The sequence below is a fragment of the Phaethon lepturus genome, unplaced genomic scaffold (genome assembly GCF_000687285.1).
Source record: "Phaethon lepturus isolate BGI_N335 unplaced genomic scaffold, ASM68728v1 scaffold7892, whole genome shotgun sequence".
Classification (NCBI taxonomy): domain Eukaryota; kingdom Metazoa; phylum Chordata; class Aves; order Phaethontiformes; family Phaethontidae; genus Phaethon; species Phaethon lepturus.
In genome coordinates, this window is record NW_010521183.1 from 269 (window position 1) to 58,147 (window position 57,879).

General features: G+C 39.3%; 2 protein-coding genes across 2 annotated transcripts; one reads left to right on the forward strand and one right to left on the reverse strand.

Annotated features, from left to right (window-relative positions):
• Window positions 1-358: 358 nt before the first annotated feature.
• Window positions 359-3,911, forward strand: SVIP (small VCP/p97-interacting protein; the record flags this gene model as incomplete). Its single annotated transcript, XM_010281429.1, has 3 exons — window positions 359-403; window positions 2,890-3,003; window positions 3,897-3,911. Coding segments are annotated over 3 exons (174 nt in total), but the record flags the coding sequence as incomplete, so codon positions are not given.
• A 6,449-nt stretch (window positions 3,912-10,360) lies between these two features.
• On the reverse strand, window positions 10,361-56,861 carry GAS2 (growth arrest-specific 2; the record flags this gene model as incomplete). Its single annotated transcript, XM_010281430.1, has 3 exons — window positions 10,361-11,106; window positions 53,249-53,356; window positions 56,686-56,861. Coding segments are annotated over 3 exons (503 nt in total), but the record flags the coding sequence as incomplete, so codon positions are not given.
• Between the last annotated feature and the right edge of the window lie 1,018 nt (window positions 56,862-57,879).

The following is a 57,879-nucleotide window of genomic DNA, read 5'->3' on the forward strand; positions in this document are numbered from 1 at the left end:
AGCTTTCCCCTTTTCAGCCTCCAAAAGGACACTTCAGGCACTGCGTGCCTTCTCAGTTCTGAATTTTTTGGAGTGGAGGTGTAATGCAGACAGCTGAATACAGAGTCCCGGTGGGGGCTTGACTGTGGATTTGTCAGCAGCTGCTCTTCTAGCACTTCGGTTACTAAAACCACTTTGTTCCTGCAGACTGGCAATGGAAGGGACGATCACAGATGATGCTAATTGAGTTAAGGTTGGCATTTTGTGGCAGTTTGCATTGCAGATTTGCATCATATTTGAAAATTAAGACTTTTCAAAAGAATGTACAGACTGTGTTGGAATAGAATTTCACTGTCTTTCACATTTTATTTAGGAAATAAAAAGAAGACAGCTAGCAGAAGCTGCTGAAAAGAGGCAGATGGAGGTAATGTCTGATAAAATGCCATTTATTCAAAATATATTTTGGTAACTGGTTTATGGGGAAAATAGCTAGGGCTTCTGTGGGAACACTGGCTATCATGCCTGGATTGTGGGAATTGTCATTAAATATATTCATAGCATTATTAGTGTTTTACCTTTATACCATTTTTTCTATATATTTACTGTAGAGTTTCACAGCTAGGTCGGTGCTCAAAGACCATTGCAAGATAACTGAGCTTGTTGGAAGAGAAGAAGTTCTGCAGGAGTTGGAAAACAACCTAAGAATTGAACAGCAAGTTCAACAGTATTTCTTTCCGCCTTAGAAGACTTGAAAACAAAAGATTGAGAAATGTTTTGAACCATATTTGTCAAACAATTGTTGTGGTGGCAATTTCCAGTGGTACTGCACTTGTCCTTCTCTTACAAATGCAGGTTATGGGCACTTGCAAGTTCACTTTATCAAGCTGGCAACAATTAGGCATGTTTCTCAGCTCAAATTCCAGCAAAGTAGTAGTATTAACATACTACTCTTTTTTTTTAAGTTTTCTAAGCTTTAACTCCTTAAATATCCTTAAAGTTAGAAGAGGTAGGATGCAGATGTTCTGGCAGAATGTAGAACTAGCCAGTCTATGTTTTTTCTATACTTCTCAAAAAAGCTTGTAACATACACCATGCAAAATCTACAAGTAGAAAGTGTATCTTAGAGACCAAGGCAGAACTATGGAGAGAGAGGACTGTGTTGTTTGTATGACCATTATTGATGAGGACCATGTCGAACTGGTTTTAAGGGAGTGTGGTGAATAATGGGAGCAACAGCTGAGTGATGGTTCAGAGTCCTCCTTTAAAAACCTCTTGATGTTGTGTCAGACTACATACTTAAAGCAGTCCACATGTAATATTAAATCATAATGGGTTTTTTAAGCACAACTATAGGAAATACACTTTCAAGAAGTGTGTGGAAGGGGAAAGTCCCTGTCAAGCTCAAATTGCTAAAAAGCTTTCCCAGGAAGAAGGAGGAATGAAGCAGCTTGGGTTACGGATGGCTCTGAAGTTCTGCGTAGCCGTTAAGCTGCTGAAGAAAAATGGAAGCATCACTGTATTACTTTTTCTTTTCTTAAAAGACAAAGAGATAAAACATCTGCCAGAATTTTTCAGGACTATCTTTGAGAGCATTTTAGCCTGTGAATGTTGGATAACGGAGATTTATTGCAAGTAGCCTAATTCCATTTCCCCCTCATGAGGGACAAGGGAGTAGATCAGATGTCCTTCCCTGCTTGGTGTTTTCCTGTACTTGCTTCTTAACTGCTCGTTATTCAGCCTGAAGTTGTGTGAGGTGTTCTTCCTTTTGGGGTGCTGTAGAGACAGTCTGGGTACCTAACTGACTTGGAAGGTCAGTTGCCTAAAAGCTAGAAACCATGAGGTCTAAGTAGTAGTTAGTATTTGTTGCTAAGATTTGCCTTAGTAGCCCCCTGAGCATTGTGCTTGTCACCAGGGCCTTGAATTTCAGGCGAGAGCATTGCTGTTTTCCCTTGGTAGGTTTTAACATCTTTTGCATGGCTTATGCTGTAGTATCATAACTCTAGTATGATGTATGTAGTAGTATGTGGTATCATAACCTTAAACTTAGCTAAGAATCGGTTTTTAAAACATTTTCTTTCTAGATTTACCATGTTAACTGTTTGTAGTTCTGGTACTCCTACCATCTAGTCCAGGTCCTCATTAGACCATCACCGTGAAGGTATGAAGCAGGCAGTTGACAAGAGGTTTGTCATCTGTGTACTACTGCTATCCACACGTCCTATGAAGTTTGAAGGGTAGACTATCACACAGGTTGTTCTCACACATCACAGTTTAGAAGTTGGATTTGTTACAGCCTAGGCTAGTGCTACTAACAGGACCTTTTTGCTCCCCTGCACATAAAGCTGCCATTGATTTCTGTAGTAGCTATACAGAGCTCGTGACTTTGCTTATTGAAGGTTAGAACAGAAGCTGTCATTATGATTTCCATCATCCGTATCCTATCTCTAGGTAGCCTTTTGATAAAAGGAGGTAGAGGAAGAGAATGAATTATGAAATAGTTCTTAGAAGTTACATCTGCCTGACTCTTCTCTTACCAGTTAATTCTGTTTGAGAGCAACAATAGGCCCTGACACTGGAAAAGCCACAGACTAAAACTTTATGGGACTTTTTGGAAGAGAGGTTCTGGTTCTGCATCCTAGGAGGCAAAGCAGGGACATGTAATTGCATTGAATATGTTCACCTGGATGTAATAACAATACAAAATGAGAACACCCTCACATCCCTATGGGACCAAGAGCTCACAGTATGAAGAAGTATCCTGCAAGGTCTGTGTTTATGTAATAGCATTACTTAATATTTCAGTCTTTCCGCGCAAACCAGAGGTCAATGAATGGCGTTACCAAGACCTGCAGTTTGGTTTCTATACAGAAAAATAGCTGACTGGTCTTACCCAAATGTGTTTTCTCCCAGGCTTCCTCTCGAGGTATTAAGAACACTTACTCTGTAGAGCAAAAGAAAAAGAAACAGGAAGAAATAGAAAAACGAATTGCAGCTTCAGGTTCTGGAGGAGAAGGAGGACTGAGAGTAAGTTTAAAAAAGAAACAACATGATGTAGCTGTCCTTATACTCACTGAGAAAATTCTGTTCTGTTGTTTTCTACAAGTTGAATAACTTGAAGAAGAACCAAAAGGAAGGGAAATGGGATAGAAATGTAAGCATGTGTCATTACCATGCACTGTTCTCCATGAGACTTCATTTCTGGGACACAAAGACAGCTAGAATCATAGAATCTTTGGGTTGGAAGGGACCTTTAAAGGTCATCTAGTCCAACCCTCCCTGCAGTGAGCAGGATGGCAGAGAGCTCCCTGCCCCCCCGCCTTTCCCCAGTTTCTGTACCTACCGTGCACCAGTTTCACAGTACTCTCAGCACTGGGGACCTCCTCACTGAGTTGACCTGTAGTCGGTGTCCCTTTTCAGTACCAGTTGTGATTATCTCTTTTTCCTCTCGGAGCTTCTAGCAGATATTTGAACTAAGTAGGGTAATGGCTTTGGGTTTGACGTGTCTCTCTTTACAAAAGAAACATACAGTGTTGGCACAGATACTGGTGAACGTTACTGCTACTACTTTTCTAATGTAAACTTGGTCTCAGAATGCCAGGCAGAGATTTAATTAATTAGAATCTGCTCAAGGCAATAGATGCATGTGGTCATTGAAACACAAACACAGGCTTCATAACCCTTCATCTCTTAGTGTCGTTTCTGTATATGACTCGGGGGACAGGAGTTGGTATAAGCTGCCCCTGGTGGGCTGCATGTCCCTCACTTGCTGGATGTAAAAGGTGTTCAAATGGGAAATTTATGGTCTTTCGACAACCTTGTGGTGTTTGGGTATTTTTTTTTTGTTTGGTTGGAGTTTTTTTCCTTTCTTTCCCCTACCTTCATACAAACGTGGTGTCTTTTGCTGTTTTTGTCTTTAGTGGCAGGTTGGATAAAGCAGCATGACTTCTGAAGAGAAGATGGTTGATGTTTACTGCCAATAGCTTGCCAGTTTCTGCTGCAGCGTGGCACTTACTCATCATGTGGCTTTTGCTGTTTGCATATGAAGGCTCAGCAGTACTTTGCCATCGTGGGAGAACAGATGTGGAAACACACACACTAAGAAACTTAAAAACTAACTCTGAACACTAAGTTTTGGCCAATTTTTTTTTGTTTTATGTGCATGTTTTATTGCTTCCCTGTCAGGGGAGTGAGATGGGCTTTCTCACATGGAAGTGGCCTCCCTACCTGTAGTCAGTCAGTAAGTGTACACTGTCTGGTCAGTTGATGTATGTATGTCTGCGTATGACTGGCTTGGGCACAGCTCAGGTGCCCCATACATTGTTTTTATGCTTATTTCAAGCTCTACAGTTAAAGTTTTCTCTAAGTCCTCATGTAGAAAGTTGTTCATAAATAGATGTATTTGAATATGTGGGTGACAGCATTTCTCTTCAGTTTCCTAATGACTTTTGAACTGCTTAGGGATTTAGTGCCTTTTTCAAAAACAAAAGCTGACTCATGGTGAGTCCTTACTCACCATGAGTAAGGAGGCGAGTCCTCCAAATGGAAGCATTTTGTGACTCTAGTTAAAATAATAAAACCTTTATAAACCCTGTATACTTACAGGAAGAAAGCTCTTTTATGAGTCTAGTAATTGTTCTCCTCATTTTCTGATGTGGATTTCTTTTGAGTCTGTAAGTATTTATAAGGAATACTGGAAGTTAAAACATTAAATTAAAGATACTGTTATTAATTGTTTTCCTTTATTACCACAAGAGGGCGATGCTGCACTTCTCAGGATTCTGAAAAACAAAAAGCAAAAGACTCAGTATGTCATCTCTTGGGTGGTTCATTTCCTAAAGTTTCTGTACTATCTAGGTCGGTTTGTTACAGTGCAGTAACGTTTGCTAAATGCCCAAAGCTCTGTTGCTTTTATTCTGTATTCAGCAGCGTCTATAATCCCTTTACCAAATGTGAAGCTGCCTTTGATTATTTAGAGCAACCTAAACTATGGTGTTACAACTAGACTTTCAAAGTAGTGGCCTTGAGCCACTGCTTTGGTAGAGGAGGGAAGTTTGTTGTAGCATGAGGAGTGCTCAGAATCTAGCTCTTAGTTTCCCCAGAGAGCATTATGCTTGGCCTCGGTATCTTACTGGCCCCATTTCTGACCTTGTTTAGGCTATAGAGGCTTTTCATTTTTTTCTTTCTCTGAACGAAGTATTTCTTTTACCTCTCCCAATAGTGTCTCACCCTGTCTTAAGAGCTATGCTCTTATGTCCTGACACAGTAAGTTTCCTCACTTAGCCTTCAGAATGGAGTTGAGAAGGGAGACTTCTCAACATTAGTAGAATGGTGTTTGGGCTAAAAAGCTGTGTCCTTGGCAGATTAATACCTTCACTTTCCATTGGTTGCTGGTAATTGTTTTCTTCACTGTATTAACTGGTCATAGTGATTTTTTTTAAGTCTAATGAAAATGCATTGAATTATAATAAAATGTACAAAACTTTAGTTTGAAATGTGAATTTCTATCTAACCTCTGTCACAGTAGGTGTCCTACAAAGGCACTTAAACAGCACTTAACACTCTAGCTGCTCACTTGGGATATTTTAAGCTTCTCTTCAATTCTCAGTCTCCCTCAAAACTCTAAGAGGAGGACATAGCCATCCATCTCTTTTTTCATCCAAGCTCCTGCTCTGTGAAAGAGCTAGCACACTGACTGAACAGGAGCAGAGACAGGGCTGTGCCGCCCACCCTTCGGTAGGCAGCCCAAGGTGAGCCTGCTCTGCGTCCTGGCGCCAGTAAAGGTGCTCTGCATCTGAGTAAAACATTCCCACTCTGTCTGAACACCCACAGCGCTCGTCATCGTGCTGAGACGGTTGCTGTGCTTGTGGCTGTCTGCCTGGCAGCTTTTCTGGAAGGTGGGAGTAAAGGTCTGAACCGCCTCCGATTGAGTGGATCTGGTCTTTAAGCGGCGATTCTTGCAATGCAGCATTACCGTAGAAGAAAACACTGCTCTGCTCGCTCTCCATCCTTTAAATAGATCACTCTGTGCTTCTTTAGAGTCCTTGTTTTGAAAGTCACATTTATTCCTACAGCTAAGAAACACATTGGAGGATTTGGGTATGTGTAGTTCTATATTAGAAATAGCTTTATCAATCTGATTCGTAAAGAAGTTCCTATACCATAAGGACTGATTGATTAAAACTATTTTTGAAGAAGCTTCTGTACCATACCCATCTAACTGGCCAGTCTGAATCTGGGAAATTATTTGGGTAGATAAACACACCTGTTGTTACCAAAAAAACTTAAAACAACATTGATTTCAGTTGAGAATGAAAGCAGAAAATACTGTAGTTTAGTAGTACACAACTGACAGCTACCTGAAGTGTACCATTAAACCGCAAAGCTGAGAGCTACATGTACTAGAGCTGCTCTGTCCTTGTGGAAAGAGACGCCTCCCCTTTCATATCACCTAGTGCTGCACTAAGTGAATAGGAGAAATAGCAGAAATTCCGTCCTTATTCTCCCAAATCCTAGATGTTTAGTTCACCTCAAAGGCTGTTAAAATACATCCATTCACGTAGATTGTCTTGGCAGTCAGGTGACATTTTGTTTGCCTCACAGCAGTACGACTATACCCTTTTTCTCCACCTTCTGAAAGCGCTTCCAGTTTCTTGCGGATCACCTGAGAAGCTGCTGGCGGTCAAAGACCACTGCCCGTAAGCTGCAACAGAAGAGCTGACTCTCGGTGACCGCGATAGCATAATCTTCGCTGCGGTAACAGAAAATGAAACCGTCTGCTGCTGCGTATTGTTCACGCACACAGATTATGCCAGGGAGAGCGTTCGGGGCAGAACGCCCCGGGGTTTGGGAGGGCACAGAAGCTGCGGCTCCACCAGGGTAGGTAGCAGCACTGCGGGCCCTCGGGAGAAGGGATGACTTCAGCGTGTGGGTTTGGCACAGCGACAAAGTCGTTGGGACGCAGCTCCTCAGGCACAAGCGGTGCCAGCAGTTGGACTGGGGTGAGAAAACCTCTCCAGCTCCATAAAGGTTCGCGTGATCCCACACGTCTGCTTCACCTTCCATTAGATTCCTGACATGCCACAGGCTGAGGAAGTAGGAGACGCAGAGCAAAGGCAAAGCACTCTACCTCCTTCCCGCAGGTACGGCACAGCAGCGGCCAACGTGGTGGTACAAAACATAAGCCCCGTAAGCACCAAACCCTTGTAAAGCATCTCTAGCAGATGCTTCTGTAACAGCGCAGTGTGGCAAACAGCTCATCCCCCTAATCCAAAACGAACACGTAAAGAATTCAGTGTTGGGCCTTAAGTTAGAAGAAACTTGCTATCCCTTCCCACACACATTTGTTGACACCTCCCTATTTCACTCAACCCCACCAACAGCCTTGAACTAGTTTCCATAGATTTTACAGATCATCTCTAAACTGCTGTTGGAAAAAGGGTGGTAATGCAAAGGAAGGAGCAAATATCACTGTAATAAAGATAAGAAAAAACCCCAAACTATCCTCAATCACTTGTGTAAATAATCCTCCCTGGAAGAAGAGCTCCAGGTAATAGATGAGCAGCAAGGTGACAGAAAGTACCTCCTGTAAGGAGCAGTAACAGATGTTACAATTATATTTGCAAACCGATTCCGAATTGCTTCCGCATCGTGATGCTTATTTGACATTATACAATAATAATAGTATTCTAAAGTAATCTTACATAATTTAGCCATCTTGCTTTTGAGCCCAGCTGCTTATTCACAGCCAGCAGGAGCTCCCGGGGGTTTGTTCTATGACTCAACAAGGACTTTGGGGAAAGGCTTCATTGCAGCTCACAGCAGTTCAACTTTTTAGGACTTTCAGCCTGCTTGCCACTCACATTCAGCCGAGTTACACAGCGACAGCGTAAGCTAACATCACTACGCGGCACTCTTCTCTACAGTCACCTTCCATGGCTACTTCAACGTTGCAGCATCTCATCTCCTGCCCTTTTAACAAGCGACTACTCCACAGTCTCAATGGCCCCTTCCTCACTTGGGAGGGACAAGAGAGCAGCTGCAGGTCTTCCCTGGTGGTCCTCTGCCATTCAGCGCAACCTTCTAGATGTCTACACTACATACCCGAATACCACAGATTTTGGCATAGAAGCTTCAAGTATCATCTGCTACAGCTAGCTGGTCAAACAATGGGGTTTTTTCTCCCCAAATTCTTTCTACATAAAGCCTGTTCTGCTCCCATCACTGCAGCAAGGGCCATACCTCTTTCGGCAAGCGCTTGCCGCTCAACTTCAGCTTTGTAAATTGAGCCTTAGGCTCCCAACAAATCCCCTAACTAACTCCTACGTTGCTATGGGGCCTAGTACACTAAGAAAATACCATTTATCAGATCAGCAACGCTTACCTTCTGAGTAACACGCTCCCAGCCCCTCCACTCCAGAGCTAACCAGCTTACTGCAGCTTTTTGGTTGCTTTATTGATGCTCCTGCTTTTATTTCCTCCTCTGCTATCCCCACCCACACCAGGTGCATCAAAAAAAGTAAGCCCTCCTGCAAGCTTTTTACACAGATCAGTGGTGGTGGCAATACTTTAAAAAGTCCTTTATAGGGCTCCCGTTCTGGAACTGGCTAAGTTGAGGTTTTAAGTCAGGAAGTGTTTTAATTTTTTTTTTTTTTTTAAAAGATGCTTAAGTACCTTGAATCGTGAATCAAAACAGACTATTTTGATAGCTGCAGTTCAAGCACATAAAGCAGTTCAAGTTTAATTTAAAATCTTGGATTTACCAGGATTATTTGTTGGAATTTAATATTAAGATAGACTTAGGAATACTTTTTTTAAATAATTAACTGCTCTTGATTTATTAACATGTACACACCTTCCAATATTTTAAAGAAAAAACATAATATGCCAACTTAATTCTGGATGATGGAAATACAACTACTTATGTTTTTAAAAGTAACCATTATTTCAAAATAAACATCTGACACTTTCACAAGTGATTTTTTTTTTCCTTCTCTGTTCGTTGGAAAACAGATTTCCTGGTGCATATATTAAGATAATGATCTTTTTCAGCTGTGCTGCATTTTTTAAAAATGGTCCTTATGGTCTGTTGTCCACTCGCCTAAGGGCTACATATATTGCTTCCGTGAGAACTGGGTCTTCCTATAGCTTTTCAAAGGATTTACTGCTTGAGTATGTGTTTAATCTTCCTAAAAATGTCTTGAAATAAGAATAAAAGGCTGTAAGTTTTCTCTCTAAAACCATGTTTAGAATTATGTACTGCCACTTAATATGGTGCACCAAGCAACTGTGAACTGTCTGTACTTAGCAGATATTTTTAGACGGCGAGGTAGAATAGTTCCACAGAAATGAGATACAACCTGTGGATTTTAATAAGGCATGGAGCAGGAAAGAAGAAGGTCTTGATCCTGTCTAGCCAGTAGATATTTTGCTGTTAATTTTAAAGACCCCAGGAGCAGATCATAAGGCTACATTTTAAAATTAAACATAAAAAAATATGGAAAAATACCAGTTGGTGCTTAGAAAATAATTTCTCAGAACGCTTTCAATTTTTTTCTTTCCCTGCAAAGGAAAATTACTTTTCAATAAAATCTGGGGTTTTCTGTGCTATCTGCAGTAAGTGAGTGAAATGCTTGTCCCGTTCACTGTGTAGCCCGCTACTAGGTCAGCAAGCAGTATTGTATATCGTAGGCATCCATCAGTAGCAGCAAAGCGCGGGAACAGAGATTACAAATAATAAAAAAGACTTCCAAAATGTATGAGTATTTTAAAAAATTTTATTTCATTTGTAATGAAACAACTGAGTTCTGCTCAAATTTATACAGTCAGTGAAATAATCCTATAAAATGATTTTTCTAGGACGTTACAAGGCACATAAATTACCAAATATAAACATAGAAAAGTAGCCAAAATAATGAACTAAGCCCCCGTACGCCTTTAGCTATTTTAGAGGTGTGTGAGCGATTTACAAGAATGTGAATCACTCTACTGACAGGGTAATGAGTATTTCACATTTGGCATGACCAACAACATTAAAAAAAAGGGGAAGGAAAAGCTCAGATGCAAGAGGAGCGTCGTGCTTCGTGACTCGGGAGGCACCAGCGTCTGCTGAAGCTCCTCCTCGGGTCAAAGGCCTCTGCACCTTCTGCTTCCCTTCCCGGGGTGCCGTACATCGCCCCGCTAGCGCAACTGGCCATCTCCATTGTCTGCCAGAGGAAGGGGCAACCTCTCAACTTCCCCGGGCTTCTATATTGGGCAACTTTGTAAAAAACAGGAAGGATCTACACAGCGATCTAGCACCGAGCATTGTCTTCAGCTATAAAAAGTAGGAGGTGTGGGTTGTTTTTTCTCGGGCTTTTTTTTAAAGGAATCACTTTGGGAAGTCGTTTGGCATGCAGTTAAGTCTTTATATTCTACCGGTTAAGAAAATCTTGCAACCCATAAAAACAGTCAATTTTTATGTCGTTTCAAGAGGCATTGCCAAATAATTTCCACAAATACTCATTTTCCACCTGCATATATATTTTTCAACTAGCCTAACAGTCAAGGATTCAATGTAATAAGATTCTCATACAAATATACTGTATTGTCTATTTTCTTCCATTAACAGGATCCACTCCTTTATGTAACTCTAAGTATACATTCACATATTAAAGAGTAATAATTTGGCTAAAAATATATGTCTATTTCTTATCTGATTGTAGTAATTAGCCTATCAAGGGTAATTAGCTATAAAAGATACAGTACTAGAAATAAATAGTTCTACAGTTCAAAGATCTTCAAAATGGGTTGCCATTTCCAGTCTGTCTTAAATTGTCCAAAGTCCTTTTAAAGCAGAAACTAAATGTACTACACTTGAGAAAATAATTTGGGCCTACGTACATGGAGTCCCACTCACATGAAAAGCTTATTTCACTTAATCTCCTTCTTGGTTTTGTAGTGGGCAGAAACCACCAGATAATTGTCTGGATTCATGTCCCTGAGGGTTGGAGACTTGCTCTGGATTGGAGAAGTTTTCCCATCCACTCGGGAGATCTGCAACATTCGGCACGGGTCATGCTTCAGCAAGTAACCTGCAAAAGTCTCCCATCCTCCTCCAACACGAACCATCACATGTTTGTTGTGCAGCATCTGAAATTACATATACAGGGAAAAAACCCACAAAAAGTCTTTAAAGTGAACCATTCACTGGGAAATCACATTTTTTCCTGCTGGAAAAAGCTGTGCTTACTTTAATTAAAAGTCACAGACATATGTTAGTAGTCTGCTTTATAATAAAAGGAAAGGAGAAGAAATAGTAGAATGGTTTTTATTAGAATTTAATAAGTAGACTAAAAAACTGTAAGAAAATGAGATGGTATTTCAAACTAAAGATTTTCATATTTTATGTAACAATGCTACATGTTTTTCTAGTCCTGTAGCACTGGGTGAGCCTGTTCTTCATGTGTTTAGTATAAGCACGTTACGGATCACGAATGTTTTTCAGATGAATTTTTTGAAAATGTGTTAGTAAAGACACCATTTGGGATGTCTTGAAACTGGCTTTTCTTTATAAGATAGGGAACTACAGAAAAGCAGTGGTGAAGGACAACCAACCAAAACAATCACCCCTCTCTCCTAGAATATCAAATCAATCGATACGTCAGTAAGAAAATGAAATTGATTCAGCATTGCTGACATAGATTGTAACTAAAATAGCCTAATACTGTAATTAAATTAGTCTAATGAGGGACATCAGAAACAATGTATCTGGAACTGTTTGGAGATACCTGAATTTACACTGAGTTGTGAAAGAAAACACAAGAAAAGTCCCTGGGCTCTCACTAGTGGGAAAGCTTATAGTACTGCTTTCGCTCTCCAGAAACACTGGGGCTTGACCTACAAAGCCATTTCACGCTGAGAGCGGTGTCTAACGGCCAAATTAGGTACCTATATCTAATGTATATCCTCAAGATCCACACTCATTTTCTGTCTAAACTGAAATAAAATTTTTCACCAAGTACCGGTGTAACTTCTCCCACGTCTGCACCCGTGAGTTCACTTGGCAATTTCACTGTCATTTCTCTCCTCCGGTTCTCCACGCAGAACAGTCAAATAAATACCAGCGAGGTATCGTAAAGCAGCATATTCTATAGAAGCCACATCGTAAATCACGCATAGAAAAATGCTTTGATTAGTACCTCTCATGAAACGCTAAACATCATTTAGCCGTAATGCCAGAAATTAAAAATTGGCCCTGTAAAAGGCATGCTAGAAGATGTTTAATGTAGTCTGGGTAATGACATTTGGATTTATGGCTGTGGTGTGTATATGGGCTCTTCTACATGTCCAAACCTCCCTCGAGGGCTGACGGTATTTGCAATTGAGAGTTACGTGGCACATAAGCTTTTTGTAACACAGCACGATTCAGATATACACATAGCATAGACAACAAGAAAAATTCTCGCACAAAATCACAGATAATAAAAGGCAAAAATGTAACTCTTAAAAAAACCCCATCAACAAACACCCCACCTCAGCCTAAAAATAGGTCGTTTGGCTTCTGTCACATGAGGAGACGGAGTCACCTGGAGTGAAGAAAGCATGGAAAGTTGTACAACTTTCTGAAGTCTGAAAATCAGGGTAAGATTATAAGGAATCAAACTCTTCATTTGAATAAGCAGCTGCAGATGAAATCTTGATTGAAAGTTTTAATTTAAAACATTTTAATGCAGAGGAAATTGTTCTTGCTTCTGCATTTTGGTTCTAACCTGAAACGGTGGGAAGTCAATTCAGCTTTACAGATACTGAAAAATAAAGTTACTTCTGATCCATCCTAATGAGAGGACACTCAAGTACTCTTAGTTTAACTAACGCCTCTGAGCTACGGAGACTGTGCTGTTGCCCTGGGTTGTAAGAGCGTTAGCCTCTGCAATAGCTATACACAAGTGAGGTTTTTCTCTAGCTTTACATGGATATGAAAGCAGAATCAGACTCACGTCTTCGCCAATCACACTTTTTCCCCTCCAGCTTTGCATTTTAGTTTCAAGGCTTCCTTTTGAACGGACAATGGTATGACCAGCCTTCACTGGTACGAGTTTTGCATCAAGTCTTTCGTCTGGACAATGTATCGTGAAAGCAGCAACCGGTTTTTACCTCAAGTTTGAAAACTGCAGCTCAAATGGTGACACAGCCTTGAGACAAAAGAGTCTACAGAATTTTATTTAGCAACTTTCTCCTCTTGGAATGTCGAAAAAGCATTTGAGAAATGCCAAAAAAACTTTTCACATAAAGGCATTTTAAGCCCAACTTCGGTCCGCTACAACACGTGATGCTGCTGTGGGAAGGAGCTAACTGTTGCTGAATTTCAGCTTCCACATATTGTCACGAGGGGTTCACGTTCCAAGAGCAGCTAGTATCTGGACTTCTGATTAAGAGTTAGGAATGGAAAGTTAGCAAAAAGTGTATTATTTGGTTCAATTTCCCTTAAGGACTTCTGTGCAGACAAATAAAACCTATTGCTGGTCTGTTATTTCCTGATGCTCAGGTTAAATGTACATCTTCTGTCCTTCCCCATTTTTTGCTTTCTCTTCGTATTATTATACTACTATAAAATTCATTGAATGCTTGCTTTCTATAGAGACCAGGTTTTCCTACATCCTAAATATAGTCATTGTTTGTGCTGTGCTGTGCCACAAAAGCACCATTTTACTCCAACAGCCGTATTTTGATTTTCGTAACACCAGCACAAACCCAGAATAATTCTGCTAGCTTCAGAATTGCTCCAGGTTCACAGAAGTATAAAGGATTTCTCACCAAACAAAAAAAACCCCAAAACCCAACAAAAAACCTGCTCTACCTTCTAACTGAAAAAGAAGTTTCCTCCCCAACACACTTCAGCTGAAGATGAAACTTGTTGAGCTTTTTATGATCCACCCAATTCAGCTTTTCCATTGCATGAGATCTCTAAGAAATAAAAAGTTGGACTCTACAATAACAAAGTTTATTAGTCAGTTATCAACATAAATAAATTGATGACATCCATCTATTTTCACGCTGCTATCCAGCCAATTGAAACTGAAAAACTCTTTCTGTAAAATAAAATCCAACATATGTTTACGATTGCTGTAAATCTTCATTATTTCTGTCGTGTCTGAAGCAGGGTTGTCACTAAAAGCCGTTCCCTCTAGAATCTGTGTTTAAGTTAGAAGAGTTTAATCTATGGTGAAGCAAACATATGAGAAACCAGACGACCAGACAACAGCATCACAGAGGAAGAATTATAGATTGTTTTGGTATGCATTGAGGCTGTATCAAGAGATAACATGAAAAATAGTCAATAAAAGTTAGGTGAACAAGCTGTCATTGCATAGGACTTTGGCATCAAAGTGTAATATAGTCTAAACGGTTCTGGTTTTCACATATATAAGTTGACAGTGTTTTATGGCTTATTAAAGAGATATTAGACTATATGTAAAGATATTAAGCTCATGTAAATGAGCATAGTTTTACTGACTTGAAAAAAATCTATTCTGTTTTATGGGACCTGAAAATCTGGCCCAATATTATTATTCTTCAGAATCTATTATAACTTTCTTAAAGAATATTTCAGGGAGGGGAGGGGAAGCACGGGGAGGAATTGCACACTGTGGATCTGATCCAAATACTGCAAAAGCCAACGGAAAGAATCCTACTGACTCAAAAGGAACTTGGGCTGGGCTCTGGAAGCCAAATGCAGCAACGTAAAGCAAATCATAGCCTGGAATTAGTTGGTGTTGTGATTTCAGGCCAACTTCAGAAACTATGTAGGTTACATACTGCAAGAATATAGACTATAAAATCCAAAGGTGTTTGGCAAAATAACGCAGTGCATCACATCAGTGACTGTGCAAAGAAAATGTTGCACTTCAAAAGTGAAACGCTAATGAGATTGGGAAAGAGAAGAACTGAACACGTATCAATTAATTTTTACTGAACACGAGCCACGTAGACTTATTGTCATCAGTAGATATAACCCTTGTTTCTCATATCTTTGCTTAGCATTTAGGGGACCTTCTTTGAGAGGTGTCCAGCCCATGAAATGTTAAAATAAATCCCAGTGCTGTTAAGATTTATCCACGTTACTGTGTCAGATGACTACCCATAGCAAGCTGGAGCATCTCGCCGCTGTCACTGCAGGCTTTGAGGCCTGAGGCAAGCACACACACACACACACTCATATGGCACCTCTACCATTTTGCTGCAGCCCCACCTGATGCTACTTGGGAAACATTTGGTTCCAGCTTGTCTGTATCATTTACATCAACGATCCACCCTCCCGACTATGTAAAAAAAAGGCTTTCTCAAACCTCAGTATCGTTCACTGACCACTCTCAGTAAAAAGAAGGTGAGAGCAGGTTACAAAACCCGGACCAGGAACAGAATCCTGATCTGGGCTACCAGCCTTCCCTGGTGGGGCTCTGAGCCTGAGTCCAGAAGACGGTATTGTCAAGTAATGACAAATTGTTCCACAGGGCACAGCTCATGTGGTCATTTTCATGGAGCAGGACATCTCTTCCATACAAGACAGCGTGGTCTCCCTCAGCATCTTCCTAGTTGTGGCTTGAAGCACTGATGCTAGGAGAGAACTTGCAGCCTGTGGCTGTGTGTGTGGCTGGCAGAAGGTGAAGTTTTCTTGGAATTTGGTGTGCGTATCTATATGGAAGAGGAAAAAGTCTTATTCGGGGACTTGAGACACTATTGCTTCAGAGAACAAGGCATGTGTCATCAAGCGTCAAAATTTTCTTCCTTCTTGTGGCAAAAACGTCTAATAGTAAAGCTCTAAAGACAGTAAAATTGGTCCTCACATTCTCCAGCGATTCCAATGCTTAGCAGTTACCTAGGTCCTCTTGAAGGTGGCCACTGATAATTCTCACATCTATAATTTAATGCAGAGCCAGGTCTAGCCTGGTGGGGCCCTAAGAAAGACTCTGTGAAAGACTGGCAATGTGCAGAGAAGCCTGTTTAGCTGTATGCCATCACCGAAGCTCCGATGACATTAGTTCAACATCCCTGACAGTCACCAAAACATATAGAAGTTCATCCTAACAGATAACGCTAATACTCCACTCAAACAGGTCATGACTGGGGGCTGGCTGAGAAGAGGACACTGAGGAGAGCTCAGTGGGCCCTGACCATTGGTCTGACAAAGGTCTGACAGTTTTCTGAAAATGGGCTTGGTAAAAAAAGAGAAATTGAGGGAAGCTACACAGACGTGCAGCACATGCTGAGAGTGGCCGGTCTCTGATGGGGCAAGCCAGGAGCAGGTAGGAGTTCGGACTCCTACTTGTTCCACGGAGGTTTTGAGGAGATCTGACATGAGCAAGTGCAAGGGCTTGGACAAAAGAAAGAGAGCTGCAGTGCTGCCCTGTGGATCGTGGATTAGCAGTGCTTAATAGGGATGTTTAGCAACCTCATTTCTGATAATCATTGCTGTTATCCTATTGACAGTAAATGGCAACTTCATCCTAATTTCTAGTAAATGCCCATGCAGTAAATGCAGTAGTAGGCAGTACTAGGCATTTACACCAAGTCTTCTAAATACATTCAAATTGGGAAGAGAATTTCAGAAATTTGTAGGTAACTCTTTCTACCTCAAGTTTTTCTACTTCCCTGAGAATTCAGTGACCTGAAAACACCATCAAGAATGTGTAAGAGTCTCCTGATGAATTGTTGCAAGCCACGTAATTACAGACATTAAAAATACCTTGTTAGCAGAGATTAGGCAAGTTCATTTCTAGAGCTCATTGTAAAACTTACAGCAAAATCCTGGAGTACCATGAGATTTAAACACCAGTCAGGTTAGATTTAGATACATTCCTTTTTTGAAAAGTTTACAGCCACTGTAGCATACATAGGGACACAAGGGGTCATGACAACAATTCCCAAGAGGATAAGGAAGAAAACCAGCTTCCATCTGGAAAGCTTCCTTCCAACTGTTCTTCTTCTTGGCTTTCATTCTCCTTTTGTCATTGAATTTGTGTGTTGTCTTCTTAGAGAAAAGTTTGAGGTTGATAAAGCATAAAGCTTATTTTAGACTTTTAAGAACTCACTTATGTGCCTAAGTGCACATCTAAGGAATTCAAATTAAACCTCAACTCTGCAAATCTGAAAAAGTGCAAATTATATAGCTAATTCCAGATATTAATTATTCATCCACACTGAAGTAATCCACTTAGAGTGTATTAATGTGTATTTTGGCAGGCAACAGTGTATTAGTCCCTTCCAACCTGAATTATCGTATGATCCAACTGTATCAAGAAAAAAAAAATAATCTTTCCCCACCTGAAAAACAGGAAAAATGCACTCCTCATTTTTCCTTGTCATCCCTTATTAAGTCACATTTTGCCTAGCCCCTCTCTTGATACAGGATTATACAAAACTGTTTTGGATTATGTCAACTAGTTTTAAAGCTTCCAAATGATGCAACTTGTATCACTCCAGTCTTTACATATGGATTTGTTTAGGGACCTCCACCGAGTTTCTGTGTTGTCGTTCTAAAGCCCCAGTAAAGGAGCCTGCACTTCCCCTCTCTGCAGACACCATGATAATGACATGGAAAATAGACAGCTCGCTGGATTAACATCTCCCTCGCTTTTTCCGGGATTTCTGTGTAGTAAATCACACTAAATGAATCTCACTTAGCTGGAAAAAGCATTATAAAAAAGTTTAGCTTGAAAAGAAGATGTCAAGAGCACATGCTAATTGCTTATCACAGTATTTCCAGCTGTGCTAGAGTTGGGCTTTATAATTAACACACTTTCTGAATTATGAAGAGTTTTATTTTAACATTGTATCTTGGGCTTTATCAAACGCATTAACAGGTATCCACTCAGTTTATTGAAACAATCTCTTACACCGTGTCGTATAAACACAGAAAGGGACGAAATGATACTTTATACATTATTTATAAGCTTCATTGGTTCAAGACTATATTCCTGAAACAAATCAAATGCAAACATTCCTGATTTTATAGTAAATATTAACGGTGGAAAATAAACCAGAATGGAGGCATTCATCAGAATCCCTAAATCTCCATTTCTGGGCAGAATAACTTTTATTGCTTTGTATCAAGTGATATTTCTCACTGAAGGAGGAGCTCAGTTTTCATGTAGAACCTAATAAAGTTCCCAACCGCTTCAGCAACACCACTACACTTATATTCTTCATGTCTATGGGCTGACATATGGGGTGGGGGGAACTGAAAAAAGTATTGACTTAAATAGGTGATACAAAAATTTGTATTAGTGTAGTTCCAGCTGACGTGATTTTCAGTGGCTGCTGATACACTGAAGCCCGACAGATTTTCCAGGTGGGGCAGCCACAGGGGCTCGCACCGACAGAACCTTCGAAGCATATATAGACCAGGCCTTACGCTAAACATCTGTCAGAAGCCTCCTATAATTCACTGAGTCATTTTTACAAAGTTCGTTTCTTGTAAAAGGGAGGCTTTCTGCAAAACTGAGCTGAGCACTAATTTTCATCCATCTTGCTTTTCTTTAAGTACGAACTGTTATTCTAGTTAAGAGTACTAAACATAAAAGAAGGGATGTTAGTGGTGCAGTATATTATATATAGTGACATCTTCAAGACAAACACTATCTTTCACTATATATATGGCAAGATCCTTGATCTGTGTCTGATACCCAAAGGCATCATCACACAGCAAATAAGGATTTAGGGTACGATAATGTATATTCAACTCCAAACTGCTTCAGATACGCACATCAGACTCACATTCATAGTGAAGGGGTTTTTTTTCAGCAATAAGAATGACATATTAGTATTAATTAATAATGTTCTCTATCACAGCGACTGTTATTCCTTCAAAGACAACTTCATCTCTAGAAGAAAAAAGCCACCTATCTTCAAATGAGTTAAGACATAATGAGACACGCATAAGGTTTAGTGGGCAATCAACAGATACCTTTAACAGTCACTATGAAGAGAAAAATGTTTGATTTTGAATTATAACTGTGTTTTCATTAAATTGTCTTTCCCATCCAGACTTTTGTCAGTTTTCTAGTACATGGTTGAGCCTCAAAAATGATGTAGAAATTCTTCAGGATTTGTAAAGCGATAGCAGTTTACAGTATTATTATATAATATTATGTATTATAATTTATTATTCTAATATTATATTATTGTAGTGTAGTATTAAATTAAACAGCTATTATCTATTGTTCCACACTTAAATCTATTAACAGATTTTGCAAATAACCTTTTGGAAATGTTTAAATATATAAATAAAGTGAGGATCCACTCTCCAGACAGACTTTTGTCTCCTATTCCTTCTCCAAAATTAGCAGGACTTTGTATCTGTTTCCATTTGTCATTGGGGAAAAAAAAAAAAAAAAAGCCCAAATAAAATGAGTTCCAATAAGAAACGAAGTTTAACATCAATGAGATTGATGCTCCTCTCTGATTAAGGGAATTTATTTTTTTTAAGAATGGATTAAACTGGGAATTAAACTGAAACCTTGGCACAGACTATAGTGAATTCAGGTAGACAGTACAAGGAGATTTTTTTACTTCTACTTTGCTTATTCAAACCTGACCTGAAACATGTAATTCTTCGCTGGGTTTTGTAAAATGGCTGGCAGTCTCAAAGCTGAGAGCCGTTGCCCCATTGTAAATCACGTCTACTTGTTGATGATCTTAGTGAAAAGATCCGAGACCTGGCCAGCCTGAGCGACGAGTTACACTCTTATTCCTCAAAATGATGCTGCCAGTTTAGGCCTTTGCCAGTCTGCCCGAGGAAGTTTTGGAAGCCAGAGTTGTATCTGATTTTTATTCTTCAAAATTGTGTAGTAAAGGTGGCCATTACAGGTATTAAATCATTTGACTGTGTTAGTTATGTATCCTCCCTGGCCCACAGGGTTTTCTGTGCTAACAGAAGTTGACTTCTTAAGATCGTTTCGCATCAACGTGAAAATGCCAATCTTCAAGTGGCAAAGGGCGAGGTGTTTGAAACATGCTGCGGCATTATTGCTTTGCCACAAAACGGGAAGGCTCACTAACAATACTTACAGCACAATGCTTGCAAGCCAAGCTTCGATGTACTTAACCGTTGATACTAAAATGATCCATGTGAGGTACGCAAGTTAACTCCTGGTCTCCTAGCAGATTAACTAACATATGCCCCAAAAGGTCTCAGAGGAAACATAATGAAATCTAATAAAACCGAATGAGACCAGTTACACAACATTTTCATTAAGTGACTGATCCAGTTCCTACTGAAGTCAATGGGAGTTTACCCAGTTCTTCAAAATGTATTTTGAATCATGTTTTTCTGAAGTCTGAACCTGACCCTTCTGCTAAAATAAGTTTGGGGTTTTTTTCTTTTCTGAAAAAGCCCCCAGGATAAGGGCTTTAAAACTGTACCCACCATGTCCTTTGTTAATTAAATCCACTCCTTACAAAGCAGCCCTCTCATTCTCCTTTACATCTCCTATGCATCAAAGATGCATAACAACATCAACTTTTTTACTTCACTAAATCACACTGCAGAAAGCTCTCAAGAAGAGGAAGATGCAGTGAATTGCTTTCACCCAACTCACCCTTACTTAATTGATCAGTCAGTCAGTCATTTTGCTTGCACGTTGATTTATCCATTTTCTAGATTGACGTTACAGCCCATTTGGCAAATTCTTCCACTTGCAAAACCACTCCTTTCCATGAAAAACTAAAGCAAAAGGAGGACAAATAAAGTTGGCCTGAAATGAGAACACCCTTGCCTCTTGGGACTTCGTTTCTTTTCAAACCTTCTTTATTCCATTTGCAAGTTCCTGCTAGAGGATCTTTGGGCCTCATTTGAGATTTCCACCTCACAACTTTTCAATTTATTTTCCCAATACTTACCCAAATTGTTAAAGTACCTTATCAGTCAAAACTCTTTCTTTATAGTGCTTATGAAACACTGTTATAAAATGTCACATTTTCAGTACGGGGCTGACGATGCAACCGGGAACTGAAGACATCTGTATGCTGCTGAAGACAGAGGTGCACAAAAATAAGTGTCTAGTGATTCGACTGAAATCAGACTGCTGTAGATCAAAAACAAAGGCTTCATATATTAACATACCTTATTGGTATGAGCTACATTACCTGGTCACCTGCTGAAGAAAGTTAAAATGCTCTAACAATGCTTGAGTGACATATAATTCATACATGACTGTAAATTCCCCTTAACAGGAAAGCAAACGGAACTTGTATAAACCTTTAAAACCGGGGATGGTGCGAACAAGTATATCAAGTCTCTGCCCTTTGCCCTTACACAGAGCTAAATCCTGGTCCTCTGTTACTGTTTATGCAGGAGGCAAATCCTTCTCACCAAGCACCACAGAAATATGAAATGAAAACAAAAATTCATTTAGATTTAGTCATAGCTCAAACTAGCATGTAATTGGGTTGGAAACCCAATACCAAGGGTAAAGTGTTTATAAATTGTTCCTAGAGCTTTCCCCTAGTTGAGGTACATATGTGGAAAAGTTGAGACAGCTTCTTAGTTACATCCTGGTTTATAACAAACAGCTGCTCAAAGTGGGCAGTTTGTAAAGGTCTGAAAGAAGCCAGGAAGCATAAATGTGAGCATGAAGACACGTGTCTAAGGGTGTCTAAGAAAACAGAATCAACAGGATGCTAGATGACTAAAGCCTCATACAATCTGAGGGAAATAACGGAGGATTACTAGGACCATGACCTCACTTAAAGCAGTCAGAGAACAGGCAAATGGCATGTTCACACTGGTACCAAACTGGAAGCATGACTGACAACACTGTCCCGTTAATTATGGAATCTAGCATAGAGATGCTCTTTAGCTGACGCCCAGTCATCTGAAGAGACGGTAGAGGTTGAAACTATGGAGCAATGATCAAGAGAATTGCACATGATACCTGACAGTGGGACCTGAAACACATCAAAGACATACATAGAAGGTGGTGCCAGGGTAACTGAGAATTTCATAGGAATGGGGTAGGAAAGAAGAAAGGTCCACTTGCACAGTAGAGTAATGGAAAGATCTCATTAAGCCTGAGGCACTGGGGAACAACGATCTGATTAGTGTAGAGGTCCCAGCTTGAGGACCAGCATTTCTGCAGTCATTCTACCATAAAAGGTAATTAAAACCCGCCAAAGAACATCTCGCCTTCTGCAAAAGAAAGCAAGCAAGAAAGAATTTATCTCCTTTCGCATTGCAAAAATGCAACCTCCTCCCTCTATTTGTTCTTGGCAAGAGATGAAGTGAATGTGCTTCATATAATGGCATAAAACACTAATGCACGTGGATGGAAACTAATGAAGAAAATTGCCTGTTCCACTGGTGCAGCTCCCGATTGAATACACATGCAGGAAGCCAGCCTCATTTGCAAAGCTCTAGATTGTAACAGGACAGCAGTTTAGCCACTTTTCACACACTTGAAGAAGCCAGGAATTGGCATAGAGGGTGAATCCACAGCTACGTACATCCTGCGTGGCATAGACACCTTAAGGTAAGAGCCTATTGACCTCTGGAGGTTAAGGAAAAGGCAAAGTTGCATAGAACATTTTTACAAAGGGAAAGCGCTGGGTAAGGTCAAATGAAAGTATCCGCTGTAGCACAAATGTTGCACTTAATGAAACTCAAGTCTTGATTTCTGTTTTCAGAATATAGCAGACTCATTGAAATAATTACTCAAAGTATTCTTGCTTAACTAACTGAAATCAAGTGTGTACCAGTGTGTACCGATATAAACAACATGAGAGTTCGGACATTTGGGATTCTCACTCTTGATTAAACTTTCCCTCAAACCTCACTTTTAGCTTCTGTCTGACACAATTTTATAGAATTTGGGAATAGTACGCATTTGGTGTCTAATTAACACTAGACCTCAGCTGCTGTTTGAAAAAAGCATCCTGTGTAGGCGAGCACTTTGTGTGCGAGAAATGACTCAGATGCAGACAGAAGTAAACGTGCTTGTTTATTCATTAAGAGACAAGTGGATTTCTGACAAGTGGAGGCTTTTACTTCTTGGACAAGGAGGAATATTGTCAAGGAAAATTCATTAGATGTGGTAGTCATGTTCAGAATGGCATCTGTAGGTAAAGGGACTGTGCATTTTCAAGCACTTTGGGTGAGACCCTGCACCTGGGTGACTGTGAGGGCAATGAGGGTGACACTTTCTTGTTGCTTCCCCTCCAGACATTTATTTGGGGACCAGCCACAAGGCAGAGCCATTCCCAGTCAACCGAAATGTGGGCTATTTAACAGAAATTAAACAGAAATTTAACAAAAATGCTTCTAGCTACAGCACTGACTCATAAGAAATACTTTATGCAACGCTCGGCGGAAGAGATGATATGGCAAACAGATTAAACACAGAAAAAGAAATCAGGCAGAGTTTATGAGGTTAAGTGAAAGAGAAAGAATAAACTGGCAAATGCTGTCTCTGGATGGAGACAGGAAAACACAGATGTACTAAGATCAAATAATGGGGGGAAGGAAGACCATCTTTCAGAAAAAACATTTCAAAAACATAAGCGTGAGGCTGCCCAAATAAATCTATGAGTGATTGCTTAAAAAGAAAAAATAGGCTTTACTCTTACCTTTGAATTAAAAAAAAAAAATTTCTTAATTGTGGATAGTTAATGTTTCTATTAGCATTTTGAGCCTTGGAAAGTCACTTTTAAAAACAAACAGCTAAGGGGACAATTCTGTCTCACTTTCTAAAGTTAACTAGGTTTTTACCTCTTAAGGAATACCACTGAAATAATATATTGGAACAGTGAGATACTATTCAAATGAATTAGAGAGGCAAAATATAGTGAGAAATAGAAACATGAGTTCCGCTTATAAACAGTGCACAAATTTAAAACAGAAATCTCTCTTAGTAGAAAAGGAATTAATTTTAACCCGACTATCAAGATTCTCCTAATTTACATTCCTTTAAGGATATTAAGTCATTTACAGAGTGTGTTCATGCACAGAGTGATCGTCCATTGAGATTTTGCCACTGAATTCAGTGAATCTAGGATTTCACTATGCAAATGTGCGTGGGTTGCATGTGAACACGCCTGTGTTACAGCATTGCAAAAGTACATGAAAATGTTCTTTTGAACCCTAAGGTGCCATCTGTTTTCTAGCTATTTTCTCAAGACTCATGCTGCATCTCCTAATTTCCTGAATAACAGCCTCAAAACAGTCAAATAAAAGAAAATATTTCCCACAACCAAATAAAAACAACCCCATCTTCATCCATAGAATTCTTCTCACTGCCTGCCTATAGAGGTGATGTGCATGTGATAAGTGACACAGAGTTGGGTACAGATTGATTTGACTTACCACATGCATCCAGCTGCAGCAACCTGTACGTTTCCCTAACTCTGTCTGGATTTTTTCTTTTCAACATTCCAAATTGAAAGTAGCTGTTTGACGCAAGCATATGCAAGATTAATGCAGAAGCTGGAGTTACAATGTTTAACGTGCCTCCTTCGTTGTGCATCCATACCCTCAGGGATACCAGCACAGCCGACCCAGCAGTAACTTTCCTGCAGTTGTGATCTTTGCAGTATTTGTCACAAAAGCGACTGTAGGCAATTTTCCCTAAACCACTATTTTCCTCAGAGGACAAGACAGGCTTTGACCTCTATAGACAGTAAACCTAAAGGGATACTTTCAGAAGCAGTGTTGCAGCAGGAGCTTACTGTAAGTACGGAAAAGCGACCAAGTCAAACGTGGTTTCTCACAAGCAGAGAGGAGAAAGTAGGGAAATTTCATTATTAGAAATCCTTCACTCCACTTAAAGCATATGACAATCAAGCGTGTTGTAGAGATCGGAAAGTCCTTGGGCAGAAAACCATTTGAGTAAAGTAGCTGAAAATATTTTTGCTGGAATAAAGCTTTTGGTATCTGTAATTATATTTTTCCTATCACACAGAGATACTGATATAAAGCGTTCATGAACACAAATTGCTCAGAGCCAGAAGGTGAAATCTCTTACCTCAAACAATGGGAGTTCCAACTGCATTTCACATAGACTTTAATTCACTAGCAGCAGCTTTAAACCACCAGCATCTAAAGGCAGTTTACACTGCTCCCCATAATTCTGGTCCCTTGATTCCTTTCCTGCTTGCATGTCTGGATATTCTTGCAGTTGAAACCACATTGTGTTGAAAAACAATATGCCCATCTTTTGCCTCCTATTGAAATAAATATGCTGCCAGCTCCCTTAGGGTAAAAAATCATGACCCATAAGTTTTAAAATTATATTTAAGGCATTTTGATTTACCCAACATTCAAAATTAATTTCAGTTGAGATAGGTATGGCAACGTCCTCAAAATGGCTGTCAGTGTTTCAGTTTAACATGTTGGGTCCAAAGTCATAATGCTTTGGACTACCGCAACGCCAACATTAAGGCATAACTCCAACAACTGGTGCTTTTAAACATTTTTCCTAGCTGACTTTCTCTGCTTCTACAGACCTCAGGTCCAAGCAGGTCAGTGAGACAGGATGGATCAAGAACTGGATGTGTGAGTCGCCATCATTCCAGTTCGTATGACTGACCATGACCTTGAAAAATAAATGCCATCAACACACGCTTTTTTTTTTTTCTTTCATTACCCTTCCACTATCTTTGTCTAATCTGATAATCTGAAAACCTAAACCAAACCAGCTTTTAGTATGAGTTTTTACAGTGTCTAACATGAGAAATATCACCACTCTGTCTTTAAATTTAAAGAAACAGACGTATAGCAGAATAATTTATTCAGAATTGGTGTCTAACATGAGAAATATCACCACTCTGTCCTAACCTTTAAAGAAACAGACGTATAGCAGAATAATTTATTCAGAATTGCCCAAATTTCAGGATTTTTTACAGTTGGATCTGGTTCTAACCATTTTATTTTCAACTCCTTTTTAGTGAAACAGCTACTTTTCACAGACGAGCATCCCATGCTAGCATTATTTAAAATAGAAAACGTTGTTGCCTGGAGTAGCAAAAAGCCATGCACACGAGGAAGTCACTTTTAGGACAGTGTCATATCTTACCGAGTCACAAGATTAAAAAGCTAGTAAGCAACGGGAAGGTATGATAGCATCAGCTATCACTTACACCAAGAAAAAATGATGACAAAGTACGGGATCACGCTTATCTGTTCGTTAACGAGCCTCTTAAGAGCATCACTCTTCCGTGTCTCTGAGAAATAAATAAAAAATGGCACGCAGGAGTAGTCACAATACAACTCAATTACTTAGCCCAGCCTACACAAACCCCCACAAAAACAAACCCACCCAACCCACAGGGTTGCAATTATAGAGACAATCGCACGGAGGCAGACAAGCACCACGACCAATTAAACGCATGAGCAAAAGGAACAAAAAAAGGATGTTCGGGACAAGCGAAGATTTCGCAAAGGACAGTTAGAACTTTTTCACTTGCTTGCGTAATGAAAACGAACAGAAACCAAAAATCTGCAGACACCTTAACAGATGGCAAGGAACTGAATGCCGTGTATTTACGTTTGCAGATTTATCTTTGCGAAGAACTGAAAAATACTCGGCCCCTCAGTAGAGCTCCTCTGCGCTCATCAGCACCACCAGCACCTTGCCTGTAGGTAATCTTCTGCAGTCTATGAGTTAGAGTTAGTTAGAGTTCATCTATGAGACCAGTTCATCTGGTGTTAGTACCTGCCTCGTTTGGTTTGACGCTGCCAAGTAAGCGAGAGGAAAAACAATACCGAGGTGTTTTGTAGAGGGGAGAGAGGAGGCCGGCGCAGCGCCGCGTGCCCTGCACCTTCGTGGTGAGACAGAGACCACGCAGCCTGTTCGCTCCTAGGGCGGAAGAGAAGGTGTAATTTCTGTTTGATCACGGGAAACAGAAGAAAATCTTGTCTCCGGGTTTAAGCCAGAACACAGGCGCATTGTTTCGAGCACGGAGACCTGAAAGGGTAGGCACGACCCTATTTTCAATTTCCATTCAGCGAAGAACGCCAGCAGGATTTGTATTTTTCTGGACATTCTCCAAATAATCTGCACACTTTCAGGTGCAGAAGTTCTGGAGAATTTTTTTGATGAAAAGTGCAATAATGTCTTTATTACTCAGACTTTTTGCCTCTTCGTGGCATTACTTTCAGGACTGGCAGAGCGCTGGGGTGTCGATCCAGCCCATAGGAGTAAATAATATACAAGGACTATAACACCATTTCACTTCCTCAAATTTATGAGAGAGATGTAGGTTTAATTATAAGCTCTAAGACATACTTTTTGCATGACCTTCAGCAAGTAAATATACTGTAATTCTATACTACAAGTCTCTAGCCTGGGCATAACAAGACTTATTTTTTCCATTTGTTCTGCGTGCTGGCTTGCCGACTGTTCAAAGACATGATCCTTGAATATATGTGGATAAAACATCACCATTAGAAAGTACAGTTTCCAGCAACTGATGTAAACCAGTCACCGGGTGGCTATGGTTGAAATTAAAAGCAGTTTTTAAGACTAACGCGTAGATTATCGCGACTCCTCACTGAACGCTTGCAGATGAAATTGCTCTGTGCTTATAACTATCGAGCTGCCTACATGCGCCTGAAGATGCAGCAACTGTAGTGCACAATTCCATGTGCACTAGGCCCCCAGCTCACTGTGACTGCCTCTTATTAAAAAAATAAAATTAAAAAAAAAAAATCAAACAAACACAAGACAACACCACCAACACAATGCACTGCAATGATGATAGTTACGAAGTTTAATTAAGGTGAGAAATTTATAACTGGGGAAGCCCCAGCCATGTGACTACACTGGCCTGGGGAGATCACGTGCTAAAACCCAGGAATTATTCGAGGGGAGCTGTAATATGCTTACAATCCACTTACTCCTGTGCCAAAGAACTAATGTTCTTCTAAAAAGCTTTTAAAAGCAATACAATATACCAGCCAGACACAAAGCCATTTGTCCTTGGTTGCTTAGCGATCCTAGAATAGAGATGTAAAGAAATTCATTGGGCCTTTATTCTGACTAATTCAAAAGGTTACATGCTATTGTCTAATCTTATCATTAAATATATTTAACAGTATGGTCTGCTAAAAGGGAACTATTCCTTTATACTATCCTCTGTGAAAAAACCTCATTAAAATGTGGCTACATTGAGGGTATTGCTTACAAATCTCTTCTAACAGTAACAGGAATTAGTAAACACCACTGAGGTACATTTATCGTGCTTAAGGATGGGTTCCATTTCAATAATTTAATCCATCTTTTTTTCCTCCATCTTTCCTCTACAGCATGGTTTTTTCCCTTCACTTTCCACAACCCACAAGCTTTAGGGAAATCTGCTCTCTGCATTACAGGTGAGATAAAATTAAAACCTGCCAAAGAATGGAAGCATAAAGGAACAACAGAAGCGCAGAAGGGCGCAAGCCTTCTCTTTACAAGTGCCCTGTGGCAATCCAGCACTCCCAAATGGCAAGGCGGAGAAAACAGGGAACTGTTCTCACCCCAGCCTCCTCGCTCTCTGGTATTCTGAAGCCAGAATATTCCTCAAATAGGTGCAATATAATTTTAGTAGCAGTGCACTAGGGACTATTGCTTAACGTTTACCTTAAGATGAAAGACTGCATGTCAACATTTGTTTTGGCGTAGCTGACATGCTGATAACTCACACCCTAAAAGTAACTTGGTCAATTTGCCCAAAAATCAAAGTAGCATAATCTAGCTCTGTAGAGATGGACATTAATTCCCAACATACTGAAATAGATCTTCTAGTCTGACTCTCTTCCAAAAAGTTCTGGACCATGGAGTGAAGGCTTGGCCTCCGATTGCTTCCCCGCATGGTGTAGTGTAGCAGGAGCTGTAACCCCATCTCCTCCCACTCACGCTCTCTGGTAGGAATGTTTCCACCACTCCAGACTCTACCTCCTCCCCTTGATGAGCTGCAGGTGAGCACCACGTTGCATTAGGCACCTTGCACGCCCACCACTTATCTAAGCAGTAAGGATCTCTGGGCTCCAGACCAATGCCACTCCTGCCTCATCCAGGGTATGTCACCTATATAAAGAAGGGTACATGGACAGAAGGGCAAATAATGGACAGAACAGTTAAGGAGAGAAGATGACTTTTTTTTTTTTTAGCCTTCCATATTTATACAGTTCCACCTCTACAGCTTCGTTCAACTAGCTGTCCTTTTCCTCTTTTGAAAAACGCCCTCCTAGATTCACAAACCCCGTAGGCAGAGCATGGTAAGTTAAAAAACACGAGATGAACACCATTTAAGATTAAAAGTCATGATATGCATATGTCTATATCTCCTCTATTTGTCATGTATCTGGTGAACAGACAGTAGCTAACAATTGATATTTAACAATACTTAATTACAACGAATATCAGTATATTATACACTCATTCTAACAGCTGTTTTTGATGAATTTCAGTCCAGGTTTACATGGGCTTTTTTTCTTGTACAGCAGTCGTCTTTGAAAAATGCATCATTTGTATATTTTGTTTCAGGTTTTTTTTCACACTCTGTCTCCATCTTAGTCCTGAGTGTCAGCAAGTCTCTGCACTGGCATTGTCCTATGGCCTCACTCTAGTGTCAATTCCCCCAAAATTTGACCCTTATCTCTTCTAGCAGTACGACATTCTCACTGCTCACATTGACTTATCAGTGGAAGTGGCACAGCGATAGCTTTTATGGGAAAATTATCTCAGAGAAGAATCTTTTCGTTACTACCACCTTTAACAGAGATAAAGGGCTTAAAATAAAAATATCGGTGAGCTGCCACTATCCAGATGATGTTCCTGCAGCCATCACTGACTGATTTTATTCACAAGAACTGTCAGGGTTCTGCGAGACACTTCAGAAAACCTGTGCAAAGCACAAGTAGCCCAAGATACTGGTGGGCTGCCGATAGAGTGCTTCAGATTCCTTCTGTTATGCTGGAAACCTTAGTCCATGTGCTTTTAGAGAAGATCTAATAGACACAGAAAACAGCCTCATATATGAACAGTTCAAGGCAACACCAAAATTATGAAAATAGCCACAGCTGTCCCAAAGTAAGATGCAGAGATTTGGAAACTGCCTCCTACCTCTAGCCCCTGTTTTTTAAATCAACAGAGCTACATGCATAACCAGGAAAATTACATTTGGAAAGTATCTAGAGACAGATTATTTTATCAGATCTTGCTTGAATTAAGATTAGAGATTGTTCTTTTAAATCAACAGGCCTGAAATAAACTTGCTTAACTCCATGGATTTCATTAAAATGTCTTCGAATTTACACTGGGGTAATGAGGGGAGAACGAGGGTAGCATAATTTCAATAATGTTTATACTTAGGCTTAATTTCCTTTAAATAGTACAAAGCATCCTCTCAAAGTTTTCAAAATGATGTCAGTGTGAGTCTATGGGGTATGATGTTACAACGTTGGAATGAAATTATGTCACTGCAAATCTATGAAAGCAACATTGTAAGTAACAAAGCAAAGCTATAATAATGTGTTAAAAAATTGTGAAAACAATCTGAATGGAATAAACAACTTTGAATAAAATTAAGATTTTACAGACCAAAAATTATTTATCTGAGACGGCAATCATTAGTCTTGACTATGGATCAAAAAAAAAAAACAAACCCAAACATATATATATATTTATATATTTGGACATAGAGCCAAATCCAGTCAAGTGCAATCTGTAGTATATTACCGAAATTCAAATCCACCATAGTTCAAGTGACTGCAGCTTGCGTGGAAGTCTTTGGGCCAAATTTGGTCAGAGTATAAATAATACTGGAAATTATATACCAGGTACAACAACTGGAGAAAAAAACAAATGGTTGGAGGATTTAAACTAGCACATCAAGTGGACAAAATTTACTCCTGATTCAATGTGGAAGCAGGAAATCCAGATCTGGTCACTCTCTCAGCTTCTAAAAACAGTCATCGAAATGCAAAGCAGAGGTGATTTAATTGCATGCATTGATGAGGGTAGCATGAGCAGAAGTTAACACGACAACACGGCTGTATGATGTTTCACTATTACTAAGGTTTCTTGCTCCACTTTTTTCCTTTCTTTCTGGGATCAGATTAGCACTTGCAGTCATCTTGAATCAAATTTCCAATGCATTTGAACCTAAAATGGGTTTACCCTGAAATTATAGTGCCGTAGAGAAAGGAAGGATCTGCATTTCAGCTTACAGAACGTATGAATTTTACATATTGAAGTTGACTACTTCATTTCACACCCATAACTGCTCTGTCACAGTCATTACACCCATTTTTGGACCTCCTTACCAACACCCCATATATAGTCTTACACTATTACTCCATCAATATTGAACATAAGGGAACATACAAATTACAGTGATTTCGGTTCTCGGGAACATTAACAAATTGTCTAATGTTTTAAACTGTAAACATATAAATCATCTGAGGTGTTTTTTTAATTCGGCATTTCTTTTAAAGTTTAGCCCAAAGTGAAATTCAGCTGGAAACACAGCCTCATCTAGTTTGACCAAGACAATACATTTTACATGGACACAAAACCACCAAGATTTACCAGTTTGGTAAATTTGGGTGACAAAAGAGAAAACACTGATGTTTTTGTTCTCCTCACCCCTACTCTGACAGCATATCTGATATTAACTTTGTGCCTAATCCTCACTTTTCCACGGGACGGATCCAGGAAAAAATCATGGTATTACTATCACTTTTGTTCTGCAGAATTCCAAGTTTATCTTTGGAACACATTCTAGGACAGTTTACTGTACTGTATTTTCATGACACTCGTGAGTGGCTGACCAGGTGCCAAACCTTGAAATCCATTTAAGTGTTGTGAGTGCTACCAAAAAAAAAAACGCTTCCTTGGTGTGGAAGTTAAGAAAAAAACAGATTGGGTCGAGAGGAGAAGAAATCAGACTTAAACAGTGCACAGATTTTTCATGTAGTACTCTTTTCCTTTGGAATATTTAATAATTGTAGGACTCTGATAACTCTCTTGACACAGGAATGAATTATTTAAAGTTAGTGTTAGTAATTTAGGTAGTTTTGATAGCTGCCAGCTGTAACCTGACGGCACTTAGATTTAGTCACATGGAAATCCCCTGTTGTATATATTCTAGTTTGTTGGATCTCTTTGCAGTCATCAGTTTTATATCTTTCCGCAAATACCAGAAGAAAGATCTTTTTAAGTTCTGGCAAAGAACTTGGAATGGGAAAATGTGCTAGTTGCCAAAAAGGCACTGATTACTGTAACAGAGTAGCCTGGAGTTTCTATCCTTTTCCTTTTAATATGTAAACTTGTTTCTGATTTAGAACCGACTCTCCTGGCAAAGGTGTTTTCCTCAGTGCTAGTCTGCGTCTAGCTAGACTATATGTGACTCTTGTCATAGAGTACACAAACCACTTTTCACTTGCTCAGAAGCACAAATACATTTTATACTATTTAGTCCTACATTGCAGGAGATAGAGCGGGTACAGACAATAGGGACGGAAGCAGTACTTCTATTGCTTGTATGCTTTTTAACCATGATTTCAATAGCAGAAACTAGGGAAAACTCCTTTAAATTAAACAAACAAACAACAAAAGGTCTATCTAACAAAAGGAAGAACTACCTTTAGACAAACCCAGTATGTAAGGATCAAGTATGCAAGGATACGTGCATCCTTCAATACTTCATCCTTAGATCTCACTTCCTTCAGAGAAGTGCTTTTCTCGCTTACTGTCAGCATAAGAGATTTTCCTTTGATAATGGTCCAATAGAGAATTTAATTAATGTTTACAAGGAGACCTTGCACAATGATGACATTTATTTGTATGACCGGGGGGGGGACACGACTCTTGGGGGGTTGGGGGGTTGTTTTTTCTTTTCTTTTTTTCCATAAAGGTGATCAGGCGATGCTCCAATAAAGCCTGAAAAAGCTATGGAAACATTCTTGGCTGAAATGCCTTCTCAAATATTCTCTCTCATTCATTGCTGCTATGTCTGAACGTTGGGGTAGAAAGTGCTTCCTATGTTCCACATCTGTATTGTGAGCCCTGGCCACATCTTAATCCACGAGAAAGCAAGACTTTTTTTAACCTGTTACTTTCAGGTTTCCACAGAAGAGGAGCCAGAAGCGCTCTAGCTGCATACTCAATCTGGCCATTCAATAAACCCCGTGTATCCAAAATTACATCTGCTTCATAATCTAGACATAGTCAGAGCCGACTAGAAGGGACTACTGTTGCAGTTCCTAAAAGTCTTAGTTGAATCTACAGGTCTGTTAAATCCCTAAAGCCTTATTATGATCCTTTAGTCCATCCACAGTGAATAAATTATTATTAAAAATATATACACATAATCTAAGCACGAAGCATGACAATTCTTGACTTGGGGAAATCACATACTGAAATTCTACAAATGTAACATATTGAACTTAAACAGCAAAAGTGAGTGAGCACATCCTTTAAAACGAGATGCTAAAGGCCAAAGTCTTCATGCCCAGAGTCCTGCAGAGAAATCCACTGCAACTGCAGGACAAGTTAAGATACAGTTACTAAGCCATATCTACTTGAAAGCAGATCCTGGTGGCACGTGTCTTCTGAAAAAAAATCAGGTCTTACTTCCAGGGAAAAATCAGTTTGAGAAATCAGTTTCCCAACTGGAGCTGGGGAGATTAATTTCTACTGAATCCTTCTGCACTGATCTTTGTCTTCACAGTGTCTCTCACCATATGCTGTTTTAATTGATTCCTTTCTCTATAGTGCATATGTTCTGCAAAACAGTTTGACTAGATTAGAAAGTAGCATAGAGACCTAAATATTTCCAGTTCAGGGCCAAAACAGAGAAGATTGAATCAACATTCCCTTCTTACATTTACAATATTTAAAGGGCACAGTTCTCCCTTTTAATTCATCCTAGTGTCTAACAAACATCCAGATAATATATATCCCAAAATGACAAGAAAAGCAGACTGAATGTCACTGTCCTCGAATATTGTAAAATATTCAAAAAGGTATATTGAAGGGAAGGAGAGAAAAAAATAAAAATCAAAACATGCAATTTCGTAGATTGCTCTTCAAGGTGGGGATTTGGCAGGGTCAGACGACACCGAGAGGAGGGGGCTACACTCAGGTCCAACAGTGCATCTAGGTGACCAGCTTACGTGCAGAGTAGAAGGTCAGCTAGCCTGAACTTTTGTGAAGCCACAGGCATTTTGTGGAGCAGTTACTGCAGTAAGCATGCCTTTAGGATAGGTCAGGAGCTATTTCTCAGAAGGAAAATATCTAATCTTGGGAGATGGGAGATGACTAAGAATCAGTGGTAAACACTGGGGAAGGAGTGGTGAATTTCACGCACCAAGAAAAGGCAGGAGAGTATTTCTAGATTTGAGCCGATTTGTCCTGTCAGCCTGTATCTTGCAAAGTTCACAACTGGCCCTACAGACTTTGCTCCCACCGAAGTACAGCACAGACCGGCAACACAGAACCTCCCGGCTGACGCGGGAATTGTACCTGGGAGCAGGCGTAAGCGCGCACGTGATCGGCGAAGCGGCGGTCTGCCCCGGGCTCTGCTCTGAACTGCAGTCGTCGTTCAGCAAACCAAGCTGTCAGCTGGATACTACTGCTCTTTGATGTATGTTGAGCTGCCGCCATATAAATTTTAGTCAGAGGACTATGGTTTCACTGATAAAAATGTGGCACGTGTGTGTTCGTGCACACCCGTGTGTAGGTGTGTACACACACGTACCCTCACATAAAATACGCAAAGTACATCGTGGCCAGGTAACATGGCGTATAAAGCAGACGAGGGTTCCTAAATGCAAACATATGTATTTGGGTGGTAGGTCAACTGGTTCATAAAATATTTTCATAACATTTTTTCCATTTCTGTATTATGACTAAAGCCAAAGAATCGTGTGTTGTAAAACAAACCTTCTTCAGGCTGGAGAATCTATTAAGCTAGTTTTAGCTTTCATTCTAAAAAGACGTTGCTTTCAAAGCAGTAGTTGTTATTAGGTTATTTCTTGAAAGCGGGAACTAATTGTTAGGATAAAACTTCTTAGGTGGTCATGGATAACCCCAAGTGGTAGCCCTAGACAGACACAAAGCTACAGAGATCTTCCCCTTAGACTGGCACTGCTAATGCTAAGCACCAGTTCTGAGAAATTCTTCCTATACTATTTTGTGCTCAAAATATCTCCTAAGCAGGTTCTATGAATTTTTAACAGCCAAGAAACATAAATTAATTCCTCCTGTGAAGACGACAGTGTGAAAATTTAATGATTTCTATTTTTATGTCAACATCATCTCTCATCATCAGTGTAGTCTTATTTTTGTATATGATTCTTTACTTCACTATTAGCAAAATGGGGATATTATACAACAAGTCCTGAAGTATTAAATGGAAATATTTTAATATTCACTAGAATCTGAAAAAAATTACTTGATGGCTCTAAGCCAAATGCAGCCAGACTCTTGGCTTTACAGAACAATTCATTGACCAGCCTTTTATACAGATATATACATCGCCAGACGTGGATCAAACACTTGATCTCCACATTTCCTACAGCAAAGATTTCATACCACAGACACCATATTACACAGTATAAAGGTTTGAGCTTGAAGGCATCTCATCTGGCTTAACACTCAGGCCAGCTTTTTGGACAAAATTGAAACGACAGTAGAGAAAAGACAGAGGAGTTTAAAAAAGTAGTATCACAAGACTAGTCAGTACGTTAAGGACGTTTTGCAATGCCTTTCACTAGCTGAAAGAAGGGATCTGGATGCTTAGCACATTTAAAAAAAGGTCTTTTCCCTACTGTTTTACACACACTCAGGTACTCCTAACTCGCTAGCAGCCTGCTTAGCCTTACTAGCTTTTTTGTGCTGATGGGATTTTCTGAAGTGCTGAGAACCAACTTAACTCCACACAGACTTTTTTTTTGCATTGCTTGCAAGGAAATCAGGGGTAGCTCAATACTAAATATTTAAATTACAATATCTGATAAAAAATCCCAAACAAACAAACAAAACACCCCACTTTTCTATTACTTTCCCTTACTTGGAAAATGTCTTCTAAAATTAGGTCAGTAAGAGAGTAACCCTAAGCAATTAACTGCATTATACCTGAATCTGTAAGACAACGAAACACAATTATCAATACATGCAGACCAGGCTTTCACCAACTCCTTCAAAATCATGGCTTATGCTCAGAGCTGTAGGACTTTCTATAGCATCTTTTGCAAACACTGTATTTCAATGAAAAAAAGAAACAAAAACCCCAGCAAACCCCACCACTCTACCAAAGCAGACTGAAGAGGAGGGAGACTTGAGAACAATGTACACTTTCAGCACGAAAGCGCCATGATATCATTCTTTGGCTTGCTAATATATATACTTTAGAGACTGGGGCAGGGAGGAGGGAAGGCAACAGAAACAGGGTTCTTTGTACCCTTATGAAACACCAAATGACTCGTTCTCCCTCTTGCCCCTCAGTAAATCACAGGGAAGTAGTTAAGTAACATGAACCAAGAAATTAGCACAAACAGCATAGTCATTTCTGAAAACCTGGTTTAACTAAAGTGCCAGCCTGTCATTTTACCTGAATTATGTGACTCTGGTTAGAAGGTTTTCCACAGAATTCTGAACGCCACTGGAGGTCTAGACTTCAGACACAACAGAATATTGATATTTAAAAATACATATCTTTTGCAAATAAGGGTTTTTTAGGCCAGCCAGGATTATCCTTATGTTCTTTGTAATTGATGTCTGTGTTTTCCATGTAAACAGAGGAGAAACCGTAATAGTAACTAACCCTTGGCATCAAGGTGTGGGCGTGTGTTGGTTTTTTTCAGTTCAACCTGGAACAATTTTACTTCCCACCTGCAGACCCCTCTGGCTTTCACTACATTTTTTTGTGCGCCTGAACAGGGAACAGATTGGAAATACATTTGATGGAACGTAGCAAATGGACACCATTCTAATCATGCCAAAAGAGAGAAACTGGCCTTATTTACAAGTGGAAAATATAACCTGTTGGCATTTAACAGGCTGCTGTACCAGCCAGGAACGCTTAGGCAGCCCAAAATCAACATGTTGCACTTTTTAATTTTTGCTATGCTTTCCCATATACAGCAAAATTAGATTAGGCAATTAAAGATGGTCTAAGGAATGTTCGGTCAGAAAAATCCACTGACATAATACGAGTTTTGCAACAAGTTTAGTAACTATCTGTTTTGGTTTCCACATTGAAAATTCGTCCTAGAGCAGAGAAAGAACCATGCTAAAAAACTAAACAAAACAGTTCCAAAATTTTACACTAACAAAATAGGAAAATGGGAGTTGCTTTTGTTCACTTTATGTCTACATTTGCCTAACTAAAACATTCCAGTTGTATACGACCTTCCCTGCTTCCTCGACAAATCTCAGCCAGCTAGCAGAGAATCAGACCAGGAATCCTGATAAACCTGACGGATTTACGCTGGATTTTACTTTTCCCCCCCCACTTAAGAATCTTTTGTAGACTCACTTTCTCCACGCTTTCCATGTTGAATATTACTGATCTATGTTGAAGTTATAAAACTTTTAAATGTGTTATTCTTTTCTTCTATTTTCAGTTTACCTGCCTGCTGGTCCTTACGTCATAACACTGTAAGATCTCAGCAACATCCACCTTAATAAGTTGACAAGTGCTTACTGATCTAGAATGGTAACAAGGAAATAGCAATAAAAGTTATCGTGAAGGACTTGGTTGTGGACTCTGGCCACCTTATTCTCCACCTGACTTTGGAGTATCCAAGGAACCAAGTGATTCCTTTCAGTTATGTGCGCAACCTTACTAAGGGTCAGCTTCATCCAAGCACTCTCTTCCATGACTGCTTCAATAAGATTCTCCTTTCTGGGATTCAAAACAAGATTTAAATATATGGGGGATGGGACGCAAACCAAAATCAGGAAAGAGAATATGAAAACATCATTAGTTTTGTAAGACTGTCTAAAGGGGGAATACAGTGGGAAGCATGATGAATCAGGTCTTCAGCAAGTCAGTCAGGTTCCACAGTATTGGCTGCTTTTGTATTTGGGGAAAATAAAACATTCTTGTTCAATATAGAAATGAAACAATACAGATTATTTTCCTGATGATCAGATAATAAAAATAAAAAGAAGTGGCAGCAAGATAAACTTAGGAAATTTTTGATTGGGAAACTTTTTAGGCTAGAAACTTTATAATATTATCATCTAGTTAAAAGAATTCAGTTTACTTTTCAAAACAATATTCAAATATTAGTTTCAAACACTGTACTTGACCATAAGCGAGCTACATTAGTCTAACTGGTTGGGTAACAGGCTAGCTAATGGCAGAATGTTTCCCAGGTCCAATATTGAAAGAGAAACCTGAGCTGTAAAAAGAATAACTACTACAATTCAAACTTTTTTGAATGTGCTCCCTTGAAGGAAACAAGGAGAGATTTCACAACCTGACGTGGTATCATATACCATATTAGTTTACCTAGACCTCAAGTGTCTTCCACAGAAGGCACTGTTAGACCAAAATTGTATCAAAGTGTTAAAAATATCTAATTTTAAAAATTAGTCAGTTAAAAAAAACCCCACAACATTATAATAGAAACTCTCAGTTTGTGACCTAGCTAGGTCATCTTTAAGTGGTCTATTAATACGTATGGTCTCTGTAAAGTAACACAAGTAGAAGCGGATGAGGAAGCTATCAGTTGCTAAGCTGAACGGCCCCAGCCACGTCATGTCTCTGGGCCCCCCTGCCATACCAGGACCATTTGCATCAAGCACACTTATTTAAATACATCATTGCTCTAATGGCAAGATTCCAAATTGTGTCTGAGATCAAGGCTGACGTTCAGATGTGTAGAGATCAAGGATAATACCTTTATCTCATTCAAAAGAAAAATTAAAGATTCAGGGAAAGGAAAGGTTTCAGACTGGGGGCTGCCGGGGCAGAACACAGATGAGGTAGAAACCAGTTCCTTTACATGAAGCACGGGTAGTCTAACACGTGTGAAACTTTGAGACTGAGGCACAAACTCACTTCCTCTATACTTAGAAAGTCTTTGAGATTGTTAAATCTTCCTTTGAATGAGACAGGAATTTATTATGGCTATGCATTTGCCAAATAGTTATAAACATGTCTCCTTATGAATAAATAATTGCTCTTAAATACAATAATGGTCGTGTGAAGTTAAGATGATCACATGTTTAAGATGATATGAGAAAAGCCAGACTGCCAAAGGCTTTAGGCAGTAAATACAGCAGAGGAAGCAGCTCCTTTCCCTATGCTGTATGTGATAGAGTTTCAAAGATGATCTGAATGCAAATTAAAAAATTACTTAATGTTGTTTCAGCATTGTTTACAACAGCAATCACAACCTAATAACTAACAGTAAATGGCGTGTTTAGGGCAATGGGTCCGTCTCTCAACTCTTAAGTGCAAACAGGATTGCATCTAGTTGGGTAGACAAAAGGCATATTTTTGACTGCAAAAGCTAAAACGATCTAATCAGTTCTTGTTTCAGCATGTATTTATCTAAATAGAGTGTTTATAACAACTAAAGCATTTCAGCATCTGTTGCCATAATGAAAATATTAACTTGACAATATAAGACAATTTTAGTGATCTGGTATGGTGCGGGTTTTTTTTGGTTTCGGGTTGGTTTTCAAACCTTAAGGTAAATCCATTTCTGGTGAGTTGAAAACAAGGCAGGACAGCACACCACAAAGCAGTCTGAATCAACTGATGCCGATTTATGACTTGGGGAGCAATCTATATCTGGTCTTCAGTTTAACAGTTGCTGTTTTTTGGAAAATACCATTCAGATAAATAGTTGAGTCTGGGATTTCCAGAGTTTACTAATCTTTGCCAAAGAAAATGTTTGCTGTATTTAATACTTCCTTACAGCAACAGGTTCTTCTTGTTTTGCTCTGAGTTTCAAAAATTAACGACCAAAAAAGAGCAGAAGAGATGCTCCTAAACTTCCATTAAAACATGCACAACATTATTTAAATAGTTAGATCAGTTTTACACATATGAGGTCTCAAGGAGATTTGCAAAACAAGCTGATGTTCAAAAAAATGGTTCAAAGTTCTAGAAATTTGTACTCTCACCATTTTTAAAATCAACTATCTAGCTGGGAAAATTTGTTTTCATATACAGCTATACCTCAATGAAATAGTTCATTACTACAAGACAATCACAAGAAATTATTTCTGGACTTATGTAAGGAAAACAATGTTGTTTTCAGAAAAGGAGAAATAATGGCATTGGGTATATATATTTTTTATATATATATATTTTAATGGAACTTCATATCCAGTTTTAACTCCAAATTCCACATTGGGAGAAGCTAGAATTTTTACCCCTTGGCTTTTGTGGGCTACCACTGACTTCAGTGTTTGTCTACCAACTTACATCTGTCCCTAAGTTAGCACTTACTCTATAGCATTCATATGATCATTAATAAACTCTTCATCAAGGCAAAAAGGCAGTAATTATAGCCTTTTTAATAGTCTATTGCTAAAAGAGTAAAACTACATAGAAACTCACTTCTGCGAAAATTCATTATTTGAAGCACAAAACATATAAGCAGACTTGGACTCAAAAAATGCTACTTCTAATGCCAAGAAGAAATTAAACAAAACCACAGAAAATAAAGCCAGGCTCAAATGTTGACCTTAGTTGAGCATTTGCAATTTCTGTTGATGGAGGAGCCATTGAAGCATAATTTTGGTCCCACGTGAACCGGGGTAGTCATTTGCTGCAGCTATTTCCATTTGTAACATAAAAAGAGGTCACACGTTCAAGAAGCAGAGACAGTAACTGATACAGTCTAGTCTAGGGTCTGACAGGTACCCCTGGAGAACTAGGAAAACATATATTTTAACCTGTTCATGTATTTTGATCATAAACTAAATTTATATATGTTCCCATATAGAGATGTGAGCACATATATATTTGAGCACAAACAGCTCAAACGGTCAAGTTGTCATTATATGGGAGCAAAATACACAATCAAACTTGAGTGCACATAACCTTAAAACCTCTTTACTTAATTTTCTTTTACTGTAAGCAAGAACATTTGCCAACCAGTCTTTTGAATGATTAATTTAAATTAGCAAATGAAATTTAAAATGTGAAGTAAAAATAACTATTAATACTGTGCTAAATTATTAACAGTAAATTACATTTCAAAGGAAAATTTTATTACATTGCAGTTACATAAAATCTAAAAATCTGCACTTCAAAACATTGCTCAATATATCCTAAAAGTATTATTTCTATCCTATTGCATATGTAAGATAGATAAGCTGAATTTATCATGACTGTTTCATAGTCTCTGGCTCCTAGACAGATTAATAAATAATTCAAGGACATAACTGTTACGGATGAATGTCTCATTGTTTTATCCATTCTCTACCATGACAGTTTATTCTTGATAATTTTTTTTTTTTTTTGGGGGGGGGGAGGCTTTTGAAAGAGAAATCAATTCCTATGGACTTACACAGATGCACCTGAAGTTTTGCTTTTTTTTCTTTTACAGTTGGAACATAACATTTCAAGACAGAATCTTAAGGAACCAATGTAAAAAAACAAATTCCCTGTAATTTTGAAAAAGGAATATCTGAAACGGACAGTTTACTTCTAAAATTTTTAACCTAAGACATAAACAATATAACATGCAATTCTGTAAGCTGATTAACAAACCAGTTAATCAACATATTAGAAATAGAAAGGAATTGCTTGTTCCTCTCCACTGAACGAGCTCTGTAGGCATCAAATCTAGGCGAGATGAATGTAGTCCTCAGAGTCTAAAAAAGAATATTCACTTTTTAAGAAAACAAAACACACCAAAAAAAACCCCTCAACTTCCCCATGTCTCTTTAGGAAGAGTGAGCACCTCACAACTTCTGCTAGAAAAAAAAATCCTAGTGGAAAAGACTGGTTGACTAATCAATTGGTATGCAAATGTCATTAAAATACAATATTTGATATTTCAATGTGATAAAGAGGATTTGGAAATACAGCATTTACTACTTTTCTACTCGAGAGAATTAGAAGGCAGCACAGAGGGCAAACTCATCGATAAACATACGGGATAAAATCCTGCTGCCTTTATTTATGGTAACATGCATCTTGCATGTTGCCACAGAGGTGCGATGGAGCTTCAGAATAAAATGCAGTAGATATAAATAGTTTTTAATGAACAACGTGAATGCGTACAAAGTGTAACTGGATGCAACAGGAGGAAAAACCATTGCTTTCACACTGGTAAGAGAATGACAAAGAAATAAAACACTTTTTAAAATGCACTTTAACTTTTTCCTGTTATTTCAGGAAAAGAAAGGCCAAACCACATTGTATTAAATATTTTAAAAGCCTACATACAATTTGTGTTAAATCATGACCAATTCAGTTCTATGTAGTACCATCATTCTCAAGTCAAGATATAAAGCCCAGTTGGAAATTCCGACAAAAACTGTGAGTTCTTTAAGAATATTACCCTAAAGTTAACGAATACTGCAATAGATAATCACTATACTTTTATGCCCGAATCGTAAACGTTGAATGAGAATCTCTGATGAACAGCGCAGAAACTTCGGTTTACTGACGCCACCACGTAAGCCTCATTCATTGTCATTTTGGTAGCATGAGTTATGTTTCTAGTGTAAAAGTACACTGTACACAAAGTATATCACAACAAAGAATCATTTTTTAATTTTCTTTTTAATTAGCATTCTATACTAATTATCTAAAGCTACAGTGAAGATTAACTTTAATTCACCCCATAAAATACTGCAGCGTCGTCCTACAAAAGATAGATGTGCTTTCCTTGACTCTGTTAAATATTATTCACATTACTGTCATACAAGACCTTTTCACCTCATCAAGGAAGAAGTTTAAGTAGGAAAATGTGAAGTTCAGTGCTACCCTTCTTAAAGAGCAACACCACAAATAGCTGCATCTCTAGTTCTAATACATCAGGCTGACTACTTCCAAACTGTGAGCATTAACTGCTGTCTCATCGTTAATGTAAAATGTATTAATGTCTAGTAAGTGTTAAACGGATTCTTACGAAATGATTGATCTATTAAACAGAACCACAACAAGAAAGTAACAGAACAAACAACACTTTCCCCTATTCACATTTTCAGTATAAACCTCTGGGACCCAATCTGTGGTTCTCAACAATAAAGGCTGTTTCATTTTGCAAATTCTTGTCCATAGACTAATAATAGTGGAGTATAAAAGGAGTCAGAGAAGCAGAAAAAAAAGGGGATGGACAGACAGGAGGGGAGTTATATAATTTGGTCAATTTTTGTATTCTCAGTATTCTAGGGGCGGGGGGGAGGGAAGGCCTGAAATAATAAGATCTGTAATACAGAACGTATTTGGCTAGCTTCGTTACTCATCTTTTTTACCTTTTAAGTATGGAGAAATTTTTTGCACGGTTAGTTACCAGACAGAAGACACCCCTGATGCTGGCGTGCGGGGCGGCTCTACCCTGGCACATTCGTGCCAGAGAGGAAACTCTGGCCCCCAGGGAGGTCTCGCTTTGCCGTCTTCAGCTCCCGCAGGCACTGGCTGCACCCAGAGCACACCGAAGGCTTCCTCAGCCTGAGTCACATCGCTAAGGAAGTCAGTTGAATATTTGGGTAGTACTTCTAAAGGTATTACACGTATAGCTTCAGAATACCCTACCCTGGCCTCCTGTTCTGAGCCACCTCCTGAGGGAGATTCTCTTTCCACTGAATACAGGGAACCTTAACGTTGTTTTAACTTCAACTCCGGGAGCCTAAATTATAAATACCTCAACTGCAGGTCTAATAGTCATTGCAAGAACTAGACTATGACACTTCTTGAAGATGCACTGCATCTTAGAAAAGCACAACATGATTTGCTAAAGATGTTTCAGACATCCAAGTGGAGTTCTCATAGAGCAGTATGACATAGAAGGAGACACTGGGAATTAAAGACACACGATATTTAATTGCCCACAGGAGTTCACCAAGGTCTAAGCCAGTGAGAAAAACTGCTAAACTATTACCTAGCCTGTCAGTTCCACTGAATCAGAGTATTGCATTGGAGATACATTCTGTCAAAACATTTTCAGCCAAAACTAACGAGAATACCATTTGAGTGAAAGTAAAAAGGAGTAACTCCATCACTTTTCCATTGAATTAGCAGCTGGGAATTTGACTTGCACAGCTTTTTAGTAAAGAAGTTTACAATGAATCCTTTCAAAGCATTTTTGCTCACAATACGCACACTAAACTATCCCCAACACACACAAGTTCTATACACTAAATTAACATGAATGGCCACGCAAAAGAAGCATGGCAAGGAAAAAAAATAGAGAAAATTAAATCAAGAGGGGAAAAAAACCCACCTATTTAATTTCTACTAATTTATGGGTGTGGCTAACCCTCAGTGAAAGTCTGTCAACCATTTAATTAGAAATGTCAAGTCTTCACAGAACCAGAGAGTGGAACTGTAGCTGCTCTTGTGTTCAGTGCAAACACAGCATCATCAAGTACAGCGTGAGCAGAGAGAAGTCCACGGGCTTCTGCTCCATCAAAGCCGCTACTCGGCCTGAATAAGAAAGGCTCAAGGCAGGAAGAGGAAAACATAAAGGAAAAAAGGGAGAAGCAGGAAAGAAAGTGTAACTGTGAGAACAAGTGAGCTGTAACTTAAGTTAGGGGAGGGCACAGGTCTGCCCAACGTCACTCAACAGGTTAATGGGAGAGTAAAGAAAAAAACAGATTTCCTGGCTGCCCGTCCTATAGGCAGCAGTGGACTGCAGTCACCCCACTGAGACATGTTCAGTATCACTGATTTAATGTTTAAAAGCCTTTGAGTCTTGTGGACTTTTTATTTACCAGTCTTTTAAGGACTTTTTTTTCAAACCAAAAACAAAACCTGAGAAGGTTGAGAAGAATTTGACCTTCACGGAATTCTTAGCACAAGACTGAAATGTGCCAACTACTCTATGAGCATAAAGCAGTTGTAGAGGAATTGGCACATAGTAAAAAAGTGTCCAGCCATCCACTGCTGGAAGACCTCCAAAAAAACCTTGCATCTGGGACATAAATTAGGGCTGGACTTTAGACATGCTTTTCCCTAGGTCTTCTGCAGTCTGGGGTTCAGAATTAGTACGTTTGTCTATAAGCATGAGGAGACTGAGATTAGAAGCCCAGAGAAGAGGCCAATGACTGTCACTGTCCTGGGGCCCAAGGTATGTTTTCAGAATTCACTTGCGAGATGACTCCCAGGCATCCCGCTACATCTCCTTAGGAGTTATGTCAACTTCTTCCTATTAGAAAGGACAAAGAAAAAAAAAAAAGAAAGAAAAGAATAGAAGAAAAAGGCAGCACCAAGTCCCTCTCCTGGTCTGCCAATATTTTTCACATTTGACACATCCTCAAAAGGTATTTTATATATATTAAGCTCCAAAGATGGTTCATCTAGCTTGGAGGTGTCACCGAGGTTAACTCGGCCTACGCCTTGCATCAAAACTGCTTCCATAAAGAAAAAAAAAAAAAAGACAGGTCATTGTCATAGCAGTCTCCCTTCTGATGAGAACAGAAGGCCCAATATGCAGACCAGACTCAGTAAAATCTGCTGCCTCTCTGGGGCCCGGGTTAAAGATGTGAAGAGAAAGCTTCCTACTCTGCTACAGCCCTCAGATTATTAACCATTATTGATTTTTCAGGTAGGCAGTGATGAAGTTGCAAAAATTTCAAGGGCAATCAAGAGAGACTTCAGGGCCTTGGGACGACTGGTTAAGGGATCAGGAGCACAAGTAGTGTTCTCTTCTGTCCTTCCAGTTGCAGGGAATGATGAGTGAAGAAATAGGAAGAACCAGCAGATCAATACCTGGTTCTGAGCCTGGTGTCACCAGCAGAATTTTGGGGTTTTGATCATGGGTCAATCTACATGACACCAGGCCTACTGGCGACAGATGGGGTACACCTGTCTCAAAGGAGGAAAAGGATCTTTGCACAGGAGTTAGCTAGTCTCACTGAAAGAGCTTTAAACTAGATTTGAAGGGGGAACAGGAGAAAACCAGGCTCGCTAGCGATAAGTCTGGGGGTGGCACACCAATGTTTGAGGGCCAGTGTGCTAGCGAGGTCCTTCAGTCTGCTGTCTCAGTGGAGGTAGGGGATGGAGATCCATGTGGCAGCAAAGACTCAAAGGTTATTGATGTGTTAGAAACCATAGAAGTCCCTGAGAATGGTCACATAGGCCCCCAAAAAGGTGGTGGGATCAACAGTCTGACTGAAGTGCATCTACACCAATGCACGCAGCCTGGGCAACAAACAAGAGGAGTTGGAAGCCACTGTGCAGCAGAAAAGCTATGATACAGTTGCCATCATAGAAACATGGTGGGATGACTCGCACAACTAGAGTGCTGCAGTGGATGGCTACTGGCTCTTCAGAAGGGATAGGCAAGGAAGGAGAGGCGGTGGGGTAGCCCTGTATCTTAGGGAGCATTTTGATTGTCGAGCTTAATGATGGTAACGATAAAGTTGAATGTTTATGGGTAAGAATCAGGGAGAAGGCTAACAAGGCAGCTATTGTGGTGGGAGTCTGTTATAGACCACCCAACCAGGATGAAGAGGCAGACAAAATATTCTAAAAGCAGCTGGGAGAAGTCTCACAATTGCTAGCCTTTGTTCTCATGGGGAACTTCAACCTACCAGATGTCTGCTGGAAATACAGTACAGCAGACAGAAAACAGTCTAGGAAGTTCCTAGAGTGTGTGGAAGGTAATTTCCTGACACAGGTGGTGAGCGAGCCAGCTAGGGAAGGCACCCCGCTGGACCTGTTGTTCACAAACAGAGAAGGACTTGTGGGTGATGTGATGGTTGGAGGCCATCTTGAGCATAGCGATCACAAAATGATAGTTTTTGATCGTTGGAGAAGGAGGAGAGTCAGCAGAACTACTACATTGGACTTCCAGAGAAGAGACTATGGCCTGTTTAGGAGCCTGGTTAACAGAGTCCCTTGAGAGGCAGTCCTGCAGGGCAAAGGAGTTCAGAAAGGTTGGACATTCTTCAAGAAGGAAATCTTAAAGGCGGAGGAGCAGGCCATCCCCATATGGCAAAAGAGAAGCCGGCAGCGCAGACTACCAGCCTGGCTGAACAGAGAGCTTTGGCTGGAACTCAGGAAAAAAAAGGAGAGTTTATGACCTTTGGAAGAAGGGGCAGGCAACTCAGGGAGAGCTACAAGGATGATGTGAGGTTATGGAGGGAGACAATCAGAAGGGCCAAAGCCCCGCTAGAACTTAATCTGGCTACTGCCATAAAAGACAATAAAAAATGTTCCTATAAATACATTCGCAAACAAAGAGAGAATCTGCATCCTTCATTGGATGCAAGGGGAAACACAGCGGCAAAGGATCAGGAAAAGGCTGAGGTACTTAATGCTTTCTTTGCCTCGGTCTTTAATAACAAGACCCATTGTTCTTTGGGTGCCCAGCCCCCTGAACTGGAAGACAGGCGCAGGGAGCAGAATGAAGCCCCCATAATATGGAAATATTTAGTGACCTGCTACACCATTTACACACACACGTCCATGGGGCCGGATGGGTCCCACCCAAGGGTACTGAAGGAGGTGGTAGAAGTGCTCACCAAACCACTGTCTATCATTTATCAGCAATTCTGGCTAACCAAGGAGGTCCCAGTTGACTGAGGGTTAGCAAACATGATGCCCATCCACAAGAAGGGCCAGAAGAAGTATCCAGGGAACTACAAGTCTGTCAGTCTGACCTCTGTGCCGGAGAAGGTTATGGAGCAGATCATCTTGAGTGCCATCACACAGCACATACAGGACAATCAGGCCCTAAAGCCAGGTCAGCAAGGGTTAATTAAGGGCAGGTCCTGCTTGACTAACCTGATCTCCTGAGAAAAAAGGCTCAGAGAAGGCCTTATCATTGTCTACAACTACGTGAAGGGAGCTTGTAGCAAGGTGGGTGTTGATCTCTTTTCTCAAGTAACTAGCAATAGGACAAGAGGAAACAGCATGAACTTGGACAGGCATACTCTTCCAAGTAAAAAACTGGCTGGATGGCCCGACCCAAAGAGTTGTAGTGAACGGAGTTAAATCCAGTTGGCAGCCAGTCACAAGCAGCATTTCCCAGGGCTCAATAGTGGGGCCAGTTCTGTTCAATATCTTTATCAATGATTTGGATGAGGGGATCAAGTGCCACTCTCAGTAAGTTTGCAGACAACACCAAGTTGGGCGGAAGCGTTGATCTGCTGGAGGGTAGGAGGGCTCTGCAGAGGGATCTGGACAGGCTGGATCGATGGGCCGAGGTCAACTGTATGAGGTTCAACAAGGCCAAGTGCTGGGTCCTAAAAAAAACACAACAACCCCATGCAACGCTACAGGCTTGGGGAGGAGTGGCTGGAAAGGCGGCCGGCAGAAAAGGACCTGGGGGTGTTGCTCGACAGCCAACTGAATATGAGCCAGCAGTGTGCCCAGGTAGCCAAGAAGGCCAATAACATCCTGGCCTGCATCAGAAATAGAGAGGTCAGCAGGAGTAGGGAAGTGATCGTGCCCCTGTACTCAGCCCTGGTGAGGCCGTACCTCAAATCCTGTGTTCAGTTTTGGGCCCCTCACTAGAAGAGGGACATTGAGGTGCCAGAGCGTGTCCAAAGAACATCAGAGCTGGTGAAGGGTCTAGAGAACAAGTCTTATGAGGGGCGGCTGAGGGAACTGGGATTGTTCAGGCTGGAGAAGAGGAGGCTGAGGGGAGACTTAATCGCTCTCTATAGCTACCTGAAGCAAGGTGGGTGTTGGTCTCTTCTCCCAAGTAACAAGCGATAGGATGAGCGGAAGTGGCCTCAAGTTGCACCAGGGGAGGCTGACAGGACAGTGGGAAAAATTTCTTCACCGCAAGGATTGTCAAGCATTGGAACAGGCTGCCCAGGGAAGCGGTTGAGTCACCATCCCTGGAGGTATTTAAGAGACGTGTAGACATGATGCTTAGGGACATGGTTTGGTGGTGGACTTGGCAATGCTACGTTAATGGTTCTTTTAAAGGTCTTTCTCAACACAAATAACTCTCTGATTCTATGAAAGAAGGAATTTCAGTGCTAAAAAGGTAAACTATTTTGAAGACTAGAAGTGAAATGGCCTGGGAAAAGCAGATCAACTGTTACAATCCTTGGAATAAGGAAGACAATAAAAGCCAGGTAAGTGATGCCAAAGGAAAAAAAAACCAAACCAAAACACAAAAGCACACCAAGCAAAAGCTATAAATATGACCTATGTATTTGGATTGGAAAAGCAGGACAAACCATTTGAGTCTTGAGAACTGTATCATCAATCTGCTTTCCATTTTTCCTTATTTACAGTTCTTATCTGGTATATCAACCCTACCTGGATGGCTTGGAGTAAAGCGTGCTTCAGTTTTAATACATGACTACATTACTCTCATTAGGAAGAGGCAGTCGCATAGACTGTTTGCAGAGTGTTTTTATCTGTATACACATATATATAAAGCACACACACGCATTTTGAAAGTGAATCCCAAAATAAAGTTTCTACACAGGTGCTATAGCAGGCAAATCGTGTCTTTCATTTCCTGGGATTTAAAGGAAGCTAGTATTAAACATTTTATTGTTACTACAGCAAAATAATGCTAACAGGTATCAACTATTAAAAGTGCAAGATCAAAAAGTTAAGAGCAATCACATGCTTATCATCTGGTCTGCAAGGTAGAGAACGCCTGTAAGTCATACGAAAAATGACAGGCTTTAAAGCCAGGACCCATTGTATCATTTAATCTGACTCCAGTTGCACAATGAAATAATTTTTCTGTTGTGCAGAACTCAAAAATTTGAACGTTATTATGGGTATGGACCAACAGGACCAGTCTTTCTAGCAAGCTTGCCAGTTTGTGGAAAGTGTACCTCCTTATAAAATTACAACGTATTAAACACAGGATAACTTGAAATAAGAATTTTTGCCACTGAAATTGTTAAAAAAAATACACCTTTTTTTAAGGTCTGGCTGACATTTCTAACTATTAAAAAAAACCACCCTCTATTAATCTATATAGCTCCTTTATTGCCTTCTGCAAGAAGTAAGCACTTCAAACTCTGTGACTCTTTTTTTCCAAGTTATAAAAACTTACCTTGCACAAAGCCATGTTTTATGTTTTTTTTTTCTTTATTTTTTTTAAAAAGGCATATTAATTCAATTCTACTTCGAAAGATTAAGGCTTATGCCATGAAGTAGTTTAGGGAATAATGGTAGCATCCAAGAGTTAATAGGCAAATGATTGATTGTATATGGCACACATAGAGAGATCACACTAATTCTAAAATAATGTTTCAGTTTTAAATAAGCTAGTCATTTCATTTACTTCAAGTTATTAACACAACCTATTATTGTAAAACATGCCTTTTTTGTAAGTGGAATTTAGGCTCTCATTCCTATATGGCAGGAAGGAAAAAGAACTCATGAGCAGATAAATTTTTATTGAAAATAAATTTTTAGCACCTAAACCACCACACCATTATGGTAATAGTGTTCAGTTTATGCGTTACGGAACTACTTCATGTGTGAAGAACTACTTTTGTGACATGCATTTTTATCAGCAGACTTCAGAAGTGTCTTAATGTTTTCATGGGTTTTCATCATTTCCATTACTCCATGGGCTTCCATGGTTAATTTTTATCTCAACTTTAAAAATTTTTCCATGTAGAGGGGAAAAAAAAAAAAGTAAAAATCTTTACTCACAAAATTTCAATAGGACCACTACCGTAAGAAATTACTGCTATACAAGAGAAATTCGGACTGTGTCCTCTGGCCTTTGCCACATATTCCAAAGGCTTTTTGCCTTACAATTCCTTCATATTAAGAAGCATAATTTTTTTGTGTGCGATTTTTGCATGAATTCTATGTTCTGCCAGGTTTTATTTTTCTTTACTGTTACTTTTTCACTTGTTTCATACACAGATATAAATTAAAGAAAAAATTGTCTGAATCACTCTTTGGGTTTTTTGTGGGGGTTTTTTGTTTGTTTGTTTAAGAGAACTTGTAAGACTAGAATAAAACAAATTTGTCATGGATGTAATATTATTAAATATTTTCTGAAAAAAATCTTAACCATCAATTAAGAGGTGTTACCTCTACTTTAAATTTCACTCTTGTAATGTTTTGTCACACGGCATACTTGTAGCATCACTGAAACTCTATAGGCTTTAAGTCCTACATAGGTTACTGGAGAAAGCTTATAGAGATAGTAATCGGTATACTAAGCCAACTTAAAACAATAAAACTTTTGATCTCAAGTTGACTGGAACACGCTGGGTTATAAATAAATGGCACATATCTGGCTGTGTCATGCTGTGCAAAGAACATACAACATAGGAGGAACTACCTCAGTGGCATCAAATAGGGTGCCAAATTTCAACAAAATAAGTTAGCTACACATCTCAAATGTGTTTTCTCACAAGTGTCCAAAGGATTCCAAAGAAAGACTAATAAATCTACTTATGTACACAGTAAGAACGTGCAGAACAAAGAGTAAAAACTTACGGTGATCCAGTGAAGCGTTCCAAAATGAGTTTCAAACCAACCAAAACCAAAAGACAACCAACTTTTAAAACCTAGGAATATGGACTTGCTCCCCCTGAAGTTCATGGCACATTTCCATTGATACCAGTGTTTTAGGAATGATCTCTAATACTGCAGTTTAATGTCTAATGTTTAATGTCTTTAATGTCTTTGATTTTTTGGCACAATTCAACTTGGAATGCGGTAGCGTGATATGAAAAGGGTGTTTTGTTTGCAAACTTGGAATGAAATCTGACTTGGACTACACTGCACAATAAAGAAGCCAGCAAAAGGGAACTTGACACTCACCATTCTGGCAGAAAATCTTAGTTTATGAAAACTAGAAGATTAAAAATACTTCGATGTTGTTATTTGAAATTACAATCAAAAGGAGGAAAACATAAGTGTGAAACTGTGCCAGATTACTGGGATCTTTGGTTAATGAACATTACCTGCTTCAGAGTCATTTGAAGATAGTAATAAGCAAGTACCTAAAAATACTGCGGAATTGAAAAAAAAAGTCTCACTGGCTATGAAACAGAAAAGCTATTAATCCTTTATACTAGCATGTTAAATCTCAAACTATCTGTGACAAATCCTGTATTATTTCTTCTTCCTGAGCTATTACTGAATTAATTGGGAGTTCTCAATCCCTGTTTCACACAGTACTTAAACATGTTCTCAACTTCGTACACATGAGAAAACCTAAATCCTTATCTAAATTTAACTTCAGTGTAAGTTAAGCACAAGTTTATGGCAGAGCAAGCACTCTGGTGCTTTGTTGAGCTAGGAACTTGACTTCTACAGATGGGAAGTAGTCCCTCTGACTTCTTTTGTTCTCACAAGTGCTAAATCCTCAGCTTTATCAGGTCACAGTGGCGTGCCTTTCACGAAATAGGGTAACAGTTATTTCGGAGCAGGAGCTATCATTTTGTCAAGTCACTCCTCACAAATAGTACATGCGGAGAGCAAAATGGAAAATGGAAGAAGCATAGCACAAATCAGATTCTTAACCTACTACTACAGAATAATACGATTCGTGTATTTTCACATTATTACCATAAGCATATATACAGAAGATTAAAAGGATCAAAATTAAATTTGGATAATATATTTGTGCTAAATTCAGCCAGATACTAATGCTAGCAAATATTTATATTAATGATTAACTTTGTACTATGGGAGTTCATATACAACGTATGAAATCTGAAATACAACACTGGGTTTGGAAATACCTGTTAATCAAACGAAGTGCCATGGACATCAATGTTTTGCTCAGCCTACTTTAGCAATATGTCTTAGTTATGACTTGGCAATTCAATGATCATGAAGTCTTTGATCTGTTTCCTGACCTGTCAAATACTACCAGTCAAAGCAAAGTCAGAAAATGGCCATTTCAATGAAGCGGATGTTATTTCAAACTGAACTGAGAGGAAGTCATCATCTCCGTTTGTGAAGACTTTTGCTTGCCACTGATCAAAGATAGAGCAAATTCAATGACCTCAAGTTAGAAGGATCTACTACATGCTAATAATTCCTTGAGTCAGTTAACCAAGAATAAACTGTAGTTTATTCCTGACAGCATCATAAAAATAAGTCCATGCTGGTTAATAAGGAAAATATTTTCTCCAGTTAATCAGTGTTATCATTTGCCAAGTCGAAGATAGCAGATAACAGCAATTAACTACAAAATAAAAAATAAAACCTTTACCCTAATAAAGAGGATCTTCTCTCCAACTCTGTATCTTCCTTGTGAAAGACGCTCCACACAGAACTTGTTTGGGCATTTACAAGGTGGATCTTCAGAAATGTGTTTAACCTGAAAAACACAGAAGTTATTCTAAATAATTGTTATTAACAACACATGTAGCAAAACATTCAAGTAGAGATTTGCCATAACATGATATCACTAATCTAAGTCTTCACGGATGATATTTTCTTAGTTTTTGTTAATTTTCTTAATATTTCTGTAATCCCAGACTATGATGCTTCCAATATCAAGAATGATTTTACAGCTGTGATGAGGTAAAAATAGAGACAAGTGTCACAGAGTCCAACATAGAATTTGCACCATTTAATTGAAGTCAAACAGTTCGTTAATTTGAGTTCAGCATCAAACTTTCGTAGATGTGTGCTCAGTATTTTATGGTGAATCAGCTCAACTGTCAAAGTGCTAATATAGCCGACAAGCAAAATGAAGTTGTCATTACAATGTATTTTCCCTTGTACACAAATGTAATAAATACAGAAGCATCTTGCTTACCAACACAAGGCCCTGCCCAATACCTTCACTTGGCACTTTCAAACAGTGAACTTACACCTTAATAAAAGTATACAGAGAATACTGTGACATAATCACAAGTCCATGCCAAGATGCTCCCCAGTATTGCTAACTACCCTTTGATGATCATTTCTGCCTTAGGGCATTAGTGCAATCAAGGATAATTTAAAGGGGCCTCAAGAGTACTCTACTCTATCATTGCCAAACCTAACTACATAGCCCCAAAAATAAGGGCTGAGAAAAGACAGATGAAAACAACTTTCCTGCTTTTTATTAGCTGCATCAGCTTGACTTCAGCCTGTTGTGAAAACCTGGCCTCGCATGTGCTACCAAAGGCATTAATGTTTAGTAAAAGTATATTTTGTACTCTGAAAGTAGCAGAGCCATCAATGCCAAGAGAGCAGATCTTGTTGAGAAACTCTTATTTGACATGCAAATTGCACTACTGCATAGGAACAGCAATAACAAGTGCAGCATTTTCACATACTGCAGTTTCCTTGGATGAATGCTGACCTAGTATGTCAGTGTCAAACAATGCAGAATGCCAGAGCAATTTCCTAGAGGTTTTGTCCACTTCAAATAATATTCCAAAGACCCTTCGAATAGAGTTTGTAAACTAAGGCCTGCAAAAATGGTCTGAGGTCCAGGAAAAGATACTCTCAGAATAGTTAACAAATTAAGTCCTAAACCATTTCAGAAAAAAAAAAAAAATCAGGACAAAGCTATGGCACTCTGATCGGTGTTTTGTTATCTTGAGTAAACGTTTTTCAGATCTGCTTTTAAAATAAAATTATAGTATGTTAAATAAAGCGGAAAGAAATTAAGAAGTTAACCAATTATTGTTTCTATACTAGAATAGGGAGCAAATATGCCTTTGAAACTAACCCTGTTGACCAATTTAAAGGCTTTCCAATTATTTCTGAAGTTTTTCGGTGTTGTTATCTCAATAACTTTATTACTTTGTGGAATATTTTTTAAATTATTCTTCTTAGCTTTTTTAAACCAGGGCATTATATTTTTGTGAAAAATTTCACATTGAAATAACACTCAGCAGACAAACTCTACAGGTATTTTACACACAAAAAAGTGTTTCTCAAGTATCAGATGAGTTGTCCTCAGTTTGAATGTACAGTCACTGAACAATTTTAAGATAATGATTCCAGTGATTTTTATCAACATGGGTGAGCGTTAGCCTCCATTTCTGGAGAACCAAACTATTTAGATAGTCAGTGTACAACAGAAAGAGCATATATGAAGTCAGTGGCCGATGACTTAAATCCATCAAGTGCAAGTTGCTGAGGATGCACAAGGTGCATTCTTGTATCTCTCGGAATGCGGTACCAAGACTGGGATTGTGCTTAGAGGACTATTTGGCAACAGCCCTCTGAAAGCTACCCAATAATCAGTGATTTCTAACATATTATCCTATGGCATTTATCACCTCTGGAGACACTCTTGAAATTCGAAGCTGAAAATGGGTAGTGTGAATTCGTGCCTTAATAGCTGCATGTACCAGGGTTCACCTAAGAAGGCAAAAACACAGAGTAGCCAGACCTAACAGGTTCGAGGTTGTTTTGAACCAGGTAAGCACAATAGATCCATCTTTGGCCTGTGGAGAATGAAAGCCAACAGATTTATACTGGTGTAAAACAGAGGATAAGACGACCTTCATTGCTGATCCTGGTATTGAGGCTTCCATTACCTTCCTGTCCCAAAGGACACAGAAGTATTATTGAGTGCAATTTGGAAATCAAATAAGGAAGTAAAGGGAAGAATTATATCCTATTTTATTTTGTGTCTGGACTATATGAGCACTGCTGCTATTTTACGGTGTGTCTGGGGCAGTGCGGGTCAGGAATCTAGCTGGATGAATTCCATTCTGTTTCTATCCCTACTGCTTTCTAAATTAAAGAAGGTGGTTGGAGACAACCTTCATACTCTCTGTTCCGTCCCTACAAGATATGCACTCACCACCCTCCTTCTACACGTAACTGTTCTTTCTCAGTTCTGTTGAACATAAGTGAGTGGTTTTGCAAAGTTAAGGAAGAAAGACAAAATGTAAAAGACGTTAAATGTAATTATTTGCATCAAATAGTACAAAGTATTTCAATAAAATGAACGAACATTTTACTCCGTGTGCTCTTTGTAACAAAAAAGCGGCACATACATTTTTCAAGAAGTGCTTTGTAACTCCCAGGTGGCACATCCACCTTGTAATATAGCAGTTACTATAGTAACTGCTTCTTTTTATAGAATATATTTGTACTTTTCAAGTTTAACCTCTTCATGGTCTCAAAATGTGTCCTTTTCATCTGATTCCAGCTGTTTCAAACGAACCCCTCTAGGGTTTGCAACGCAGAAATGAACACTACGGTATAGTGCAAAGACCTTAATGAAATGCAATGCAAGATTCTTTCTTTCTAACAACAAGGAAAAAAAATGCTTGGTTTTCTACCACATGAGAAACATGCAGAACAGCAGCATAAAAATTAGGCTGAGATAATTTAGGAGTGTTTGTTAACATTCTGTACAAGTCAGTATGGGCCAAATCTCCTACTCCTGACTCAGTCCTTTCTCAGACAAAACACCAAGTGGGAGTTGATGAATAAGAAGTGAACAGAAAACGCAGTAATAAGAAGGGAACTTGGCCCTAAGCACAAAGCTAGGCTAAACTACAGATCTCCTACACAGTGTGACATTTTTTCCAAACTTCTGGCATAAATAGCTGTGATCAAAAATAAATTAACTCTATCAGTCTGCAAATCTTTAAAATACAGTGAGATGTTAAACTCGGGCTTCTGTGTGCTTTGCAAGTAAGTGCATACCAGCATGGGTCAGATAGGAAGCAGTCTCCTCCCACAACTTACAGCATCATCCAACAGTTTCCCTGTGCTCTTTTTCCCTGGAGATTTTGTTGGTGACGGTGAAGGAGACGGAAGCGGGGCTGAAAGCGTTTCCTCTTGTTCAATCTCTTTCTCCAACTTTATTAATCCAGGAGGCTCCACTCCAAACCTTTTGGAAACATGCAAACAAATTACTACTCCTTATGAAGTATTACATACTTGAAAACAAAATGGTGGGAAGCATTTATGCTCTCTGTATTGCACTATTGTGCAGCAATAGAACACTACATACATTAGTAAACATGTATAAATACATCAATCATTAATGCCATCATTCCAAATTAATATAAAAAATGAAAATCTCTCAGTTGATCAAATTTATAGGAAACATAGGTTTTATTCAACTTTTCTGTCTGGTAACATGTATGTTGGTGAATGACTAATTTATGAACAACACCAGGCCTCAAAAATTGCTATGCCATATAGGACAGATTCAAGTGCAGCACATTCGCCTTTTTTTTTTTCTTCCTTTTTTTCCTTCCCCCCCTCCTCCCCAACAATGTCCTTTCAAATTACTTGAAAACTTATATTTTGTGTTGGTATTTTTCAATGAAATCCAGATGAAAAGGGATTAAAAGTTATCCTGGTCTCAAAAGTAAATTGACACAATCCCAATATTTTTCAGAAATGGCTAATGCTTTTTCTAACCAATTTTTGACAGCCAATCATCAAATCTCTGCTTACAGTGGCAAAACACTCGTAGCTCCAACTAGAACAAAATACACGCAACTTCAGCATGGAGCATCTCAAACACAGCACTTGGAGAGCAAGGCTCTTGAAAACAATGCCTGCTTTTGAAAGCTTTATGGCAAGTGATTAAGTCAGTATCTCACAGCAAGCAGCAAAGCCTGGACAGACGTCAGAAGTCTAAAAGCCCATCCCATTTTCCTAATCACTGATAATTCCCCTCTGTTTTTTTTTCTTTACCAACACTGAACAAAATCCAGAAAAACTGGAAGATTTCCTTTTTCAGCTTGGAAAAGTTATCATGCCAGGTAGGCTTCTCATAGCTAACTACTTGCATAAATGAAACCATATTTTCTTCTGTAGTAGAAAAGTCCATAGCCCAGATGCAGAACGATGCTGACTTCAGTGGGTAAAGATCTGGACGCTAAAATATTGAGCAGTAACAAATATATTATGAAAATCCAAGCTAAA